Genomic DNA, 70,339 nt, shown 5'->3' on the forward strand with positions numbered 1-70,339 from the left:
ATCTAATAACAAAAATGGATCAGGAGACCCAACCCAAGTCACCCGTTTATGGGTGGACTGAGGGGTTTGATCACTAAAAAATTATAACAATACAAGGTAGGCTATAAAATTGTGGGTTGAAAGGGTTAACCAACTAAGTTCTACCCAAAAATGATTTTCAAGAAAAAATTATTATCAACTCTAAAAGATTTTTTTAAAACATAAGTGGTTCGTCCGGTTAACTCACCCACCCGTTGTTGGCTCAATGGCCCAATCGCTGGTAACAACACTGAAAATTTGATAGCTCATAGGTAAGTGTACATATTTTTTATGTAATAATAAAAGATATTGGACATAGGGAAGATATTGGACATTGGGAATGTGGTTATCTTTACCAATTTCCACTAACTTTATTACTAAAAGAACGATTAAAGATTGATTATATGTGAATTTAGTTGTTGAATAAATTCAAGAAATAAACGAAAGCAATTAAACAAAGAAAAATATATGAGAAACGCGTATTCGGGGTGTAACTTCATCCATTAATGATTATGCTTTTGAAAATTTCAATCTATATCAGAACTCATTCATTCTATCTATGATGCCTTGCGTAAGTGTTTCCTTGTTAATAATGTCTTCACTAAGCTTACCTTCTGATTAAATGATGATAGCTAATGTCTTAGTATCTAATCCTATTTAATCAAATATGAAGTTCTTCTAATTTTTGGCGAATAGGATTAAGATTTACCCTTGTGTCTAAAGCACGAAAACCTAACCAATCCCTTGCCAAATATGTATTCCTAACCAATTATATTCAGCAATTGTGTGTGAAATGATGAGATACTTGCGTGCATTTATACTTGCGTGCATTTAAGTTTCAATTAAAACAGGAAAGAAATTCATAGACTAAATGAAAGACTCACAAACAAAAACTGAAGTAATGAAACACAATTAGAAAAATGTATTCATTAACTCCAAGTACCCTAAAATGTTTAGCCAAGCATTACTTTCATGGTCATAAGCAAGGAAGAAGTAAGCTTGAAATTTCCAGAGAAAACCCTAGTAGAGCCTCCAAAGGTCTCCAAAAAAAGCTACTTCATAAAACCCCAAAAATTTCAGAATATATGCAAAATTCACAAAAATAAGTATTTAAATTCGGTGAGGTTGGTGCAGCTGCGCCAGCAAAGTCACCTCTCGACGCTTGACCACAAAGATATTATTTTTGACTTTAGAGAGGATCGAACTTGGTCCAGGAGCCTAGGCGAAACTCTTTAAGAAAATGCACATTCACCACTTATGTCACCCCTTGTGAGACTTCAGTTTTAATATTACTTAAGCGGTGAAATACATTTTATTTATTTTATTTGAAACACAACAACCTTCTTAATTTCATGCTAGTTAAAGGATTTCAACTAGTTAATAATGATAATTCTCAAAAGGGATAAGATATAGAATCCTCTAAGGGTTTCCAGACAAAATCTGTTTTAAATTTAATAGTCTCTATTAAATTCTGATGTTCCTTATGCTGCAGGTAATAGTTTTTTTTTTTTTTTGAAATGTATGCTGCAGGTAATAGTTAGCTATGTAGAACTCTTATATTCTTATCCATCTCCATATTAATATATAAACAAGACTTGCAATCGACTAATTGCTCAGCTCTTCTAGGTGTCACTTAAACATGTCGAAGAAAATTTATTACTTGTTTGACTGAACAAATGGGGTCCAATAAACGGATGAAGTCATTAATATATTATTAAAAATATAGGGCCTTCCCAACTTATCTTTCATCAATTAACAATGTCAATTCACTTCTAATCCCAAATTTTATTTTCATTGCAGCATCCTTTATGTTTTTCAATGGTACAACTATAAAAGTTATTGTTGCTTAATTTTTTTTTTATACATCAGAAGAATGTTATTGTTGCTTAATGAAACTATGAAAGAACGTTGTTCACCGAAGGAAAAATAAAAAATTAAGGGTAAATGGTCACAATGGTCCCTGGAAGTTCCCACCGACTTCAGAATCGTCCCTGGATGAATTTAATTAGGCTCGCGGTCCCCAGAAGTTACAAAAAATAGTCATAGTAGTCCCTGACGTTAAAATCATATAACGTCCGTTAACCTTTTACTGACATGGAATTTTTTTTTCCCACAATCAATGCCTACGTGGAAATAGAAAATGTTCCCCCCCTAAAATGAAAGATCCAAAAGAAGTCAAATTGGTCCCTAGGTATGTGTTGGATTCTGATTGGGTTAGAAGGAGGTCACATTGGTCCTTGTTACAATCTCCCTCCATTTTAGAAACTCCTACTATTCTCCATGAAAGCAGAACGTTGGTGAAGGTTGAGAGAGAGAGAAGAGGAAGAAGAACGACACTAGTTGGAAGCTTGGAAGCTCTCTTGCTCGCTGGTGTTGTGAAAAATCGCTCTGTCGCTCGCTGAGGAAGAAGAACGAAGGAGGGCGAACCCTTCGTTTGCAGCGTCAAGGTATGTCTCCCAAACCCCAAGTCCTTGCAATCTGCAGTTGAAAGTTCTTACCTTTATGCATGTTAACCCTAAATTTTGACACATCTGTACCTTGTCTGCGATTTTGAAGTTCAAGTTATGATTTTTATGGAAAAGACATGAATTTTTGTGGAAAAGATATGATTTTTATGGTTTATGTGGTTCTCTGAAGTTGGTATGTTGGTATATTAGAGTTGGGTTTGGGGTTTTATAAGGAATGAGATTGATTGTGGGTGTAAGATTGTGAAATTTTGAAACCCTTAAGATTGTGAAATTCTGAGATTTTATTTTGCTATTGTGGTGTAGATGGATTCAAGGATCACTGTGATATTGATGCATGGTGGTGAGATAAGTTTGCATGTGGATGGCACTGCCTCATACTTTGGGGGAACTATGTGTGTGTGGGAGGATCTTGATTCTGACAGGTTGAACCTATTTGATCTGGAAGCTATGGCAAGGGAACATGGATATGTTATGACTATGAAGATGTGGTGGCGTAATCCTCAAGTTCCAGATGTGCTTAAGTTAAATGAACTTTGCACTGATTCTGACCTAATGGATGCATGCTTAGCATCTAAGTCCAACAACCAAGAGATCGAGATTTACTATGAGCATTTGGAACCAGTCCCTTTTGAGGTTATTCCACCCCCTAATTTTAATGAGGATGAGAATGTTGTGATTGTGATTACACCCCCTGTGGTCCATGTGGTGGATGAGGAGGAAGTTATTACACCCCCTGTGATGGAGGAGGTTGAAGTAACCCAGAATGCCCCCAACGGAACTCCTCAGACACAAGCACCCCAGGTAAAATGGTAACATTCTCTTATCTTTAATATGACTTATTTCATTATAATAATTAATGTTAATTTTTTTTTACATGTGATAGGAACTTAATGATGCAAGCAATCCAATGAATGAGGATGGAGTACATAATGAGGCAGAAGATCAGAATGAGACACAAGTGAATCTGAAAGAGAAAGGGAAGGCAAAAGCTATTGAATCTGATGGTAGCAAGAGGAAGAGGAAGCAGGGATGTGTGCCTGACACAAGTGGATCTGAATCTGATGGTAGCACAAGTTCAGGAGGAGATTCAGATCCAACTTATCAAGGAGAAACAATTGAACAAAGTGAGTGGTCTCTGGATGAGGACCTAGGCAGCTACAAAAGTGAGGACCTTCATAGTCCTATCAGTTCAGATGATGAGGCCAACAATTACAACAAAACACAATTTCCACAGTTTGATGAGGTTGCTGGATTTGGCAAGGTGAGATTAGAACTTGGCATGGAGTTTGGTGATTTGGAATCCTTCAAGGAGGCTGTGAAGGATTATACAATTGATGTTGGAAGAGAGATGAGATGGATTAAGAATGATAGCATAAGGGCAACAACTGAATGTAGAGTGGAAAACTGTCCCTGGAGAATTTATTGTGCATGGTCCAAGGCAAGATTGAGTTTTCAGATAAAGAGCTTTAATGAGGAACATACCTGCAGCAGGACCTTTAGGAACAGGGCAGCAAGCACAAGTTGGTGCACCAAAAAGCTTGAGAAAAAACTCAGAGTTCAGCCAAATTTGACACACACTGAGGCATATGACTACATGAAGAGAAAATATGGGGTTCTTTTGAATGAGACCAAAATTTTTAGGTCACTGAAAAAGGCAAGGAAGCTGGTTGAAGGAAATGAGGCAGAGCAGTATGCAAAGCTCTGGGATTATGCACATGAACTTATGAAGAGCAATCCTGGATCTACTGTGAAGATGGACACTGTGGCTGTGAGTGAGGAGGAAAGACAGTTTCAGAGAATTTACATATGCCTTGATGCATGTAAGAGAGGCTTCAAGGCTGGCTGTAGACCATTGATAGGTCTTGATGGCTGTTTTCTGAAAGGATATTATGGGGGGCAGCTGCTTTCAGCAGTAGGTCAGGATGCCAACAACCAACTGTATGTGATAGCTTATGCCATTGTAAATGTGGAAAATAAAGACAACTGGAAATGGTTTTTGGAGCTGCTCCATGGAGATTTGGGTGATTATAAACAACATGAGTGGACTTTTATATCAGACATGCAGAAGGTAATACACTTCCTCTTTCTCATGTTGGCTGTTTTATTATAGCATTATGTTAGGACTACGTGCACTGCATTTAATTTGCACATGATTAGGACTAATATGACAGTATTGTGTAACATTCAGGGACTAATGTGACAGTAAGTTGTAACATTCAGGGACTAATTTGACAGTGAGTTGCAACATGTAATGATTAATTGTCTTTGTTTTTTGCTGTTTTGCTAGGGTCTCATCCCTGCAATGCAGGAGGTTATGCCTGGGGTGAGTCACAGATTCTGTGCAATGCATTTGTGGAGGAATTTCACAAAACAATGGAAAGACAAGGAGATGAAGAATGTTGTGTGGGATTGTGCTAGGGCAAGGACAGTTGAACAATTTAATGCAAAGATGAATAGGCTTAGGGCAAAGAATGCACAGGCATGGGCTTATCTCAACAAGTGGCCCAAAGAATCATGGACTAAGGCCTACTTCAAAGAAGGAGTTAAATCAGACAACATATGCAATAATGCCTGTGAATCCTTCAATGCAAAGATTCTGAAGTATAGAGGAAAACCTATACTGACATTGCTTGAGGAGGTTAGGTGTTATATCATGAGGACAGTTGCTACTAACAAGATCAAGTTCAAAGGACAGCAAGGCTTACTTCCACCAATGCAAAGAAGTAGATTGGAAACTGAGAAAAAAGATGGTAGTAAAGGGTGGACACCTGTATTCACAGGGGATGTTGTAGATGAGAGGTATGAGGTCCAGGGTTGGGAAGGAAAGGTGGATGTGAGTTTGACAAGACATACCTGCACTTGTAGGTTCTGGCAGTTGACTGGCATGCCTTGTAAGCATGCATGTGCTGCAATTGCCTGGAAGCATGATCATGCTGAGGACTATTGCCATGCTTGGCTTACTATGGGAGCTTATAGGAGTACATATGAGCATTGTGTTCGCCCCACTGCAAGCCAACAATACTGGGAGCAAACAGATTATGTGAGGCCTATCCCACCAAGGGTGAACAAGAGGAAACCCGGTAGACCTAAGAAGAATAGGAGGAGGGATGGAAATGAGGAACCAGTTGCTGGATCAAGAAACAGGAGTAGGGCTGGAAGTGAGCCACCTGTTCCTGCCACAAGAATCAGGAGGTCATATCCTCCAATTACTTGTACTAGGTGTGGCCTAACTGGTCACAACACCAGAAGCTGCCATAACATTGGTGCACCAATAAGGCCAACAAATTGGGTTCCACCCCCACCTGAAGTAATTGAGGATGAGGTTGATGTATCCCAGAATGCCCCCAATGGGACTCCTCAGCAACCCCAGGTAAAATGGTAGCATTATGTTCTCTTTAATATGACTTAATTCATTATATTAATTAATGTTAATTTTTTGAACTGTGATAGGAAACTCCTGCTGCTACAAGACCTAGAAGGAATGCCAACAGACCTAGAAGAAATGCTACTCCTGCTGATACAGCTCTTGTGCCTACAAGTAGTGGAACTGCCCCTCTTTCAAACACTATGCCTGCTGGAATTACAAGTAGGCCTGCTGCTACAAGACCTAGAAGGAATGCCAACAGACCTAGAAGAAATGCTACTCCTGCTAATACAGCTCCTGTGCCTACAAGTAGTGGAAATGCCCCTCTTTCAAACACTATGCCTGCTGCTGCACCTATTGGGTTTGTGATTTGGCCCAATAGACCAACTGGAATTGCAAGTAGGCCTGCTGGAATTGTTTATAGGCCCACTCCTGCTCCTGCTGCCTATAGGCCCCCTTCAATTAGGCCACCTAGGCAATCAGTGGAAGCATCTTCCTCAACTCGTCCACAATTCCAAGCTTCAACTTCAGTACCACCAAGGGCAGAAACAGCAAGAAGCTCACCACCACCAGGGCAAGTGACATATGCTTATCCTGGAGGAAATATGTGTTTCATGCCAACACCTTCTATGTTCCAAAACACCTCAGAGGACAATTGATGACAATGAAGTTCCAGAAGAGTCTTTTTGTGATGCAGCAGCTAGCCTATGTCTCTTTTTTGTTTTAAAATTGGTTGTGTTATGTACTGACTGATGACATTATATTTAGTAGCCTTAGTAACTTGGCATTGACATTATGGTTGTCTATTTAAGTTCTGGTTGTTGTTATGCTATTTAGCATTGAACTTTGTAATGGTTGACAGTATTGTGTTATGTGTTTGTTCAGACTTTGTAAGGGTTGATCTTTTATTATGAATGGTTATCTATTTCACATTATGGTTGTCTATTTAAGTTCTGGTTGTTGTTATGGAATATGTGTTTGTTCAGACTTTGTAATGATCTTATATTATGAATGGAGTAGAAGATTTGGTGGAAATGACCAAAAGCAAGCATGACAAAATGCATACCAAAAGCATCAATAATGCATTTCATTGATAATTTGACAATATCATTACATTCATCACTCAAAAGACTACATTGTTACATGATCCCCCACATTACATGAACTTCCCAATCATCATTACAAACACAAACAAAGTCATCAATATGACACAAATTCTCATCAATTGAACTTGTTGAGCTGCAAGGTCATTGTTCTTGCACATGGCTGCATTCATGTACCTAATTTGTTCAATCACCATCTCATTTTTCTTCAAAATAGCTTCCTTCATAAGCACCACCTCCTGCATCAACACTGCATTCTTCAGAGAAATCTCATTCAACACCCTCACAACTTATTCATTCTGCATACAGTTTGGGGCATTCGATTCAACTTCATTTCCATCTTCAACCCATCGAAAGAAGTTGCAATTAGATAAATGACCCTGTACAACAAAACCCATACAACCCAGAAATTATGAATTCATGCCAACATATGCAAAAATGAAGAACCCAGAAATCATTTACTTGCCTTTGGTAGATAGCAACTATAGAAGGGTTTTCCTGGGTTGGCATCAGTTTTGGAAACCCTAACCACTGCTTCTTCACCACACTTGCAATGGGGCACTCCATCGTTCATCCCTGAGCTAGAACTTCCCATGGGTTTTTTCGATGGCCTCTGTGGAAGTCGCGACCTAGAACTACCACTCATCTCCCTTCTCCCTTTCAGATTGAAGGTTGATGAATTTGGGATTTTCCCCCAAATGTTAGGGTTCATCTTCATATAGATGATTTCAGGGACTAATTTGAAGTGTTTAACATAAACCCCCAACGGCTATTTCCACGTAGGCATTGATTGTGGGAAAAAAAAATTCCATGTCAGTAAAAGGTTAACGGACGTTATATGATTTTAACGTCAGGGACTACTATGACTATTTTTTGTAACTTCTGGGGACCGCGAGCCTAATTAAATTCATCCAGGGACGATTCTGAAGTCGGTGGGAACTTCCAGGGACCATTGTGACCATTTACCCAAAAAATTAAATAAGAGTGCATTTGTTTGCATTTTCTTCTCATTTCTACATAATCATATCTTAATTATTTATAAGGTAAGAAGTTATAAATATTTTATACGTTGTAGAAGATATTTGTCTATATACTTTTAAAATGCAATCAATTTTCTTTAATTATTCAAGCTCTTATGTAGATAGTATATATGAAGGCAAAGAAAAAGGAATGCCCAGATATATATGTTTAATAATATATTTAGTCAATATATGAAGTAAACTCTATTTTAAGATGACCATAGCTTTCACCTATTCTATCACATATAAACTAAATTATCGTTGCCCCATTACTTGAGGAGTTGAACTTATCAGCTGAAGTTTCTTCTGAGCTCTACATATGCGTATATGGTTTGCTTTCTAATTATTAAATATTAATGAACCAAACGAAATGAAGCTTCAAATGCCGCTGGAGATATCGTTTTTATAGGGTAAGTGTGCTTATAAACATACATGAATTTTAAGTGACACTTTTTAGGTTTATATCTTAGGGACAATTTTTGACCGTCACAGATATTTATATAGACGGCTAAAAATTTCGACTAAAGTGTGTGTTCATCATTTTTTATTAGGTTATAGCTTTTTATTCTCTTAAAACTTTTACATCGTTACAAGTTTTAAAATCCAACATTATCACTTGAGTTATATAGCTAGTAAATTGCATCTAAAGACAGACCGTGGGGATAAATAAAAGAAAATATTATCAAAGTCTTGGGTGCGTATAACCGGAGACTTAGCAGCACCCGATGCAATAGAAAAATGAAATAAAGAAGAAAAGGCAACGACTTTGACAAATAACCTTCTTTTTTGGTATTGAATTGCTTTTACATGGAAACTAATCAAAATATAGAAATAATATCAATATTTAGTATTGAAGGAATAACGTTGTATTCAAGGGTGTGGAGGTTGACATTTCTAGGGCCATTGACATAATTCAGTTTAAGTCTTGGGTTTGGATCAAAGCTAAACTGAAACAAGCTAGTTTTTCTATTTTGAGTGGACTATGAATCCACTTATCTGTATTGAATCCCTATCCCTGTAACTTTGAATTTGTTATCCCTTGTACCAATTAATTTACTTTGCTGATAAAAAAAAGACTTATATAGATATGTTTTTCCCCTGGAATATACATTTTTTATTTTATTTTAGTCATTTTAAAATTATTTTCTGTTTTTCATCCCTCAAATATTAGCCGTTTTATTTTGCATCCTTAGTGTTGAGATTTTCATCCTTAACGCTCACTTTTCCATCCGAAACAAACTGGATATCATATCAACATCAGATGTGATATATGTTTTTATCCCTGAATTAAATATACTTGTTTTCAATTTTAGTCATTGTAAATTTTATTTTCTATTTTTCAGGAACTATGTACTATATCAGTCATCAAGGCTGAAACTCTTCTTTCCCCCACCACTGCTTCCCTCCCCCACCCGCCTCCTTCTCCCCCAAGTGATGCCTCTTCCCTTGCCCCTCCCTCCCCGAACCCCAACTCCAACTCCAACTCCAACCCCCACTATCACCCATCAAGCCCGAAACTATTCCTCATCACCATAAAACCCTTCATCAATCCCTTGTCGTCACCAACCAACTACAATGAATGCTACAAAATCATTGTTTACCTCTTTATGAGAGCCACCACCACACCTTCAGAAGTAGCGGCACTGACATCTTTGACTGAGAGATGATAAAGTGTTTTTTATTGGGATGGAAAGGGACTCGTTGGTGAGATGAAGGACCGAGGAGTGAAAATGAGGTTTTCAACAAATTTAAAATCAAGAATGTTAAAAAAATTGCAAGGACTAAAATCCAAAACAAAGTATATTTTAAGGACCAAAAATATATCATGTCTAATGCTAATCTGAACTTCCATATGTTAATTTGAATTGAAAAAATTTATCAAGAACGAAAAACAAAACGACTATTCGAGGATGAAAAACGGAAAAATAATTTTAAAAATACTACAACCATATCAAAAACAAAAAACAACCATAACATGGTATATTACAGGAACCCAAAACATATTTAAGAAAAAAATATCAATACTTAGCCCCATTTATTAGTTAATATTTTTGTATATATATTTTCTAAATCCAGCAAAATATCCTTCCATGTAAGAACTTTCTCTAATAATAATAGTAGTTATCTCCACTATACAGAAAGAGGTGGCGGATCAAACTGTATATGATCATAATCTCCATATTGCTCCGATTCCGAAATTGAGTCATGGTCATGCTTCTTCTGCAGTCTCAACTCCTCATTGAACTTCCTTATGAACTCCTCAACGCGCTGGTTCAACTCGTAGCGACTCGGCTCTGTCCTCCTTACTAGTCTCTCCCTCTTCCTCTCATCAAGCAGGGCCTCCGATCTCTTCATTTTCTGATGACGACACTCCGTTATCGCCCTCCACACATCCTCCATCGCAGGTGCATTCACGTCCGCAGAGTCCGGAGGTGAATCTGGGAAGGAGAACGGAGGTATCGACATGGAGGAAGACGGAGGTGTCCAAGACTCCGTTATAAATCCGTCTTCCTCCGTGGACACGCCGTTAACCACCACCGCCTTCACATCAATGGGTGCAGGCAGTGGATATTCTTCTTCTTCTTCATCTTCTGCTATGTAAGGAGGAGGAGGAGGAGGTGGTGGCGGCGGAGTGTGTGAGGGAGGAGGAGGGAGGGAGTTATGGAACATTGTGGAGGCAGCTATGGTGATGATGATGGCGTTGAGGAGGAGGAAGAGGTAGGGTGGGTTTAGCTGCTGGCACGAGAGGATGAGGTGCCATGTGAGGGACACGTGAGTGACCACGAAGTCTGTGATAACAGGAACTGAGACATGGACTCCATGTGCGGCGAAGAGAACGCCGGTGGAGATGAGGAGGAGCTTGAGAGCGGGGAGGAGTGACAACATTTGTAATACCTGCAGAGAAGGATTTTGGATAAGTGAGTTTTGGAATTGAAAATCGTGTTTATAGTAGGATAGAGAGAGAGAGAGCATGATGAAATAAATAAGCGGTTTGAACGCATGAGAAGAATCTTTGAAGTTTGGAAAACAATATTTTTTTTAGGGGTCAATGATTAAATATAATTAACCAATTATTTTATAAACGAGTTTAATTTTAGTCTATTAGTGGAAAGATTATGTTTAGGGTGATGATTTTTTTAAAGGATGATTTCTTACCATATGACAATATTGGATATTGACTATTTTCAGTAACTAGTAACTGTGTTAGTTGATTTTTTTTCATTTGGCCACTAGTCTTCACGGAAAAATGGGTCTTACGTGACTAATCTGGGTCGAGATACAATTGTGATGTCACTGCCACAAATGTATTATTTTTTACCTCAAAGGAAATCGAACCATAGCCAGAAGGCTAAACGAAATCCCTTAGGTTGTGTTTGGATGGGGTGATTTTTGGGGGGAATGTAATTCTAGAGGGTATTTTAAATCCTTTAAATTGAAATACCTGGTTTGGATGTCTATTTGTGGAATTCTGAAAATACTGGTAATTAAAAGAGGTAATTTAATGAAGGGATTATCGGGTAATCAAAATACCCTCAAAATTGGAAGTAATTGGAAAATCCCTCACTGCTCGTGTCTCTCACTCTCTCGTTCTCGCTCCCAATCTCACTCTCTCTGCAATCTCGCTCTTTCGATCTCGTTCTCGCTCCCGATCTCACCCTCTCGCGATCTCGTTCTCTCGTTCTCGCTCTTCCGATCTCACCCTCTCGCGATCTCGTTCTCTCGTTCTCGCTCTCCCGATCTCACTCTCTCTGCAAATCCCGATCTCACTCTCTCTGCGATCTCGCTCTCTCGTTCTTGCTCTCCCGATTCATGGAGTGGCTCTATCTTCCCTCTTGATTCAGGTAAAATCTCTTGATTCTTTCACAAATTTTGCAGTATTGTTGTTGTGGTTGTTGTTGTTTTTTCGATTTGATTTTGTTTTTGGAGTTGAAAATATCTGTTTTGTTCTTGTCTTGAGTTTTGTTCGTTGATGCTAGTACTGGGTTTGTGATGTTTTTTTTCTCCATTTTGTGCATGGTTCAGAAGCAGATGAACATAGGTGAGGAAGGCAATAGTTTCTATTTTTTTACCAAAACAATAATTAGAGTTACATAAGAATTGCTCAAACTGAATCTGAAAATTGACTAGGCCTCAATTCATGTGTAAATCAAAGGTACTTTAATCCTCTGTTGCTCTTGGCCTTGACCCACCTTGATTTCCAACCACCCTTTTGGAATTTCTTTGGTCCTTCCATGGTGATGGTATGCTTTTGTAGGTGTATTTCTAGATTAGGATGGTTTTGGGGAGAAACAAAGGGACAAAAACCCATTATGCAGAGAAGGAGTTTGATGAATAAAGAGTATTTTTATAGCAAGTAGCAATAGCATGATGTGTGTTATATATAATAAGGTGCATTGCATTCCTCAAGCATTATTCAAGTTGTCATGACAGTGATTTGATTTGTGTTTATTGTCACTGTCTTTTGCTAATCCTTGATGATCGGAAAAATATTTCAGGCTACTGCTATAAGTGGATACACTAGCAACTCTGCTTCTGCCAAGAAGTGCAGAAAGAAGAAGGTAAAGTTATTCATTTCATCTTATAGTCAAGCCTGTGATTTTAATATTTGTAGTGAGTTTTATTTCAAAACAACCATGGACATATTAGGATAGAAAGAACTTTTCACTACACTTCAAACGTTCATTGCTGCTGCTATATTGTCTTGCTATAATAACTAGGTAGTATTAAAAGATGAATTAATTTATCAGCAAAAAGAATTTATGGAGTAAAGGAGATTTTATTACATTTTCATTGCTGTGGTTATTCCGGAATAGATTAAGTTTAGTTGGAAAAGGGGTCCATCAACTCTGCTACTATGTCCAAGTTTAGTTTTATAATCTGCACAGAGATAAGAATTGCAGCTTATAGTCTGAATTGATTTTAGAACATTTCATCATAAAACCAAACACATATATATGTTTATTTCATTTGGTCAATGGATGAGGGGGAAAGCTTTTTCATGAGTAGCTTCCATATTGTCTATGAGAAAAGAGAAATTTATTGAAACATGTTAGAAATCACTCATCCATAATGGAAAACTAAGACAAGAGGAAAAAACTCAATGCTTACTTATTTTTTTATTTATTTTAATGAATCTAACCGAAAGCTCCACGCTACTATTTAGAGAATGTTTTAACTTGACTCTTCTCATTTTCTTAGTGAGCTTGTACACATCCCTTGTCCTTTTTAATCACATCTTATCCATTTTTATGTTTAAACTAGCTGATTTTGAATCTGATTGAGTTAGCTTCTCTTACTTCCTATTTTCTTTATAGTGTCATGCAATATTGATGTTTTATTATATGTTTTTTTTAGTTAACAAATGGATCTTAGAGTAGTTGACACTTCAGTTCTTTTACGAAAACGTAAAAGAAATGAAGAAGAAGAAGAGGCAAAATTGCAGGAGCAAATAGCATTCATTGTTGCTAGTGTCATTGCTATGCTTTTAGGTGTAGTAGCTTGGTATCATGAGATGCATTTTGTTAAGGAACCGTCCCGAAATTGGGAATTGGAAAGAAGCAATTTCCTTAATCGTCTGTATAGAGGAACCGAAAGTGACTGCATTGAACAGTTAAGAGTCAGTAAAAGGGCATTTTTTAAACTTTGTGGAATTTTACAAGATAAAGGACAGTTGGTAAGGACAAGAAATGTCCCAACGATTGAAGCAGTGGCAATGTTTTTGCATATCCTTGCTCACAACCTAAAGTATAGAGTAGTGCACTTTACCTATTATAGATCCAAAGAAACAATAAGTAGGCAATTCAACAATGTCCTACGAGCTGTAATGAAAGTGAGTGGGGAATATTTGAAGTTTCAAGACCATAATAATCTAGAGGGCTCTGAGGCATACAAATGGAGATGGTTTCAGGTAAACTTATCATAAGCTTGAGTAATTATATGAGATTTCTAGTAATTACAACTTATTTTTTATTTTTAAACTTTTTTAGAATTCGATTGGAGCACTTGATGGGACACATATTCCAGTAACAGTGGCAGCAGAAGATAAACCTAGATACCGTAATAGAAAGGGTGACATCTCTACGAATGTGTTAGGGGTTTGTGGTCCAGATTTAAAGTTTATTTACGTGTTACCTGGTTGGGAAGGCTCGGCAGGAGATTCACGAGTATTGCGAGATGCTTTACGTCGTCAAAATCACCTTCAAATTCCGAATGGTAATATTCTCAACCTTGATACTTTTTTTACTATATTAAATACAATTATATGATTTTTTTTCTTGGAAAAAAACCATCGCAGGTAAATACTTTCTGGTCGACGCAGGATATACAAATGGCCCAGGATTTTTAGCACCTTATCGAGGGACTAGATATCATCTCAATGAGTGGATTGGAAACACCCCTCAAAACTACAAGGAGTTGTTCAATCTCCGTCATGAAAGTGCAAGGAATGTAATTGAAAGATCATTTGGGATATTGAAAAAACGATGGAGTATATTAAGAACTCCATCTTTTTTTGATATAAAAACACAAATAAGAATGATTAACGCTTGTTTCGTACTGCACAATTTTATAAGAGATGAACAACAATATGACCCAATTTTAGAGGTCCAAGACTTGGAGCTTTTATCGGTTGTTGATGAAGAGTTAACCAATCAACATGGGGAAACAATTACAAGTAATGTTGCAAATGAGATCACAACTATTCAAGTATCTGAGGCATGGACAACGTTTCGGGACACTTTAGCAATGGATATGTTTGTTGAATATCAACATAGAAGAAACTTAGTTTAGGGACAACATGTTATCAGTTGTCTTTGCTTTCTACCTTGTTCGCTGTTTCTATTATCTGTTTTTCCATTTCTTATGTTGTTTCTTGTTTATTTCTGTAGTTGCTTTGTTCTGTTGTGTGTTGGCTCACTTGGAAGAGCCTTGTTTCCAAGCTTTTTATCCTATTAATATTAATTGAATGATTGATCAGAACTAACTGTGGCTTTTTATCCTATTAATATTAAAAGCTTAGTATGTTGTCTTGTATATGTATATTCTGTTTATTTTCAGAAACTCTTCATGTTTATTTATTTTCAAACAGGGTTACAGCCAGACTAGGGACTTGGACAGTGAGGAGCTATTGGAACAGTTGCTATATCGACTTGTTGGTTGCCGGGTAATATTTTATAACTTGAGGATATTCATCATCTTTTTGTTATTTGATCTGTTTGCTGTGGACACTTCAATTAGGTTCAAGTGTTTCTATTTTACTACTGCATTTCCTTAAGTATTTCAAACTGATTCTGAGAAAATTATATATACTAGATTAGAAGCTCTCTCTCGTGTGCAAATGAATGAGTGACTTCAAAGCATTATCTCTTTCTTCAATTCTTTGATTAGAATCACAGTAACGACACTCACTATATTATAATAATTCTTTCTGTACAATTACATAGATACAAACAAAATTGACATCTCAACCTCACCCTTCTGATTAATCATACTTATGATTTCTGCACATGATGTATTCAATCATAGAAGCTCATTTTGCTGCTATTATCTTTGTTCAGCTCTGTAGATGTATTTCAAAATTCTTCTGGTTATTAGTAATTGTCTAATGTTTGTTTATGTTTGAAGGAGAGATGAGGGGAAAAAGGAAAATGGCGGAAGCTAGTAATGAGGATAAGAAAGATGATAGCAGAGCTTACTTTACTTGGAACTTGGAGATGGACCGTGCACTTGCTAATATACTTAGAGATCAAAGAAGCATGGGAAACAAAAGTGATGGTGCATGGAAAGCAGTGGCATATAACACTGCGGCTCAAATGTTGTCTTCACGCTTCAATTTGCAACTTATTGGAGAGAATGTTAAAAACCGCATCAAGTTGTGGAGATCATGGTATGGCATTGTTAGTGACATCCTTAGTCAAAGTGGTTTTGATTGGGATGGAACCAAATATATGATTTCTGTTACAAATGAAGATGCATGGAATGAGTATGTCAAGGTAATCATTTTTAATGTTATTACTATTTAATTAAATTAATGTTTGTGTTAGTATTAATATGCTGCCTATTTTCTTTGTAGTCACATAATGACGCTAAGAGGTTTCGATTTAAGGTGATTGTTAATTGGGATGACATTGTAGACTTGTGTGCTAAAGATAGAGCAACAGGAATTGGAGCGGAGACATCCTTGGATGCGGATGACATCATGAGCAAAGAAGCAAATGAGGATGGAGCTTATATTGCGGATATTGATGAACAAAGCTCTACAACAAGGAAAAGCAAACAACCAATGGAATTCAAAAAGGGAAAAAGTGGAGAGAAGAATGGGATAATTACTTCAATGAATAAAGTGGCTGAGTCTTTGAGTGAATTTGTGCAAGCAACTAGAAAAGGGGTGAAAAATGTCCAAGAAGTGGTTCATGATGTGATGGATGAGCTAAAGAACATTCCGGACCTTAATGGCACTCAATGGCTAAAAGCAGTGGATTGGCTTTCAGAAAATCCAAATAAGTTGGAGATTTTGAAAGCTCTTCCCATGGAGAGAAAGAAAGATTACATCTTAGCTTTTATGCACTGATTTGTGATTTGCTATAGTTTATAGACTCATTTGTAGTGTTTCCAACTTTTCATTATGCCACTGTTGAGACTTTGTTTTATTTAATTTTCATTTGGATTGATGTTAGCACTTGTTACTGTTGAGACTTTTTTTTATTTAATTTTCATTTGGATTGATGTTAGCACTTGTTACTGTTGAGACTTTCTTTTATTTAATTTTCATTTGGATTGATGTTAGCACTTGTTAAAAACACAGTTTTAAATTTAAAGTAATAGGAAATGTGATATCTCCATGAATGTATTAGAAATTTGTGATCCAACTAATTTCAGATTTTTGAGTCAATTCAGGGGGTTTGGGCCGATTATAAAATTCTGGGTTAATTTTAAGTTAAGTTTTTTTATTATAATTATCCAAATAATATTAATTAGATTAAAAAAATAAGATAAAGGAAATTCAATTGATTCAATTGAATTCCCTAGCATTACCCAAACAAAGAATTTTAAAATTGATGGAATTTAATCACCTTATCCAAACAAGGGAATTTGAAAATCAAGGGAATTCAATTGAATCAATTAAATTCCCTAGAATTTAAAATCCCTTGGATTTCTACAATCCTCCATCCAAACACAATCTTAGGGAAATGCACATTCTCTACTTGTGCCACCCTTTGGGGTTAAGTAACCATATATACTAAGCACTAAGCACGGGATTCTATTTTAATGGAAACAAAATTCATAAATTTTGGGACTAATTTTTTTTTAGCATGAAGTATATTATGGTTGCCGTACTCTTGTCGGGGCTTCATGCTCCCAGATTCTTGGGTGACTCTATCTATGCATGCTCTTACCAAGAGACCAGCTCGTTGCATGTGTCCCTTGTTTTATGACTTAATTTTTAGTCAAATTGAACATACTTTCATTCTAAAGGCCTGTCATTCGATCTTTTTACTGCTAATGAAATTTGACATATCCTATTAGTGAAATATGTTCTTCCCGGTGGTGATGGATTGTCTCTCTTCATACAATATCCGCTTAGGATGCCCTTCATTGAATGACTTATGCGTTAGGATCTCTACTCGGCATCTTCTGATGAAGTTTGTCAATAAAAAAAGTAGTAATCACGATTCGAGGAAGTCGGAAGGCAGCTAGAAATTGTTATAATTTGATCCTAAGGTTCGTAAGTGTTCTGGGACCGGGAGAAATCCCTCCCCGTCCGAGACCCTTAACGACCCCCGTCCCTCTCCGGGGTGATTCGACCGCCCCAAAAGATCGTCGATCCCACATAGGCCGATAAGAGAGACGACCACTGTGGCTGGGGTCCAGGGAGTTACATCGAGGGACGGGCAGACGACCCGGGGGAGAATTACACCCGGGGACGACGGTCACCCCTCCGACCAGGAGGGACCGACCAGAGAATAAGGGGGCACCGTAGCTCACTGGGAAAGATCAAGTCAACCCTCCCATCGCGGACCCCACAACCAGTACTTTGGGGCTGGGTCACATCTTGAGGTCAGGTAGTGGGTTACGATGAATCCTGAGCCGTAAGATCTCTGAGAATTTACAGACGCCACAGGTGGATACTACGGTAGGGGCGTGAGGGGTCATCAAGATACCCAAGACACTCATGACATTCCTTTTTTACTAGAGCCCACCCTTCGTTTCTGCTGGAGTATAAAAGACCTCAAGCTTCCAAGAGTCAAGGTATCTATTTTTTCACTATGTCACCACACACAAAAAACTACTTAGACTTCCCTCAACTAACTTAAGTTTTGGAGCACCTTGTAGGACCACCTCCTGGGACGGTGGCATTCGCCCAATTTCCTCCAACCGACCGTCACGCACCTTCACCGTTCTCTTTTCCCCTACCCCTCCTCGCTGGGTAGGAACGATCAAGGCTTCTCCCTGATCAGTAAGAAAGGAATGAACAATGAAAAGAGCCCAATTGAGCTCTCGGAAGAGGGTCCGAGATGACAAGGAATTATAAGGCAACTCCAAGCAGAGAATTATAGAGGCCCTTGATGCACGTCTAAATTCAATACTTTTTACTGTAGTTTCCAAATGGTTTTGTGCCCAATTATTGCGTTACCTTTACCGTGAACATGTATCTCATCTTATGAAGATTCATGTAGTGCTAACCGATCTTATATATTTTTACTAGGGGGCTCTTGTCCAACTAACCCTTACAACTGATGCTACATTGGCTTTGTTAGCCTCGGTATGTGTCTCCGGCGAGTTGCGTAGGCATTTTACACGACTTGATAAGTTAGCTTTATCTTTTTTAAGTTTTATTCCAACACCGACACTTAACTGAACATAGCGTCAGTTTTTGACCTTGTAACTTCAGTTTATCGCTGACACTATTTAGTGTTTTTTGTGTGTGTGTGTGGAGGGGATCAGAAGAGATTCTATTGATCTCTAGGGAGAACACATCATATTAATATTAGGAGGTTATTTATAAATACTATTTGATCCCATTTCTCCTTAAGGAGAAAAGTAAGATACCCAAAAACAAGTATGCCAGACTCTATCTACATACATATGTGGCACTCTTTGGCATGTAATTGGTGGGTATAGTCGTATAGATAGGACTCTATGTCAAGTGCGGGTATTTAAGGTATATTTCATGAGATTCTGAAATCGCCCCAGCCCCCAAGTGATCTAATATGCCGATCGAATTTTAAGGTTGAATTATTCTCTGCAATATCTGATAAAGGGGTTGTTAATGACACTCAAATTAAATCCATTTTTTAATTTTGACATGTCGAGCCGAAATTTGAGGCATTTGTTGATCCTTTTGGTCTGAGTGGATAGAAGTTTATACACTCGATTAAGCATGGATATGATTTTAGCTCTACCTGATCTTCTCTCTGAGTAAGAGATAAAATGGTCGGTTCAATAAAAAAGACAAAAGGTATAAGCTTAAGAATTTTCCTCAATTAGTGGATAAAATGGACTTGTCTCTGTCTGCAAGTGTCCCGTAATTGCACAAAAAGTTGAGACAAAAATAATATGCGCTGTGGTGAAAACTCATATGGCAAGAAAGTTCCATAAGATCATTCAGAAAAACTAAAAAAGTAAGTTGTATAGAAACCGCAGTACAGAAAGAGAAAGATATTTATATGGGTGCGAACTGCAAAGTGGAAACAACTTTTAAGTAAGTGGGTTAATGTAGTGGTTTAGTATTTCGTCTCTTAAGTAAGTAGTTGAAAGTTCGAATCTCAATTCCTGTAAATGGAAAAAAACTATTTGGTCAGCCATTACCACTTAGTGCTTTGATCATGGGGTAAAGTGTAGTATCATAATTATAAGATGTGGAGTTAGTTTTTTTTTATAAGCCATAAGAAATATATTGACTAGAAGTACAAGGGGTACTTCAACCCAATACAACGAGAAAGAAGTAGATAGAAAGAGACAAGCTACAAGCTAACTTGAACAAGAGTAAGGATCCTAAGGAAAACGAAATTACCCCACCTAATACCTCAATGAAAATAGACTAAACAAAACGAGCTTCATTAAAACCTTGATAAGATAAAACCCCATTGGAAAAACCTATCAAGGAAAAAGAGTATCAATTTTGAAGAGTCAAGAGTAAATTTTCAAGAGTACCAATTTGGAGTTAGTAGAGAGGCCTTGGTTAAGAAAAATAATTAACAATTAAAAAATGTTATTAAAGAAGATGGATAGAAGAAGTTTGAAATGCGTTTAGGCATTATGCAACTCCATATCTATTGGACCAGCACACCCGAAAGGATAATTAAAGGAAAGAAAAGCTCAAGGCAACTCCAAATCTATTTGACAATGGTTTTAACTTTCAAACCTTTTAGGTGGAAACGTGTCTGGATCATGTTATTTAACTTGCACTCACTGCCATTGGGAATTAATGGCAGATGGTAACTACCATATATATATATATTTTTAAACGCATGCAAATTGAAAAATCTTACCCTGAATTAAATATAAATGGATGGATACACTTTTGACAAATCCAATACCGTGTGGGTGGTTACTGGACTAAGCAAAAAGTGACTCAAACCCGCTCATTACGGGATTAGACTGTCTTAACTCTTAAGAGATTAGGACTCGTGTCTGTGTAACGGTAATAACGGCAACGGTTAGTCTTATGTCACTCCACAAGACGTGTCTCCTCACCGCCATTCCTCAAACTTATTAGTCATCAGAATGATAGTTACATGCGGATTTGGATTGAAATTCACAGTGTGAATTGAAAGTTGAAACCGTTTCTATAACTCTCTTCATAGATATTCAAATAATTTAATACATATAAAAAAAGAGAATTGTTATTAACTAGTTTTAAACCCGTGCAAGGCACGGGGAATTTGTTCTTGATTTTTTTTAAAAAAAAATTGTTTAACAAATTGTTTAATATTTATTTATTAATTATAGTTATGATGTTTTTTTAATGGTTTTTTAAAGTTTTGTGGGTGTTATTTTGTTAGTTTAGCATATAGGTTTAGTGTTCCCAAAAATGATCAATTTTTCCGTTGTTCTTGTTTTAGAGCAATGTGTTTTTGTGTGGAAACCATATATATATATATATATATATATATATATATATATATATCTGCACTAAGATTTTCGAACAAATAATGATTCATTGAAAAATTGACAAACGTGGTCAATATACGAAAAATTTAAAAATTGTCAAAATGATTCAAATTGACCACCGAGGTCAATATACCCAAAAAAGTATAAATTGTCAATGTGGATAAAGAAATATAAAGAAACGTTTAGCACAAACTCTATTTATGTGTAAGCAACATAAAGGGAATGGTTCTAAATCTTCTCCATATTGATCTTCTTCATCATATCTGCACTTGTAAATTTGACTTGAATTTTGAAATTATTTGTGGGTCCATGCAAATTTTGAGCACATTAAATGCCAATTTGAACCACTTTCCGAATCTATCCTTCCCTTCGACCTTGAAAAGAATTTTCTTGTGCAATAAATCACCAATTTCTTTTGGGGGTGTTCCATGCAGCCGTTCTACAATTTATTTAAAATAAAATGAATTAAATTAATATTTATGATTTAATTTTTTAATGTAAAAGTACTTATTTTTAAATGTACATGTTTACCTTTTTCATTTCATCCAAAATTTCAATGCTTTTTTTTTGTTGATCAGAGAAATACCATCGCGATAAAAAATTGTCATAGTTGCAGATCCAGTATTGTCAGCAACATTCATCAACAGCTTGTACCTTAGGCAAACATCAATACTTAAATTAAATGTACTCTTTATTGATCAAAGTAATTTATTTATTCAAAATGGAGTTTACCGTATGGTAGGAGTTACGTGTTTGTTACATGTTGGACAAAAATACTGTGCTCTGTCAGAGTATGCTGCTGTGTGACATTTGCAATCATGATAATACCAATCATCTGTATTCACAATTTTCTCAATTGCAGCATACACAATGAATATTGTCCGCTGCAGTAATGAATTTGTATGCTTTAAAATTTTGTTGTAGCTACAAATGTTTGTAATATTAACAATGATAATAACATATGTATATTTAATACATTTAAATGTACCTACTCAATGACATGTTTTTTCTATTATGAATGTATTATAGTAGGTTTAGCTGTTATTATTTAGATAAAATCTAATTTGCAAAAAAAATATTAAATAAGTTTACTGATACTATTTTATTCATAAAAGTAATGGAATTTTCTACTTAATGTTTTTATCAGTTTAAAAAAAATATCAGCATTAAAAAACACACTTAACTATACTAATTACGTTCTTTATAAAATCAAAAAGGTAATACATGTGTAATTTTTTTTATAAAATAATTATTAATATATGTATTTAAAACTGTTAAATAGCTGAGCTTCATTAATGTGAGCTGTTGAGTATTGCTTATAGGCAGTGTCATAGGGGCAATGGGCCAGGGACCGCGTAACACTGAAATCCTAATTATTGTATTCATAACGAATCAATAAACAGAACTATAGCTGCTCTATAATCACAAACGTAGGCAATTTGACCGAACTGCGTGAACAAAGCTTTCGTGTATTTATCTCTACTTTTGATCTGTAATCGTGTTACTGCTCTAATAAATACCACCCGACATCTATTTATACCATCTGAAACTTAAAAAATTCAAAAATACCCTTAGTAGCTTTTCACTTTTTTAACTCACACTTTCGATGTGTGTTTCAGACGCATTTTCATGCTCCACCTTATAACAATGAGGAGGAGGAAGATAGATTTGAGGAGGGAGGGAAGCAACCTTGTAGTTGGCGCCGACCCCTCTACTCTAACTTCCTCACCCCACACTTTCACGCACCACCTTTCTCTAAACTTGGATTTGGTCGCTCTAACTACATAAATTCTGGTGAATGGCTTGGTGGATCGTGATCTATATTCATATTTCACCAGATCCAAGGCGATGTAAGGCCAAGTCTAGACAGCAAGGAAGTTCTAACAAGTTAGAGTGTTTTTGGGATTTGATCTTAGATCAGTAAATCTGTATCCAAACCCTCTCTCACTCTGTAGGAGAAGCAGAAGCAGAGATTGTGCTTGCAGAGATGGTGGTTAGAAGGAGGAGGGTGTAATAAATAGAGGAAACGATTATATGAGAAAGCGAGTACCATTGGTTGGTCATGGCTCAACTTGCAACGGATTTGTAGTGATTCAGCAGCGGTGCGACGAGGGAGTACTCCAACTTTGAGACGAGTTGAAGCTCACTAGCCGGCTAACTAATAGTACGAACACCAAGAGTCAAGAGACTATGCCCATGTTTGGCAAGCCAATCCGTAGCTGCAAAAAGTGCTTGAAAACAAAACTTTTTCATGACAAATGTTACCTTACTAAGTCCCTTTATAGAACTAAAATCAAATAATTACTTCACACTCCTAAAAAAATGTAGTCAACATAATTAGTCCTAAATTTCAAAAAAAAAAACATAATTAGTCCTAGTCGTTTGCTCGAAGTAGCTAGTTTTTATGGTTTTCAGAGCCAGACAAAAACCAGAATGGTGATGCTAATATGTTTTCAAAAAAAAAAGTTTTTCTGGGCCTTTGGGTCACTGCAAAAGTGAACTGGTTCAGTTTAACAACCATTGGATTTGACCAAAAAAAAAAAACAACCATTGGATATAGTAAAAAATTCGATGGTTGAGATTAATTATCGTTGAAGATTGAATTTTCCAAAATATCCTTGTTCTATTACTCTACCACCGCCATACCTCCATCTCCGCCTTCACCTAAATCGCCACCACCATCTTCTGCCATATACCTTCCTTAGCACCACCATACCCACCTCCTCCGTGGAAGTCATCCCAATCATCCATGTCTGTGAACCCAGAGACCAAGACGATCTGTGACGATCTCGTCGATGGCGCTGGAATCGCAGAAGAGACAAAGGACGATATGTGGCGTGGTCATCGGCGGCGGCTAGGGTTTTGGCTAGGGATGGCAACGGGGCGGGTATCCGAACCCGTACCCGAACCCGCAACACTACCCGCGGGTAGTCGACCCGTATCCGTGCCCGTTAAGCGTCAAACGGGTACCCGTTTACGGGCCTTAAACGAGTTTGGATACCCGCGGGTACCCGTTAAGCGCCAAACGGGTACCCGTTTACAATTTTTTATTTTCCTAAATTACTGCAAATTAACTTTTTTTGTTGGAAATTTAAATTGATTTCAGATCTTAAATAACACCCATATAATTGAACATTAATTGAGCGGATGAAACAAATAAATATGAATTAATTTCAATTAGTTTGAAATATCAAGTTCATCAAAACAATCCAAGATTATAAATATTCTCAAATGCCAAATAATTGTCTTACTACTCACTGAAAAGCACAACTGGTAGGCTAAAAGAAAAATAGTCTCAAATACCAAAATGGTAGCAGCAATTTAAAAACATGTCTACAATACCAAAATGGTAGCAGCAATTTAAAAACATGTCTACAATACCAAGAATCCACAAACTGATAACAACTACCCAAAAAACCGCTCTGGTACATTAAGATTTCCATTACAGACAACCCATCTTTTACAACTAAATTCAAGATGTGAGCGCAACATCGCATGTGAAAAATGCGACCCCCCAAGATGAGTTTGCTATGTGAAATATCATCCAAAATATATTCAATAATTTTATCATTCGCAGAACAGTTATCAAGGGTTAAAGTTGATAACTTACCATCCAAACTCCAATCCTTCAAGCACCGAATCAAGACATCCCCAAGAGCTCTTCCACTATGAGGAGCACGCACATGAATGAACCTAATCTCAATAAAAATCATTAACAACACATACAAGATAACAAGTCTTTGCAAAAAGATGACAAATTTTAGGCATTACCTCACTAGACGACTTTGAAGAACCCAAGAGTCATCAATGAAGTGAGCAGTCACAGCCATGTAGCCTTGGTTTTGATTGGTCAACCACAGCTAATGGATATTCGTGGGCGACGATCATTCTAGCAAGAGCTTGTCTTGCTTTTTCAGGGTTAAGCACATAAGAACCATCCTCACTCTTATTTTGCTCGGTTTTGAAATGTTTTTGCTCTCCACACTTTTTTTGATATTCCTTGCACCTGTTCAAGTGATTGCGCAAGTGTGTTGTACCTTGCTTTGGATCACCTAACAAACTTTTTCCACAATGTACACAAATTGCTCTCTGTTTGCCATCAATTATTTTATGCTCAAAATGGCCCCAGACTTCAGATCTTGTCTTCCTTTTATCACCCACAACTTCAATTGTAACTTCTTCATCCAAAACAGTTTCAGGGACTGCACCAAAATCTGAACCACTCATAGTATATGGAGAATCTTCTTCTCCTTCTTGGCCATCACCCAATGGAATAGTCGAACTGAATGATTGTTCCGTAGACATTCTACAAAAAAAATAAAACAGTATGCATAATCAGAGATATAAAAATCATCATATAATGTGAACAATTATGCAGTTTACTTTTAAACAAAACAGTATGCATCAACATTGAGCTGATGGGTTAAACAATAAGGCAAATGCTATCAAATAACCACAATTCTATCATGTAAACACAACCAATAAGCCAATCAGTTGTATGCATAAAACCACAGTTCTCCAAGTAGAGTGACAAATGAATTCTCTTCCAAAATCATCCACATGCATATAATTATTTTATGATGGAATGCAAGAATGTTTCCTTTCCACTGGATTATCCCATAAACAGCCGATAATTTTATCAAACTCACCTATAAGGAGAGCCTTTCAGCTAGAAAAAAACCATTTTACAAATAGAGTGGCACCAATCCCATACCACTTTCTTAGTTTGTTAGCTTCCTAACCCAAGAAAAAAAGACTTGAAACGGTATGAAACAGAACGTTATAGCCATGATCATTATGTATACCTATCATTCAATATCTACCATAAGTAAAGGGTATTTTCGAAAAACAACAGATAACGAAGAAAAACGCAGCAATGGGTTGCGTGAGGCATCGAATTCTCTTACCAGACGGTGGTGGTGTACCAGTCGCCGGAGATGGGCTGACGGTGGCGGGAGGAGATGGTGGTGTGCGGCGCTGACGGTGGCTGAAGGAGAGGGAAAGAGTGAATGGAGAAGAATGAAACCCTAAAATTTTAATTTGGCCTAAGTAAATAGTAAGGGCATTTATGTAATTTTACTTTAACGGGTACCCACGAGTAGGGTACGCGGATATCCGCCCCGCCCCGTTTTCGGACGGATATTTAAAATATCCGTTTTTCAAACCCGTGGGTACCCGAACCCGCGGGTTATTATACCCGTGGCGGATTTTTATCCGCGGGTACCCGCGGGTTCGGGTTTTTTTTTGCCCCATTGCCATCCCTAGTTTTGGCAATGGAGTCAGAACTCATAACGAAGATGAGAGATGATAGCAAGGTTATTTCTGGAATACAAATATTGTTATGGGGTTATTTTGGGACTTTCACATCTTTTGGAATGACTCAGAGTTACATGGTTGAAGGCTGAAGCAATGAAGATGCTAGTACTATGTTTTCACTCACTCCCTCACCAACCACCCATACCCATCACAAAAGAGAGAGAATTATGATTTCTTCACACCTCATTTTGAGGTGGAAGGAGGTGGAGGAGGAGAGAGATAGGAAGAAAAGAAAAAGTATGAGAGAAAAAGTATGAGATGTGATAGATGATAAGAGGAGAGAGGTAGAAACAAAAATAGGTGGAAATGAAGTGTTTACAAAAGAGAGGACAATACAGCAATCAAATCAAAACACAATTCAACCCAACAACTCCCTCTCTCTCTCTCTCTCACACACAGTTGTTGTTGTTGGTCACACCACCTACCCATCTCAAACAAACCCCATTACCAAACATTTCTGTAAGTAACTAACTGACTCATCTTCTCCCTTTTTCTCTTCACTTCTCTCTGCAAATCAAATCAATTCAAAGGATGAGGAAGAGTGCCACCTTAATCTGCATCCCCATAATGGGGGAAACCATAGAGAAAATGAAGATTGATGTGCAAAAAGCTAAACAAAACGGTGCTGACCTCGTTGAAATTCGCTTAGACCATTTGACCACTTTCAACCCCTCTCCTGACCTTCACACTCTCATTCAGGATCGCCTTTTGCCTGTGTTGATTACTTACAGGTGCGTGAGTGCGGATCGATCTTGTGCTCTTTCTGATAATTGATTTTATGTGATTTGGTGATGGGCATTGATTGCAATTTGATGATATTTTGTTTTTGTTTTTTAAGGCCTACATGGGAGGGTGGTAAATATGATGGTGATGAAAACAAACGGTTGGATGCACTGCGATTAGCTATGGAGTTGGGAGCTGATTACATTGACGTTGAACTTAAGGTTGTTTTGTTTTCCCCTTTTGACTTTATTAGTTGATTCACAATTCCACTTCACTAACAGCTTCATTGTAGTATAAATGGATAGGAATCTTACTCAATCAGATGAATTGGGGGAGTTTTCTTCAAAAAAATAATATAAAACAAGAAATGCCCGCGTAGATTTTGTTGCTATGTCAATTGTTCGAAATCCAGAGCCTTAGTCTTTCCAATACAGTATTATGCTATGGCTACTGTGTAATTGTAGTTGCGTAGTTTGATAAATATGCTATCATATTCCATTCCTCATTTATTATGTTTTTAGGGTGTTTGTAGATAAGCAACCTTAATTAAGCATTTATGGTAATAAGCACTGATCACATCATCAGCTTATTTGAGAAGCTTATAAAAATAAGCTCAAAATAACCTATTTATATGCTAATCTGAGCAGCTTATAAAAATAAGCTCAAAACAACTTATAGATAGGTTATAAGATATTTTCATAAGCTTACCTAAACACTTGCATAAGTGCTTATGCTATAAGATAAACACAAATATGCTCTTCCAATTCCAAATGTAGCCTTAGTTTACCAGCTCGGTGCATCATGGATCAGGCTGAAGAAAATACATGTATCCCAAATCTGTCTTCTGGTTGTTTTCTCATAGGTTTTGGTTAAATTTCAGTCTGTCTGATTCTAGTGGAAATATTTGGATTTGTCATGCTAGTAGCCTAGTTGCATCCAGCATTGAGCTCTTCTATAGAAATTCAACTGCAGGTTGAATGCCTGTTATTAGTTATTACTCTCAGATATTGATACTAAATGTAGTGTCTTCATATTGTTTGCTATGTGATGTCTGAACTCTGAAACTTAGTGTAACATTTTTGTCTCTCCCATATCTCCAAAGGTTGCTCACGAGTTCTATGACTCTATACGTGGGAAGACATTTGAAAAAACCAAGGTCATTGTTTCATCTCACAACTATCAGCTTACTCCATCAGTTGAGGATCTTGGCAACCTTGCAGCAAGAATACAAGCAACTGGGGCAGACATAGTGAAGATTGCAACCACCGCTGTGGAGATCACTGATGTGGCACGCATGTTTCAAATAATGGTGCATTCTCAAGTAAGATGCGTATGTTGAATAAATGAAACTTGGAACAAAATTTTAACTTCATACAGTTTTTATTTGATCTCTTATAAGCTATTGAGCTTATACATTTATGAACTTAATTATTGTATTATAAAGGTAAAAATGCTTTGAGGTTATTTAGGAACTGAATTTCAGCTCAATTGAGAAAGATAGGTCAAAATAGGGTACATATCTGAAAATAAAATGAACAACGCAACTGAAGCCCCTGTAAATTTAACCAAATGTTTGCACTTTGCCCCAACTGTTGAAAACCATACAGCAATGGTAGCAGAACTAGAAAAAACTCGTTAAGTACTCGGCCATTGTATCTAACCTATTGAATAAAATTATCCAATAGGTTTGGCTTGTATCATGATATGTTAATGCTTCAACTTTATGTGGCTAATTTCAAGTCCCGTGCCCCTTTGAACATTACTACTCTGTTTCTGATTTTTTTGACGGTAATATTTAAATTTATAATTATTAGGTTCAGGCTTTTAGCCTTTTACTGTGATACTTTATTTAAGAATAACTATATTTCAAATTCCCAGGTTCCATTTATTGGACTTGTTATGGGTGATAGGGGATTGATATCACGTGTACTTTGTGCAAAATTTGGTGGGTATCTCACTTTTGGTACCCTGGAATCAGGAGTAGTTTCAGCTCCTGGTCAACCGACACTAAAGGATCTACTGTATCTCTACAATTTCCGACAACTGGGGCCTATGACAAAGGTATACGGGATTATTGGGAAGCCTGTCAGTCACAGTAAATCACCCATGTTGTTCAATGAAGTCTTCAAGTCAGTTGGTCTTGATGCAGTTTATGTGTATTTGTTGGTAGATGACCTTGCCAATTTTCTAAGGACTTACTCATCAACAGATTTTGCGGGATTCAGGTTCTAACTCCTTATGTAGATTGTTTGAATTTATTTATGTGAGTGTGTGATGCTTCTTGCATGTCTGCTATGGTTACATTAGGGTAACACACACTGCAACTGCATTCTTTTTTCATAATCACGATATTCTTGAGTTTTCTCGTGAGCTACATATAAAAATAAGCTAACAATCTACTCATATGTCATGGCTTTTGTTATTAATTTTGTGTTTTACTAAGTGTTGAGGATTCTTACTAATTAGCAATATTTCAAAACTTAGAAATGGTTGGTAAAGTAATTTAACTACTCAAGCATTGACTTGACAATTCCATTCAGGATTAAAATGTTGTTAGGCCATATCTAAATTCGTTTCATGTGAAGTATCATGTTAGCATACATCACTATTTTGGGTTGATCGATCTTTCTTTAATATTTCCAATTGTTTTAAATGCCCTAGGAACCCTATATATGATTCCAAGCTTTCTTCTAGTTCTATGAAAACCTTTCTATTGTTTGACTCATGAAATTATCCTTTTAGACTCTCTTATTTTTTCCTTTCTTTTATTGTTCCTTATCTCTTTTTTGTCCATGTCTCCAGTACATCACTCTATTTCTACCATTTTTCTATATTGAATAGTTAAACCTCTCACTATTTGAGTTTGATTTTAATATATGTACATATATTTCAGTGTTACCATTCCTCACAAGGAGGCAGCACTTAAGTGCTGTGATGAGGTTGATCCAGTGGCAAAGGTATAGTTGTTAACTTGCAATGTGTTACAATGTGTGTTGGGCGATCTTGGATCAGTATTCAGAAGAGTTTTTATTCTTTTTCATTTCTTATATGAACACTTTAAATTGGTTACAAACACAGTCAATAGGAGCGGTAAATTGTGTTATAAGAAGACCCACTGATGGAAAGTTGATTGGGTATAATACTGATTATGTTGGTTCTATTTCTGCAATCGAGGATGGACTACGAGGTAGTTGTTATATTTAGTGGCTAAGCAATTTATGATATCATTGTTGTTGGTAACTGTCTGAAAAAGATGTTGTGTGGTTCAATTATTTCATTGCAGGTAAACATAATGTTAGTGGCGCATCTTCACCATTAGCTGGTAAGCTGTTTGTTGTTATTGGGGCTGGTGGTGCCGGGAAGGCACTAGCTTATGGTGCAAAAGAGAAAGGAGCAAGAGTTGTGATTGCAAACCGCACCTATGGTAAACTTCGTATTTTTATATCCTGCCTAAGCTAAAACATTGAATTGTGAAAGGTTCTTCCAGGATCTTGTTGCAAAACACCATGCAGGAGAATTCAACAATGTTATGAATTCTTTCAGTTCATTGTCACATGGATGCAAATTTTTTACATAAGTTTTGCATAATAATGTCTGTAGAGGGAAAGAGCGAGAGAATTAGTTAGTTAAATATGATTGGGGAATGGCCTCTCAAGAGAGGTTTTACAGTCCAAAATTTATCTTTCATATTTATGCAATATCATTACTTATCACACAGTATTAACAGCTTATTTGTATAATATAGGGTATAATATTGCTTGCCCCAGGAATCAGTATATTTACATTCAACATATAGCTTTTCTGACTAAAAAAATCTTAGCTTTCACTTCCCTTTATGAAACATATTTAATGATGTATTGTATGTATTATTTATATATAGATCGCGCCAGAGAACTTGCTGATGCAATTGGAGGTGATGCAATAGCCCTTGCTGATTTAGATAATTTCCACCCAGAGGATGGTATGATTCTTGCAAACACAACATCAATTGGAATGCAACCAAAAGTTGATGAAACACCTGTTTCTAAGGTATCTCCTATGCTGTGCTATACCAATAGGGCTTGTTATTGTTAGTGGATGTTTTGATTTTGATATGTTATTGACCATCATATAGTTTCCTAATGATGATTGGATTTCTGTTCAAAATCATTACGATCATTGGTATATTAAGTGAATTTAGGCTGAGATGGTTGACAATGCCTAAATGCATCCTAACCTCGTCTTTGATTTTGACATTTTGGTGCCTCAAGTTTGTATTGTATTATTGAGATAGGTATCGTAACAATATGCCATGGTGTTTCTCTTTTTGATGGGTGTCATTGTTAAATTAGTATGAAGGCGCAAAATCTCTTGCTATGGAACAAGAGTCAGTTGACTTCCAGAGAACCAATCATTCCTTTGTTTTTGCAGCATGCGTTGAAATTTTACTCGCTTGTCTTTGATGCTGTCTACACACCTAAAATGACTAGACTCTTGAAGGAAGCAGAAGAAGCAGGAGCCACTATTGTAACAGGATTGGAGATGTTTATTGGACAAGCATATGGACAGTATGAGAATTATACTGGATTGCCTGGTAAACTGACTGTAAAATTTTTCATAACTGTTCCTTGGACTTTTGTACCCTGGTTCCCTTGTCTGTACTTTATTTCATCTGATTGGTTTTGACATCTTATTTTCTTTCTTTGATTCCATTGATACATTTGCAGCACCAAAGGAGCTCATCAGAAAAACCTTGGAAAATTAACGAGGTTTGTAAGACCTATCTTCTATCTCACTGGTCATGTTTCCCCATGTATTTAAAATTCTGACTTTGCTTCCATTACTCCATCTGTGATTGCTTTAGAAAATGAAGTGAATGTATTTGTGTCTCCACCATTTTTACTTTGTGTGCTGAACACGGTGAATGTTGAGTATTGACTTGTTGCAATATAATTGCACAATGTGTTCTTTATTTTCTTATTTTTGTTATCTCTACTTCATTGAAAATGTCAACTTATTTTATGCTGGACTAGTAACAAGTCAGCTACCAATGTGTATATATTTATTTCCTGCTCGTTCTTTTTCTTTCTTATCCTACTTTACTCTTAAAACTGTTAGGACACATTGCTTGATGTTGGCTGCCTTTGATATACTTAACACCCATTGTCTATTATCCTTGAAAGTTGAAACATTCTCCTCTGAAGAATACTACACTACAGGCCTCACTTTTTTGTTCTTATTTTACATTTCTTGACTTAATAGGTTGAGGGCAATATTGCAATACTGCCTAATATCTTACTGTGAGAAGGTAATAGATTTGTTGGTTGCAGGGAATGATTTTTGCATTACAATCCTAGAAGAAGAATAGTGACCGCAGCATGGCTTACTTCGATTGTTTTGGCTTTCAACGGGAAGAATTTAGGTTGTTAAACATGTAACATCAGGCAACATCTGTTAAAAAATTTGACCGGAAAAACATCATTTTAAATTTGCCTTTGCATTTTCCTCACTTCTAAATTTCCACTTTCTCATGCAGCAAATTGTATTTATGCGGCCAGGAAGACTTCTTGGCAATCACTATTAATATTAGCAATTGAATTTCTCTCAAATCCTTTGCAGTTCCAGATTTGTAGTTCCATGATTCTATCCAACTGTTTAAAGCTGAAGATGCATCCCTTTTCCAATTAATTTTATGGAAAAAAAGGATTAACTAAGGACTTGCGTGTGATGAGTAATTGAGTATTCATTCTTATATGGCCTTTTTACTTCAGTTACTGCCTTTGTTTCTTCTGTTCCCTTGGTTTGACATTATCATTAGGGCAGTAGTTGTGCTTGTCTGAGTTGTTTTTGCCTTTTCAATACCCAAACGTAACTTAGAAATTAATGGGTTTGCATCGGTGTGTATATTCAACGACCGCTGCTGCCCTATGCCTACGCCTGTGCAAAACGGTGAAAGCTTTTTGACAAAGAGGTGAATACTCCTTAATGCTTAGGTTCGTTAGTTGGCAGCAACGGGGGAACACAATGCAAGTTCCATGGCAGATCCGACGCATCTTTTGGTTCATCTGCAATTTGGAACCCTAGATTTACTATTGGGCTTTAAATATTTTCGCTTAAAATATTTAACCTCAGAACTGAGTATCTGATGTATCCATTGTACAAAATGAAAATGAAAGCAATTAGTGGATGGTTTCGGGTTGAAGGGGTTTTAGGTTTGAATGATTTATGGGTTCTCTTTTGAGGTGGATTGAAAAAGTAGAAGAATATAAATTGCAAAATGATAACACGTTATGAATATGCTTATGGTATAACATGCTATATATACACATATCTTTATCTTGTGATATGTTGCTCGTATTATGCATTATTTCTGTGAGTTAACCCTTGCACTGCCTTGTTTATCTGTTTGTGTTTGGACGGTCGGCAAACTGCAAGATGGTCAACAACTGGTTTGTGATGGTTCGCCATTCAGGGCAGGTTCGAAGCGAAATGATTGAGCACTCCGACGAGGACTCGTACTTCATGAGTGAGAAGGATGCGGGTCGATGAGATTGGGCTGGTATATGCGTGGCTAGAGCCTACTGTTATGAGGCGCTTGATGTTTTCACTTGTAATATATTTGGAACTACTGATGCTTTCTGTAAACTTGTAAGTCTTGCCTTCTGGCCTATGTTCATGGCACTATGGGTTGTAATTAATTATGTTAAGTTTAATGCATTGCATGTTGTGAAATGTTTACCTTGGAAAAGAAAAGAAAAAATAAAATTTACCCGCATATTTCGCATTTATTTTAAAATAGGTCACTATTGTGACCCCTAAAAGTTGGGGTGTTACAAAATCCTCAATCTTAATTCAAATATATGAGAAATTCCTCTTGTAACCAGAAAAATATATGAGAAATTAAAAAAAATTACAATTAGTTACAAATATAAAAGACTACTACCCGCTAATTAATGTTGTAATTGATGTACAGGTCAAGACAATTTTACTTCTTCTTCTTATTAATATTGTTTTCATTATAAAAATAATAAAATTTTGATTAATAATTAAAATTTAAAAAATATTAATATTTAATTTAACTGTGAGTAATTGAAATTTCTTACAATTAGTTATTAATATAAATAATAATAATATAAAAGGTTAAAATAAATAATTAGTATTTTTATTAGTGTGAGTCAATTTCAATTTTTCTTATTATTATCTTTAATTAATTAACTCAAGTTGTGATTAATAATTGAAATTTAAATAATGTTAATTTTTATTTTTAAATATGAAATCGTCACAAATTTTAGAATTATTAATTAATTTTAAAATCTTATTAATATTTAATAAGATACACACACTCGTATATATAGATAGATATAGAAATTGTTGTTCCTTTGTTCATCATTGTCTGCATGTCTGCATTTTAGCTAAGTGTGTTTTTGCCAACATGTCGGACACGATGTTGTAACATCTTGACTATGACATGTGTCCATGCGGATCTGATATGAGTTGGTTAAGTTATCTGTGAAGTTGTGCTTTGATTACGTGGTATTTAAGTTAGGGTTGTTGAAGAAGTTTCTATGTTTTATTTGGAAATATATGAGGTATAATCAAATCTACTGAAAAAGATTTGATTTGGTTTAAATTGTAGAAGATTATATCTTTTCATATTCAAATCTTATTTGATAAGATTTGGTATTGGTTTAAAAAGATTTGTTATAGATTTAGTCTGAGATGGTTGTTTTATTATGTGATCAAATCTGGTGAAGAAAGATTTGTTTCTATTTTAGCTTATGGAAAGATATGTTTGTGATCAAATCTTTGACAAGAAGATTTGTTCCATATTTAAGCTTATGGACTCTGGTTTTGCAAGCCCATTGAAGATTAAAGACTACTGAAGAATTGTTATTTAAGGAGACCTAACCCTAGCTGCTCAAGGTGTGGATTGTGCGTTGGGTTGCCTGAGCAAGAGTTGTGTTTTAGGGTTTGTTTCTTTATGAGTCCACTGTTATTTTTACACCACTTTACTGCCTCCATTGATGATCATATGACATAGAGTTGGTTTGTTTAGTTGAGTTGTAATCTCTTCATCTTTATCTTGTTGTTTATTGTTTCAATCACTGTGGCAGTGATTGTGTGAGAAAGTGAGAGAGGGTTCTCATACTTAGGGGAAGACCTAAGTAATAAACCACGGGTAGGAATACGTAGAAAAGGCATTGAACAGGGGCTGTTCAGTTAAGACCTTTTGTGTACTTGATTCTCTATAGTAGTGGATTATCTTTCTCGGGCTGAAGCCCTCCAGACGTAGGTGACGTTGCACCGAACTGAGTTACCAATTCTCTGTGTTCTTCTTTATTGTTTTGCTGGTTTAAACTGTGTTGAAATTGTGATTTATCTCTTGTACGTTGTGCAAGATGTCTTAGACGTTTGATGCGACATCTGTGCTTGAACCAGAATTTCAGAAGTAAACACAAAATAGATATACTGCAATTTTATACTCTTTTTTTTATTCTAACTTTGATACTAAATACTTTTTTATACATACAAATATAATTTAATTTAATTTATTTTAATATTTTAAAGAAATCTTCAAAATCTATTAGTAATTAAAATATAAATAAAATTAATTTTAATATATGAGAAATTGAAAACTTCTTCAATTAATTTTAAGATGATTTTCCACTAATTGATATAGTTAATGATGTAATGGTCAAGTCAATTTGACTTATTATTTTAAAATAAATCCTAAAATTGTGATTAGTAATTCAATTTAAATAATGTTACTACTTAATTTTAAATATGAGAAATTGAAATTTCTTACAATTACTTAATAATTTAAAGAATAATATTAATTTTTATTAATAAATAATTAATACTTTAATATATGAGAAATTAAAAACTTCTTCAATTATTTATAAATATGAAAGAATATTTTCCACTAAATTATATTGTTAATAATGTAATGGTCAAGTAAATTTGACTTAATATTTTAAAAAACAATTCCTAAAATTAGGCTTAGAATTAAAATTTAAATATTGTTTCTATTGAATTTTAAACGCGATAAATTGAAATTTCTGACAATTACTTAATAATATAAAGAATAAAATTAATTTTTATTAATACATGAGAAATTGAAAACTTCTTCAATTATTTATAAATATAAAATATTATTTTCCACTAATTGATATTGTTAATAATGTAATGGTCATGTCAATTTGACTTATTATTTTTTAAAAAAGTCCCTTAAATTGCGCTTAATAATTAAAATTTAAATAATTTTACTATTTAATTTTAAATATGAGAAATTGAAATTTCTTACTATTACTTATTAATATAAAGAATAATATTAATTTGTATTAATAATTCATTAATATTTTATTGATGTTAGTCAAATTCACTTTTCTTAGTATTATCATTATATGTTTTAGTGTATTTTCTCAAGTATGTATATATTATTATATTCTCTTTCTTTAAAATATTTATAAACTATTTAAATGTATATAATATATTTTCTATCTTTACAATATTAATATATTTGTATACAAAATATAGTATTTTTAATTTAATTTAATTAAAGAAATCTTTACAAAATTGTATTTTCTATCTTTACAATATTAATATATTTGTATACAAAATATAGTATTTTTAATTTGTTGTTCAAGCTAATTTTCCTATATATTTTTTATCAAATGCAATTTGTAATGCTAAGCCTCAACCTAGTAATCTGTACTAGCATCAGAAACTAGAAACGATGGGGTACTCATGGCCTCTTGTCGTGACAACTTTAACCATTGTCCTGACTATTTCACACACAACATCAAAATCACCCGGTGAAAAATTTCTTAGTTGTCTTTCTCACTATTCAAAAAATTCAAACATTCCAGTCTTTAAAGCCACTGACACTCCACACAACACCTCATTCTTATCCATCTTGAATGCGCGCATTCAGAATAACAGATTCAAAACAGCAACAACACTGAAACCTCTAGCCATTATAACTGCCCTGCAGGAAAATCATGTCCAGGCAACGATTTCATGTGCCAAGTCTAACGACATTCAAATTAGGATCCGAAGTGGTGGCCATGACTATGAAGGCCTTTCATATGTATCAGATGTAACGTTTGTTATCCTTGACATGTTTCATTTCAATGCAGTTGATGTGAACATAGAAGACGAGACAGCATGGGTTCAAGCTGGTGCAACACTTGGCAAACTTTACTATAACATTGCAAAGAAAAGCAGGGTGCATGCTTTCCCAGCTGGGGTATGCTCTACTATGGGTGTTGGTGGTCACTTTTCGGGTGGTGGGTATGGAAATTTGATGAGAAAATATGGTCTTTCTGTGGATAATATCATTGATGCAAAACTTGTTGATGTCAATGGTCAAATTCTTGACAGAAAGTCCATGGGAGAAGATCTATTTTGGGCTATTAGAGGAGGTGGTGGGGCCAGTTTTGGGGTCATTCTGTCATGGAAGATCAAATTGGTTCCCGTGACTTCAGAAGTGACCGTTTTCAATGTGACAAGGACTTTAGAAGAAGGTGCAACAGATGTTGTCTACAAATGGCAACAAGTTGCAACAAAATTTCCTGAAGATCTTTTCATAAGGGCTACGCATGAAGTGGTGGATGGAAAGGTGGGTAAAAAGACAGTGCGAGTTTCTTTCATTGGTCAATTCTTAGGGCCAATTGAAAGGCTTTTGCCTTTGGTGGATGGGGCTTTCCCTGAACTGGGTTTGAAGAAAAGTGATTGCATCTTAATGCCTTGGGTGAATTCCATTATTTTCTGGGAGAGGAATCCAATTGGAACCCCCGTTGAAAGTTTGTTGGATGTACCCAAAGAGCTTTCTACAGGCTACTATAAAAGTAAGTCAGACTATGTGAAAAAACCAATTCCAAAGGAAGCTATGCAATCCATGTGGGCTTGGATGATTAAAGGTGTGAATATAAGGATGGAATGGAATCCTTATGGTGGAAAGATGGAGAAAATTTTACCATATGAAACCCCTTTTCCTCACAGAGCAGGGAACTTGTTCAAGATTCAGTACTACACATCTTGGACTGAAGGCGACGCCACAGATCATTATATGAACTTTTCAAGGTCATTTTATGAATTCATGACCCCATATGTTTCAAATTCTCCACGTGAGGCATTCCTCAATTATAGGGATATTGATATTGGAGCCAATCATCCAAGTAACGTAACAAGCTTTGACACAGCTCAAGTTTACGGAAGCAAATTTTTCAAAGATAATTTTGAGAGATTAGTGAGAGTGAAAACCAGGGTTGATCCTGAGAATTTCTTTAGATATGAACAAAGTATACCACCTAAGTCCCCGTGAATTGTAAAATTGAGACGTAGTCTTAATTTGAGGGAAAAAAATAGAATAAAATTGCTTTAGCTATATTTTTTTTTTATAAGCAATACTTATATATTGAGGTAATTTTTTTTAGCTTATATATAATTATATAAGAATTGTTTTTACTTCAGCTCTTCAAGTCTTATTCATATACTTCTCACTTTAGGTCAAGAGACACTGTCTGCTGCTTGACCGTCCTAAAATAATGCTTAATAATTAAAATTTAAATAATGTAACTATTTAATTTTAAATATAAGAAATTGAAATTTCTTACTATTACTTATTAATATAAAGCAATTGAAAATAATATGGAGGGATAAGCTTATGCTGTTACCCTTACCTAACGGATCTAGAGAGACTTAAACCAAGGAATCATGATTTTAGAGGGACTTAAACCAATGAACCATGACTTTTAGAGTGATATAAAAATCAATTTTTATAATGTCTTAGGTCCCTCTAAAATCATAGTTTTTTGTGAGCTTTAAACAAACACTTGTGAGCTGCAATGACTTGACTACCTTATGCATGACTTACAAATTCATTGTACTCGGCAAGCGTTTCTCTATTGTAACAATCAAACTGCCCTTCATATTGATGCTAACGGCTAACCCCCAGTGTTCATGAGTGTACTAAGTACAGTATTTGGATATTGATTATGGCATTGCGTTAGGGAGAAATCACTTGGTGTTCTCATGACTCATGTGTGTGCTGCCTATTGGAATTTGGAACCTCTGATCAGTTAGCATAAATCCTTACTAAAGCTTTGCTTTCTAGTGCTTTTTATTCTTTCATTTTCCAAGATGGGTATTGTAAATCTTGACCATCCTCCATTTTGAGGGAGTGTAATCAGTGTATTACGGTGTCAGTAGATTAGAGGTTAGTATATCACGAGAAAAGTGTAACATAATTGTTGGCAAGGGGACTATAGAGGAAAGATTGTATCATTTTTTAAAAAATAAATTCCATCAATTAAGATTTTCTTAATAAGCATGATTTTTACAACTTTAGCTTATAATTAGGACGAAGGGAGTAGTTGTTAGAAATGTTAGTAAATTAATTCCTCCTTAGGGTTCGAACCCTGGATGCTTCACTCTTCATCCCACCCAACTCTTATGTCCCTAGCTTAATCCAACAAGTGCATTCCGGTGAGTAAATGTGTATTAAAAATTATGAGTATGTTTTTTTGGTTGCACATGAAAAATTAAGTATGTTTGATTATAATGTTTTTGTTATGAATTGATAAAAGAGGAAGAGAGGAAGAAGAGAACTGATAGGAGAAGAGAGAAAGATGAGACAAGTAATAGTGTGAAATTGGAGGTGTGGCGGATTGATGCAGCCTCTTTTATTTATAACACTAGAACTAGGTCAATTACATGGAGATGAGATAATAGCCCAAGCCCATAAAGGAGATACATGGCCCAAACCCATATGGTCATCCTATTCATAACCGTTTTAAAATTGTTTTTTGTTTTAAAAAATGAAAATTTTGTTTAATTCTCTTTTTCATTTTTAAAACTAAAATACCAATAGCTAAAAGATCTTTTTTGGTAGAAAATATTTTCTATTATCTGTTAGTTTTCAAATTACCATTCTTTTAATTTGTAACATAACTTTCATTAAAATCAATTTTTAGAGAAAGAAAACAATTTTTGAGGTACCAAATCTAGTTTTGAAGTGAAACATGTACTCTCACCATACAACAAACAAAGGTATTTTAGGAATCACAAACAACTTCCTAAATTCACAACTTGTACTGTATGAGAGGCCCTGAGATACCCTGTAATGGAAGAAGAGTGACACTGCTCTTTCTTCTCTTGCTGATTCCACTGCCAACTCTTCTTGGTTGGGGAAAACATGGCCACTATGCAATTTGCAAGATCACACAGGTAACCAACCATACCATACAACTCTTCATTTTGATTCAATATTGCTTTTTAAGTGTTAGAGTTTGAGTTGGGTGTAAGAGATTAGGGTTCTGTGCTGATAAAAGAAATCTGTATGTTTTCAATTTCTAGGAGTATCTTAGTGAAGATGCTCTATTTGCTGTGAAACAACTGCTTCCAGATTCTGCTGAAGGTGATCTTGCTGCAATTTGCTCTTGGCCTGATGAGGTTCGGCGTAATTACCGCTATCGTTGGAGTAGTGCTTTACATTATGTTGACACACCAGATTTCAAGTGTAATTATGATTACTGCAGTAAGTTTTGGTTTGTTTTGTTTTTTTGTAACATTATTCTGCATTTTGGCTTCTCATTTAGTGGCCTTACAATTCACAAATTACTAGATTGTGTCTTGTGATTCTTACAGGAGACTGTCATGATTCTTATGGACATCAGCATAAATGTGTCACTGGAGCAATATATAATTATACAATGCAGCTCAAATCAGATAATGCAGATACTTCACCTGAATTACGCTGTAAGAATTTGCAGAGCATATGCTTAACTTGCTTGTTCCGTAATAGGAAGATTGGTCACAGGTTCTTCAATTCACTGCTTTTCCTATACCAATTGCAGATAATTTGACAGAGGCACTAATGTTCTTGTCACATTTTGTTGGGGATGTTCATCAGGTTTGTTTTTCTTGGATCCTATTCGAAGTTTAGTGAACAACAGAATGAATACTTGATTTAAAGGATACATGTGACTTTCAAATCTTTGTCCTTGATTTGCATTACAGGCCTACCAGTGTTTGGGTGAAAAAATGATTGATGGAGATTGGTTATGATATTATTCCCTATCTGCAATATAAAAATATCATTAACATGGTCAAACGATTTTTTCCTTCTCCAAAATTGTGCTTTAAAGGATTATTCATTTCCCATTTTCTGGTGCAGCCCCTACATGTTGGTTTTACTGGAGACCTAGGTGGAAACTCGATAACAGTTCGATGGTACCGGAGGAAAACAAATCTTCATCATGTGAGTGTAAAGAATCAGATTATATACTACTTGATGCAGGGCTAATTGCATTTTGCAACCTAACTATCATGTACTAGGAATTTATTTCAAAATTTTATGCAGTGTTTGTGATTGACTGAGAATTTTATTTTTTTCATGTCTTTTTTCTAAAGAATTTATACTCCCACTTGAACTTCATGATTATTGAGATTTCATATGCTGTTTGATTTGATGTACTAATTGTGGTGGGAGAAAATGGTTACATGGGAAAGGGAAAGATTGAGGATCGCTGTCCTTTTAAAGAAATGGGAATGAACTTGAATTTCATTTCTATGTATTCCATAGATTCCTACGCATGATACTTGATGTCAAATTTAGAGGAACCTTGGTGTATTCATTTCTCACTCTATAACTTAGGAATTACGTTGTCTGTCTAAAGATGGCCCCACTTTTTATGTTGCTTCTTACTTACATTGTCAATAAGATCTTATACACATATTTTGGTTTTGACCTGTTGATCATAATGCTTTTGAAACTTGTCCATGTAATATTCTAGTAAGTTGACTAAATTCAGTAAGTTTGGTTTTGGAGCAGGTATGGGATGACATGATTATTGAGTCTGCTCTGAAAACGTTCTATGGTTCAGATCTTTCAATTATGATACAGGCTATTCAGAGGAATATTACAGTAATTATTTTTTCCCTCTATTTTTATGCATTTATTTAAATAAGGAGATATCCAGCATAGATAAAGTGAAGTTTTTTCATTTATCATCTCACTTGTTATTACTTTGCTTGGGCTTGAAATGTGTACCTGTGTTGGCCCCCAAAACTAACTAATTTTTAATCACTTTCTGCAGGATATTTGGTCAAATGATGTATCTATTTGGGAACATTGTGCACACAACTACACAGCATGTCCAGATCGGTATGTGGATATTACATTTCCTGCCCAACCTTCTTTATCATTTTTCTCTTGTTTTGTCTTATTGGTGACTGAGTATCAAATTTATTACTGTTATTGCTTGGCAGTAAATATCTCTACATGTATGTTTTAAGATATCATTGATTGATTTATTGAGTCCCATTATCATTAAGTCTGTTCTCTGCCCCTTGAAAATATAGTGAATTGATGATTTTGAAATTACATCTCTTAATCAATCAAAATGCTAATTATAATTAATCCATGTGTTGTAAAATGTTTGTTTGTGCCTTTGATAGTGATGGACTCCCCTTGACTTTCCATATTAGCGCATTACTTCAAATTACAGAACTTCTTGTGTAGGACAGATATAAAGAAATTAAATATCATGACTTCATTAGTTTATTGGTTACATTCAGGTATGCTTCTGAAAGCATTAAGTTAGCATGCAAGTATGCATACAAGAATGCCACACCCGGAAGCACTTTGGAAGGTATTTCTTACTTCTTTTACTTTAAATAAAATATTTTAGGAACATCAGATTCTTCAGCTAGAGACTTAACTTCAATGCAGGTACCTAGTTTGATATGAAAAGGGATTGATTTTCTCTTCTGTGTGAATCAATTTCTGTTTGAGTTTCTGTGTTGTGTTCTTTTCTATTTTGAGGAGGATTGTTGATCTCATGCATTGCATTCTTTCTCTCTTCTAACGAATCATATTTTTCCTATCAGATAATAATAAAATTAAAATCCAAATTATGTGTCATTATAACCAATACAATGGTCCAAATTATTCTAACAGGCAATTAGCCAATACCTTGTAGAATCTTTTACTTGTTTTTCTGAAAGGAACATCTCATTCTTTGTTATTTTATTTATAATGTAGATGAATACTTCCTTTCTCGGCTGCCTATTGTGGAGAAAAGGCTAGCTCAAGGAGGTGTGCGACTCGCAGCTATCCTCAATCGCATTTTTAATTCTAAGACTAGAATTGCTCAATCTTGAAGACACATCTTCAGGGGATCATTCCATTGTACATAATAGTGCTTTCCTTTGAAGGTCAGCAATCATGTTTAACCCAGCCTTTTTGTATATTCACTGCCTTTAAACAGAGCTCGACAGGGGTGACCTTGAGGGGTGAGTATATTTTACTCTTAAGAAATCCGAAATCCGGTTAAATATGTTTTTGGTCCTGACTTTTCACCTGAACCTACAAAATATATTCTTCTTTTTTGGTCCCTAAAATATATTGTTTGATTTAAAATGGTCCCTATAACATCAGAGCCTATTTGACATTTTTTTAATTTTTTTTATCAATAATCAGTCCATGTAGGCGCCTACTCGGACATTTCACATATGTTTTAGTTTTAGTCCCTCAAAATTTTCTTTTATTTCCCACCCACAGTTACAGGAATAGGTGAAAATTCAGAAATTGAAAAACTAGCTGCTCAAATTGCCAATAAGTGTAATGGGCTGCCTATGACAATAGTCACAAGTCACAACTGGACGGGCATTTAAAGATCTGAGTTGATCATGGGAGGATGTTCACTGGCAGCTTGAAAGCAAAATGATAATAGCAGCTCCTGTGTTTTTGCATATAATGTGAATTCTAGCAAAATTAACATCAATTGGGGATCATTCCATTGTACATAACAGTTGTCAATCTTGAAGTCACATCTTCAGGGGATCATTCCATTGTACACATTTTCGCATATTAATTCACTTTTAAAGTTTTCTTTCGAAACCCAAGTCACAGATCACTCAAACCATGATTTCCTGAGTTATCAACGAATAACTTAGCTTTTGTCACCATAAACCTTTCAAAACTAGAGTCTTGGTTCACCGGAACCTCGACTCACCAAGTTATCACTGAATAATTGGTTGTTTTCACTTTTTCTAAGTCAAGAGCCTTTTAGAAAATATAAGTCTTAGGCTCACCGGAGTATGAACTTCATGAGTTGTCATCGGGTAACTCTGTGGTTTTTACCTTTTTTTTACATAACTTAGCATTTCGAACTACTTTTCGAAAATTCAATGCATAGGGTAACTAATAAACCATCAAATAAAAAGAAAATACACCCTATGACTTGATCCAAGTCCTAAATTTCTCTTTAAATATATTTGTTTGTGCAGGAAAAAACATGCGCGATTTCCCCATGTAAACACCTAGCCTTCCCCAAACATGATTTCACATGTCCCAAAACATAAATCACAAAGTTAAATGTTATCATGTAAAGTTACTCTAAAACTTAAATACATAAACAAGTTTTTAAATCAATATCAATTCTCATACATGCCTGATGAGCAACATATTTTCAAAATATGCAGATTGTGGAAGAAAAAAAAGTGATTGTTGTAGTTTTCAAACCACTACAGGAACCCCCACAAAGTTTCTACTAGAAAAACTATGTGATTTGTGGCAGTTTTTCTAGTTGTTTCAAACCGCAAAAAACACAAATCTCTTAATTACTCTAGAACTTTTATAATTTGCACTCAAATAATATGGATCTATTGTCCTATCACGCCTCCTGACCGGACTTTTACGGCTGCTTATTTGACCAGATTTTCTCCTACCCGCGGGCACTTGACTTCCATGGAAACTTCCATTTTCAGTCAAAGATCGCATGACCCAAAAGTCTCACCTCTCCTCTCAAACCAATAACCCACTTAACATTGTTAGTTTCGTCTTTGCCATCCTCCAAACATCACCGTTTCAAGAATAAAGAAAGAGTAAGGATATTATCAATTGTGGAAGGCCATTTTGAATAAAAAATTAAAATAAATGCCTAGTAGAAAACAAAAAAAAAAAGTTGCCAAAGTGAAATTGAAAAGCCCAATATGCCAAGCCCAGATCAGATTTTCCCTTCAACTTTCTTTTACACATTGTTTACACTAAATACTAAATAGCCGTCCATGCTTTTACTTAGAAAGAAAAACCAGGTAAGAGAATGTACCAGAGCAGAAAACATGGACCCATTCTTTGTTCCTACAATATGGGGCAACATTTATTTAATAATATTATTTTAATTTTCTGCCATAATTTACTACTTTTCCTAACACAACACTACACCCTAATTTCTTGGGTCTCAAGTAGCCGCAGCATCATGCCACATGGAAATGAGGGTTTCAATTTTGGCAGCTAAATAAAACCCTTTTCTCGCATTCATCCCTTACTTATAATAACAACGAGAACTTGGCACAGCGTAAAAATTTCTTCATCACTCCGTAGCACGAAACACAAACAAAAAGGTTCCATTTCTTTCACTACTACTAATTTTTCTTGCAGTTTCAAATGCTCTGCTTGTGTTATATGATGGAGTTTTTTTTTTGGATCATTCTAAATCTGTATATTACAAATCTTGTATCATTTTTGTTTCGTGTGGTTGAACTTGAACTACTGCATTGGTTATGTTTTTGTGTATCTGTTTTGTTGGTAAGTAGCTCATCAATTTGCATTGGATGGCTATTTTTCGTGAATGGAAACTTCTTTCATGGTTTCCCAAAGTATCTCACAACCGGTAGTCACGAGACTAATCCTTCTATATCTCAGGACTCTGAGATCACATTAGCAAGTCATTCTTCGTACACATCGCCTTGAGATCTTATTAGTTGAAATGGAAACTTATAGTCCTCTAAACTCTTAAACATTTTCTTCTTTCTCATTTGCTGATTCTGAATCTGAGATAAATTTTTTTTTTCCTAAAACCTCTGATTTTTTTGAACAACCAGCCTCACCACCATGTGCAAGCTGTAAAAGTTTCGGACAGCTGTAATGGCTGGCATGTTTGGATACACGGTAAATTTTCACGTTGGAATGAGAATTGATTATGGGAGAAACTACTCTTGATTTAGAAAGATCTAGAACAATCTAACTCGCTCAATTTTTAAGTGATTTTCCCCCATAAATATGGACTTGAAACGTGTGTTTAATTCGATGTATCAATTACTTGTATCCAATGTTGTAGAATCAGTTGCAATTTTGGGAGTTTCTAAACTTCATGTGACTCTTGCTTTGTAACTGTCAATTGCTGATGGGCAAAGCTGTATCAATTTTTTGTTTTCTTGTCCCATATTCTTGGAAATGATGGCCTTCAACTTGTCATCAACTATGGATTTCATTGCAGCCCTCAAACTTCAATTGTCTTCCATTTTATATTTTGTCTCTGCTCTTGCTCTGAGGCACCCAATTTGCACACCATGTTGTATATATAAGTTGTTATTTCTTGTAGTAAAATATCTCATTGCTCCCCAGCTCAAACTTGAAAGCACTAATAAAATCTGATTTTTTTGTCGTTTCAGAAGTCTTAGAAAGTGTAGAGAATTCCCTCCAGAACTGGTTCTTTAACAATGGCATTGGCAAGGATTGCTAGAGCCAATGTAAGAAGATCAGGAGGTGCTTTTGGCAGTAATGCGCTTGAGAAGGACATGTTCAATGAAAGACCATATACCACCAAATGCTCCTTACCTTCCGATTTAAACATCATATCAGATGGAAATTCTTCATATGTTCCTAGAATTAAGCAACAGAGTTATATGAAATTTTCAATGAGGGGAATAGCAGGAACTCCTTACCATCAGTTTCCTAACACAGTGAGGGTTGTAGAGGATTCTGACTCAGAGATGGAAGATGATCACCGAAGATATGCAGGACTAGAGGCAACAAAGCCAGGTGAAAAGCCTAGGGTGGTGGTTCTTGGTACTGGTTGGGCTGCTTGTCGGTTTCTCAAAGGCTTAGACACCAAAGTTTATGATGTTGTGTGCATATCACCAAGGAATCATATGGTGTTCACTCCTTTGCTGGCTTCAACATGTGTTGGAACCTTGGAATTCCGGTCCGTTGCTGAGCCTGTCAGCAGAATACAGACTGCATTATCAAAGGACCCCAACTCATACTTCTTTCTAGCTTCGTGCACTGGAATTGACATGGACAAACATGAAGTGAGTAAAATGTTTTACCCTTTCTTTTTCCTATTTACATGCTTTGGACATCGAAGATACATAGAATGTTCAGTGTGAAACACTAATAGACTTAGAGCCCATTTGGATTTGGACCAAAGAACATTTATTGGAGCTAATTTGGCGCTTTTTCTAGTAAATAAGTTCCAATAAATGCTCTTTAATCTGCATCCAAGCAGGCTCTTAATCAATTTGTGATTGTAAGAATACTTTTTCATGTTAAATGTTTTGGTCTGTATTCTGAATCTAGTGAAATGCTTAGACATTTTTATTCGCCCTCAACAGGTCTACTGTAAGGCAGTTAACAATGGTGGATTGCCTCGAGAGCCTTACCAATTTAAAGTCGCATACGACAAGCTTGTGATTGCGGCTGGAGCTGAGCCTTTAACTTTTGGCATCAAGGGAGTAGAAGAACATGCTTTTTTTCTTCGCGAAGTGAATCATGCTCAGGAAATAAGGAAGAGGCTTCTCCTTAATCTGATGCTTTCTGAAAATCCAGGTGGGTATTTGATGTCCATCCTAGTCTATTTTTAAGTCTTCTCACAGTAGTTTCGTCTTTCTAATAGAAAATAAGCAGTTAATGCAGCAATTATCTATGTCATCCACATATTCTCTTTTCTGAGTTTCCTTTTTTTTATCCCACTTTTTAACTGTCCTTTATCCCTTCATCTGTAAAAGAGCATCAGCTTTCTTTTTTCTTTTATCATTCTTCTTCATCAAGAACTGTTTCAAGTTGTTATACAAAGTTTCTTTTTTAATTTTTCTCTTCTGGTTTATATTTATAACGATGCAATGGTCATTTTCTTGCCGAAGCCTATACTAAAGATGCTTCCATTATAACAGGCATATCAGAAGAAGAAAAGAAACGCCTTTTACACTGCGTAGTTATTGGAGGTGGCCCTACTGGAGTGGAATTCAGTGGTGAATTGAGTGATTTCATCATGAAAGATGTTCATGAGCGATACACTCATGTTAAAGATTACATTCACGTCACGCTCATTGAGGTACCTGGTTAATTTTAATTCCATATATTGAAGTCTGGTTTGTGTGCAGAGGTCAAATTTAGTTTACTAACCATTATGTTAAATTTTTATGATTAGGCAAATGAGATACTGTCATCCTTTGATGTTAGCCTTCGACAATATGCAACAAAGCACTTAACAAAGGTAAACCATTTGAATTGTTAGTATATATGTCTGTCATTAAACAAAGTAGCAAGTTGCTACTTCAACAAAAAAAGTGTCTTGGGATGTGTTATTTTTCCATTTTCATACTTTCTAACGGTAAATTAAATGGAATCTTAGCCATATAACTATAACTTTAACATTCAAGTTTAAGCCTGAGAGATGTACACTTTCTTGTTTCAGTCTGGGGTTCATCTTATGCGGGGAATTGTGAAGGAGGTGCATCCCAAGAAGATAGTTTTGAGTGATGGAACTGAAGTTCCTTATGGCCTATTGGTCTGGTCCACAGGGGTTGGTCCCTCTGAGTTTGTCAAATCACTAAATCTTCCCAAGTCTCCCGGTGGAAGGTATGTGGAGCCAAAAATGAAAACACTCTTCCAATCTTCTGCTCATTTTTCATCTGATTTCAATTTGATTAATGTTATTGAATGATACAGAATCGGTGTTGATGAATGGCTGCGTGTTCCGTCGGTTGAAGATGTCTTTGCCCTTGGAGATTGTGCTGGTTTTCTTGAAGCAACTGGTAAACCTGTGCTTCCAGCTCTTGCTCAGGTTAGTCTCTGAAGTTTTGCCGACTGATATATGAAAAAGGAGGTCATGAAAATAACTAAATGTGTATTTGGTTAAGCAGTGGGTAATAAAGTCAATGCCCTTCTAATCTAAAACCCCAGTTTGGAAGAGCTTATGTAAACAACTTTTGACTTGTCTATAAGCTGTTTTGAGCTTATTTTCACAAGCTGCTCAGATCGGTCATGAATAAGAGCTTACGCCTACCTATAACCTATTTTGAGCTTACTTCACCAATAAGCTTCTCACATTAGCTTATGAATAAGTCAATAAGCTTGTATTCAATAAGAGTTTATTGTCATAAGTGCTTAGTTAAGTTATTTACCTAAACACACCCTAAAGCTACACTTTGGAGCTTCTTGCTAGAAGTGATTTTGAATCCAAAGTTGATTTCCAAAGTTAAGATATTAATCTAGACAAAGTTAATGAAAAAGTCAGGGTAAATGCATTTACTTACCTCAGAGTGTTTACTACTGGGCCTGGTGGGACAAGTTTAATGCTAGGATAATATCTAGACTGTTCCCTGATGGCCCTTGTGATACCCTGTTAAACTTTTCACATTATATACTGTGGATTTAGGCTTAGTCAATCCCTGTAACTGAAAAGGCTAATGAATGAGTAATGAAATTGTGCTCATCACAGTTGTATTTGCCTGCAACTAGGCTTCATTCATGATACATTGCTATAAAAGTAGGAAAGCTTACATTCTATTATATGTCAAAAAAACTAGCATCAAGAGCTATCCATGTTCCATAAATTGATGAAGGAGGGATACTTATCTATGCATTGGTCACTTACAGGTTGCCGAAAGGCAGGGAAAATTTCTCGTGGGGTTGTTCAACGAAATTGGGAAACAGAATGGAGGCAAAGCCTTTTCTGCAAAAGACATTCCACTTGGAGACACTTTTGTGTATAGGCATCTTGGGAGCATGGCTTCAGTAGGTCGCTATAAAGCCCTGGTTGATCTACGACAGTCTAAGGTATGATAATAAGAAAATTTCTAGTTCTATCTTTCATGCTACCCTCTGTTTCTTCTTACTATAATAACCAAATAACTACATCAAGCATCTTAAGAAATGTGGTTAATGTAGTTAGTAGCATTAAATTTATTCTCAATTTATATCAACTTGCCAAAATTACTCATATTCCACTTCTCTTGACTTCTATGCATTACTAATGTTGGAGAGTAGAAAAAAAAAACAACAGAGTACTCTTGTCTAAAAATAATTCATACAACATAAACTCCAAGTTGCCTCTCTTTCTTATTAAGAGACAAATTGGAGGTGTACCTCGTTCTTTTTTATAAACCAACTTGGAGTTTGTCGTACATTAATTATTTTTTTACAAGAATACCCTTCTTAATTGCACTTTTTCAATCTTTACGTCCTTCAAAGCATTAATAATGCATAGAGATAAATGTAGGTTATGGCTAATTTTGAGAAGTTGATATAAATTGAGAACAATTTTAATGCAATTAACTAAATTTACTATATTTCTTAAGGGATGTGAAGTAGCTACTTTATTCTGATCTTAAGGAATAAGGAACAAAGGGAGTTAGAAGAAATGCATCTCTAATTTAGTTCTTATGATAAGAAATATAGGTAGTATAACATGATGTTTGTGGAGTTACATGGAAAAGCAATTTATCGCATGTTTACATAATCCTTTTTTTTTCCTTCTAATAATCGATTGTGGAATCCATATATTACTCATAGAAGTTTCTCCTAGAATTAATTTTAACTTCACAATTAATTGTTGAAAGATTTCCAAACATGCTATGCGATTAGCAAACTCAAAAAATAGCTTCTGATTATACGTCACATGTACATTTATGTAGGATGCAAAGGGGTTGTCACTTGCTGGTTTTACCAGCTGGCTGATGTGGCGCTCTGCATATCTTACACGTGTTCTGAGCTGGAGGAACAGGTTTTACGTGGCAGTGAATTGGGCAACCACTTTAGTCTTCGGCAGAGACAACAGCAGGATAGGTTGAAACTTCATAGCAGTCGAAGTATCAAAACCAATCAACCTTTTTGCCTCATTATTTTGGCTGAGTGTTTACCCTATTGCATTCTTTCTTTCTTTTTGATACAATGTAGAATTTATATGATGATATTGCAGAGTAAAAGTATTACACGAAAATTTATTCTTCATATATTTTAAATTCATTGTGAAGAACTTATAACTCCACTAATTTCTGCCAAGGATGTATACATTACTAGAATGAATCTTAGATTTATCATTTATGTGTGACAATATAGAAAAAATATAAACTTCCTACGGGAGGTGGGCGAAGGTGGGGCCGAGAGGGGTTGTGGAGTGTGGAAAAGGAGGGGTTAAGTGGTGGTTGTGGAGGTTGGGTGGAGAAGGAAGAAGGAGTATTGAGGAGAGAATGATTAAAAGTTGTTAATTTTTTTTTTTAAAGAGTGATGTGAAAAGCAATGAAAAGTCCATGTGAATGGATCATGTAAACATGAAATTTAGAATAATAATGAGAATGACTCAACCTGAATGGAACATGTAAGTAATATCACCTATTCTCATTTGAATTTAGAAAAAATTGTCAACTATAAAAAATCATTAAAAAATTCTAAAGACCTATTTGGATATGTTGGGAATCTGAAACATATTTAACCATATATATTAATTATCATTTGAAATATATAAGCTAAGAACATGTAATATAAATCATTCTTCCGAAACATAAATATCTTATCAAATAGATTAAAAAATTCTTATCAAAATGATCACAACTAAAAATGTAGTTTAATACATGTTTCACCATACCAAGGATATATCATATATCAGTTTTTTTATATCTTTTTTCCTTTATAACACTACACCACACCAAAAAAAAGTGATTGTCATGTGCCAATAATCCAGATTTAAGGGTGAAAAAGATTATAATTTACAACAACTATTAATTTTTCACGTATTAAATAATTTTCTCGACACTTAATCCAATCTGGTGTAGATTTCCAAGTTCCCATGTAAGTTCTAACTATAAAAGAAAATGAACAAACAACAAACAGTGAATCTAGAACTTGTACACGAATATTTTGAGCACAATACTATCTTGGCAAAAGGCATATAAATATGAGTAAAGGTTAATGGGTTACATTATATGAATGAGATTATATACATGTAACCATTTACAATCAGAAAAGAAAAATAGGAAAAATTGCTCCATTGAATCCAAAGTAGTTTACTTGGCTGCAACTCTTCACCTGACACTCGTGTCCCATTCCCATTTTTTTGTGAACATTGGAACAATCTGCTTATATACACAAAATCGTCTAGTATAATTTGAAGATAGATATGTCAAACTGGTTTGTCCTTGGTATGCGAACTGTATATGATTTCTTCCGCGTAGTACAAATAATCATCAAAGTTTTGTAGTCCCTCATTAGAAAAAGTAATTGACACAAATAATTTATAAGGGAAGACACTGCTAATGCATGTCGGAACATATATACCATTCATGATGTTAAACAGATATCTCCGTGACAACAACGAAACTGGTGATGAAGTGTATCTTCAACGTGATTCTGGATAAACAATGCAGTAGAAAATCCCAATTTGTGATTCAAGTGTATATTAAGAGCCTCAATGAGTAACTGAAACAGAAGCAGTTGCTTTAACATGATTCAATTATGAATTTCTCTATAAAGTATCAGTAACAGCTAAACTCAGTTCATAACTTGATCATTCTCCATTGGAATTGGGGTAGGAACTTAGTATTGAACGCTTTATCTTTTTCTTAGATAGAGACTGGGAGTCATTATAGCAATGCTATAGCGTCCTTGTACACCACATATAGTTGTGCTCAGAACACAACCTCTGCTTCACTTTTGCAATAAATCAAAAGATATCACCAAAGTAATAACTTTGAAAGAAAGAAAGAGGAAACGTGAGAGTAGCGGAGTTATGAAAAGTGACCTGATAAGGACAAGAGCAGGTAAAAATTTGTTCATGAGGCAAACGTGTGGACCAAAATCAATTAATTTAAAACGGCAATTCATGTGGGACTAATGTCTTAGCATTGCAAGTCTCAATCTCCGAAAAACACAGCAACTTGTCACCACTTACAGGAACGTTTCCAGTGGACAACTATATATTAGTTTTCTGGTTCAACACAATTAATACTAACTAAAGCACGAGTAGCAGTAACAGTGTGCTCTATGATGAACACAATGCAAACTCCATGTTTATACAATATCAAAATTTGAGACATGAATATATGTGTGGGTATATAAGAAGCTTACAACACTAGTTGTGCAAAAATGTTATCCTTCCTTTGTAGCTTAGGGTCTAATAACTACTTGGTATCATTGGGCTTTATCCAAAGAATCCAAAAACTTTCATCATTACTGTCATTATGAAATTTGGCAGCCTACATATTACAAATAAAGAAAGACAATCAATTTAGTAACCCCTTATCCTACCCAAATCAAATCTTTTCTCCTACTTGAGAAATTAAATAGTCGAAATCAAAAGAAACCCACAATCAGGAAAACAAAAAACAAAACAAAAAAGTTCACAGTTATGTCTAGATATCTAGCCTTAAATCCACTTAATAACTCATGTTCTTGCTTCATCCATCTTCTAACTCCTAACACTGAACCTCAATACAATAACTTGCAGCAACTAAAGCAAAGGTATAGTGGAGGTGCCTTGAAGTTGAAACATGGCCCATGGCATCAATAGAGGTTTTTATGCTGCAAATAATAGAACTAATAGTCAAAGAGATTACATAATCACAAAACCATGAAACACATGAAAGGTTTCGGCAGACTAAAACCAAATGAAATGCAACCCAGACATTCTATATATTCTCCCATGTAAGGACATAACTTAGGGTGACTCACCCTTTATGACAGCAAATCAAGCAACCCAAAATCTAGAATTTCATCCTAAAACAATTTCTATGTATCTCCTCACCAAAAATAAAACATAAGCTAATTAATTTTCATGTGTAGCATCTTAGATGCTGGAACTACAAACTCAAGCTCAAGCTCCTTGATCTTAGGACACTTCCACGGTAACAATTGATAGGTAAGGAGAACTTACTACATTAATCTAATTAACAGATCCTCCTCGGCGGCATAGATGTCAACTCCCAACTATCCAAACCCACATGCTACCTTGTCCATGGACATCTCAGAAGTCAGAACCACTATATATCCATCTCTCTTCAATCCAGTTTCTGGAAGGTGAGACTCTTCTTCTTTGCCACCATCTCCAATCTCCTTTTTAAGTGAGAGATCTCTTCATCATTGGGGTTTGGTTGAGTGGGAAAATGTGCACTATCCCTATGATAAACTCTATTTCAGACTCAAGAAAAGTGAAGACATCTTGTGGTGAAGGATGAGACCACAGAGGAGACACCATGAAACAAGCCCACTACAATCCCCAGCTTCACTTGGCCTCTCTTGGGGATCATGCGGCCAGAAATTAAGCACGCTGATAGTTGATGAGAGGTACAAGAACTGAGAACGCAAGGATTCTCACTTATATAGAATTTGTTTTGGCTTTTTAATTTTGTTTTGGATAAGCATCAATTATATACTAGAATTATGGCTTAATAGCACTTTTGGTCCCCCACGAATGCAAAATGTGTAAATGGGGTCCCTAAACTTTAAAAATAGCATTTTTCCTCCCCGACGTTATCTTCCGTTAACAGTTTTGGTCCCCAGACAGTTTTCCGTCAAAAAACTAACGTTTTTAAGGAGAAATATGTAATTAAACAAAAAAATAAATTAAGAAAAATAAAAAGAAAAACCAGAAAATTCATCATCTCCATCTTCTTCCATCATCTTCACTATTTTCTCAATCATTAAACCCAAAACCCAGAAAATTAAAAACCTAAAAACCAAAATCATCTTATCCTCTTTTTCATCTCACAAACATCTTTATCTACTTGATCTTCATCTTCACTCAAAAAGAAAAATGGATACAGATCTATAACCCACCCCTAACCTTCATCTTCACCCTTGCACCCAGTTTTGGTCCTGCCATTGAACAACCAGATCTGAACCAAGATCTCTTCCCTCATCCTCCCCCAACACACATCCAACCAAAGCCCAAACGGAAATCGCCTCCCTCAACCTCCTCCAACCCAGATCGAACATTGATCTGGACACATAGGACACAGACAAATTCCTCTTTTTCATCTCCTTTCTGAGTTTTCAATGGAAGGGATGAAGTGTGGTTTGATATCCTCTTGTCGTCCTCACAGGCACGATCTTTGCAATTTGGATGGAATAAAGAAACATAAATCGAGAGAGAAAGCAAAAGTTTTTGGATTTATCTTCTGGGTATATATATATTTGTAATTTGTCCTTAGCAATATAATCTAGCTGGGTTTATGTCGAGAAGCAAAAGTTTAGTATCTAAAAGATTTTATCTTTTTAAATATTCTTAGGTTTTTTGGGCCATTATCTTCTTCTGGGTCTATATTTTCTTCTATATTTGGGTTTTATTGGTTTCCTTTGGGGCATTTAATTTCTGGATTCTCATTTGTTTTTACGGGCATTATTTTTTTGGTTTTGGAGAATTTTGAATTTCTGTTAAAAAAAATTGAAAAAGATGAAGAACTCCTTGATTTTTTCTGGAAAACCCAGAAACCGTTACTTTTTGAACGGAAAAAGGACGGGGGACCAAAACTGTTGACAGAAGATAACGTCGGGGAGACAGAATGCTATTTTTAAAGTTTAGGGACCCAATTTGCACATTTTGCATTTGTGGGGGACCAAAAGTGCTATTAAGCCTAGAATTATTGTTTGTTTGTTTTAGTACAAGAAAAGTCGAAAGATTCTCTGGTGGCTGTGGAGTATTATATATCAATAATGTTATCTTCACACCTCTTTTTGAGGGGGAGAGAGGTGGAATGAAGAGAGAGATAGGAAGAAAAGAAAAAGTAAGAGAGAGAAAGTATTAGATGTGATAGATGATAAGAGGAGAGAAATAGAAATAAAAAGAGGTGGAAATAAAGTGTTTCAAAGATGAGGTGTGTATATATCATTACTCATTTAGGTGGGGGAAAGAAGAAATTTAAGTGTTGTCTGTTTGTGTATTTTATACACTAAAGTTTTCTTCACACTACACACCTCTTCATTTTTTTTAAAGTTGTCCAAATGTATTAATCAAACTGACACTGAGGCCAAACCATCAGAACGAACAAAGGTATTAAGATCAGGAGACCCATCCTCTATCCAAACCCTAAAGGAGGAAGCCTTCCTAGCTAAAAAGTCAGAGCCACGCCGCCACTATTGCCGGAACGACGAACAAATAAAAATCAACTGTAAAAAAGCTAAAGAAAAAGTACGACAATCAGATATAATCAAATCAAGGTAAGACCAAACGTGATTAATGATTAATGATTAGTGAAGTGATGAGAAAAAAGAGGGAAAAGAAAAATAAAGTCAAAATGAGTAAAAAAGAAATAAAGATGTGAACATAACTTCGTTATATACCAAGTTCAACAATGAATTCATCATTATCCTGTGTACGGATCAATGGAATTGCGTGAAATGTGAATGGTCAAGGGTCAACACTAGTTAACTAGACCAAATCCTATAATGGTGTTTAATTAACAGATTAATATAAAGGCTTACTTTTTTTTTGATAAGCAAAATTGTATTTAACTTTAGCACAAGGGGTGCTAAACCCAAATACATGAGATAGGGGAAGTAGCCAAAAGACTACTATCATAAAAAATACATGAAAAGGAAAAAAGCATGCAGAAAGCATGAAACCCAGCCACCTAATACACAGGCGAAAAGATAAATATCGTGAGCTACCCCAGCAAAGAGACAGTCCAACATGAATGATCAATTACAATATAAGTAGATTCCAAAACTGCACCAAAAAATTCCAAGCCCACCACATTCCACAGCCAAGAATTAGAGCCCTTGAACACATAACATAGGGTTATTATACCACTCAAATAGTGAATTTCTGAACTCAGGCAAACTTGATTTATTCCAGAGCCAAGACCTCCATTTAATCAGTTCAAGCACTGATGAAAAATCCTGAGTTCCCCCTCTAAAAACCACCTCGTTCCGAACAAGCCAGAGAGACCAAATTGTGGCCATCCAAACAGAGAGCAAACCTCGGTTCTAAGCTAAGTTCCAGCCAAACTGAAATTGCAGTAAATGAACTCGAGCATCATCTGGTAGTGCAGTAGAGTATCCGAACCAACTATAACAAGCTCGCCAAATATCCACTGAGAAGGGGCAAGAGAATAGAAGGTGAGAGCAGGACTCAGCATGAAGGCCACAAAAGTTACATAGAGCCACTTCCGGGGAAGGGAGAACACCGCGCAAGAGAAGGTTTGTTGCACATGGAATCCGGTCCAAAACGCAGCGCCATGCAAACGCCTTGACTTTAGAAGGGGCCACTGAGCGCTAAATGTGCTTAAATATAATGTCAGACTCTCCCAAATCTGGTTCCTGCAAGAAAGAATAAGAGGAGCTAACAGAGTAAGCACCATCAGGGTTCGGGAGCCAAAGCCATTTATCCATTACCCCCTCCACGAGCGGAACCACAAGCATGTCAGAATGCATTTCCTGAAGCCAAATCAACTCTCTGCCAACAAGGGGTCTACGCTATGAGAGATTCCACCGCCAAGAGCCAGAAATCCACTGCCCGCAGTCAGAAATACAATCTCATTTCAATCTTGACAAATTATATAGCCTGTAAAACTTGTCTCTAAAAATCCCCTTAACTGACCAGTCCTCAAGCCAGAATTTTGTATCGTTACCTGACCGAACTGACTTTGAAGACCCGGCATCCAACCAACTCGATCCTCCTAATTCACAGGCTGCCTGAACATCCTTCCACCAAGATGATTCCTTCAAGCAGGTCCCTTGTCTGTATTTAGCTCTAATGATTTTGCACCACAAATTATCAGGCTCCGACCTCAACCTCCAGAGCCACTTCCCCAGAAGAGACCTATTAAACAGTGATAGATCCTTGATGCCCAACCCGCCAACATCTTTTGGTTTGCAGACATCGGACCATTTTACCCAAGAGATTTTCTTATCTTCCTCATTCCCCCCCACAGGAAGCTGCGCATGATTCTATTGCAGATCTTCAAAACACAAACTGGGATTTTGAAAAAAGATAGAAAAAACAGGGGCAGTGCTGAAAGAACGCTTTGAATGAGACAAATGCGGCCACCAAATGAAACTAGTTTGTGCTTCCAATGTGCTTCCAAGCTGACAATCTCCCCCTCAACTTCTTAATAACAGGCTCCCAAGTTTTTTGGCACCCACCACAACTTCCCACATGGATCCCCAGATAGATGAAAGGAATTTGCATTACCTTACAGTTAAGAAAGGAGGCGAATTGATGTGCAACTCCGGGCTCAAGAGCAATAGAAGCCAGCTTGCTTTTGTGGAAATTCACTTTTAGACCAGACGCTAGCTCAAAACATCGGAGAATATATTTCAACACCATCAAATTCTGGATAGAGGCCTCACCCAGAAAAATAGTATCATCGGCAAACTGAAGCAGGGAGACCTCAACTCCCCTATCCTTGCCAACCTGAAACCCCTTAAATTTTCCAACTTTGATTGTATTGAGAAAGAGCCCGTTTAATCCTTCAGCAACAATTAGAAAAAGGAATGGAGCCAGAGGGTCCCCTTGATGAAGCCCCTTTTCCATTCTAAACTCAACACTGGGGCTGCCATTTACAAGTACAGACACAGATGCAGATCTCAGACATCCCATTATCCACCCAATCCATTTTTCACTGAATTTCATTTTTCTCATCATGTACTCCAAGAACCCCCATTCAACAGAGTCGTAGGCTTTTTCAAAATCAACTTTAAAAATAATTGTAGGCTTTTTCTTTAATTTTGCTTCATGAACCACTTCATTAACAATTACGACACTGTCAAGCATTTGGCGCCCCCCAATGAAAGCAAACTGGCGATCATCAATAATTTTCCCCATGACAGAGCTCAACCTGGTTGCCAGCAATTTTGAAACCACCTTGTACACGCATCCAATAAGTGAAATAGGCCTGAATTCATTAAGACTCTGAGGGGATGTCACCTTAGGTATCAAAGCAATAAAAGAGGCATTGCATCCCCTAGGCCGAGCTCCCCTTGACCAAAATTCTTTCACCACCCTAAAGAAATCCTTCTGAAACAAGTGCCAAAATTTCTGAATGAATCTAAAGTTGAACCCGTCAGGGCCAGGACTTTTGTCACCTCCACAAGCCCACACAGCAGCTTTAATTTCTTCAGGATCAAATGGGGCGGTAAGGAGATCATTATCAGTATCAGATACTGCACCAAATTGGACCCCATCAAGTGTTGGGGAAGCTCTCAACTCAGAACTAAATTTCTCTTCAAAATAGCGATGCACTGCTGTCTTCACTGCACCCGGGTTCTCCTCCCAAACACCATCTATCCACAGGCCAACAATTGAATTAGCACGCCTTTTCCAATTTATAGAGGAATGGAAAAATGCAGAATTTTGATCCCCCTCGGCAATCCATTTGGATCTTGCCTTCTGACAGAGAAGAGATTCATGATATTTCAACACCTCCCAGAACTCATTTGACAGCTGCTTACGCATTTCAAGTTTAGCTGGGGACAAATTTCCTTCATCCTCCTTCAATACAGTGCATTAATCTGACGGATCACTTCCTCCCTCCGATTCCTCAAATCTCCAAAAACATCACGGTTCCAGATTTTTAGCTGTCCTCTAAGCCCCTTCAATTTTTCTTTAAGCACAAAAGCTCCCCACCCTTTAAAGTTCAAGCTCTCCCACGACTTCGAAACAAAATCAGATATGCGGGGATCCTCAAGCCAACAATTGAGAACCCGGAAAGGCTTAGGACCCCAGTCATGAGTAGATTGTCTCAGTAGTAGGGGCAATGATCAGATATGTTCCTACTAAGCACCAACTGAGAGCAATCTGGCCAAATCGAGCACCATTCACTGGACACCAAAAACCTGTCAATTCTGCTACGGGCTTTATTGTTAGGACGCTGCCAAGTGAATTTTCTGCCTGCAAGCGGAATATCCAGTAACTCCATGGATTCAATAAATATATTAAATTCCTGCATCTCCCTTCGCTGAGAGCTAGACACACCCGCCACTCCTCCTCACACCTCACCGCATTGAAATCACCCGCCACACACCACGCTTCGATCTGACAATTCTCACGCCACTAGCAGAGGGCATTCCACAGAGAACGCTTCCCTTCAATATCACAAGCCGAGTAGACATTTACAATGACAACACTACTCTGAGAATTCCCCCATGATCCAATGAGGCCAAGGAACCCCGGGCCAATCACACAGTCTTCCAAAACAAAAATATCAGACTTCCATATACACAGCAGGCCACCTCCTCTATTTACAGCAGGAACCATCTTCCAATTGAAACCTGAATCACCCCAAATCTGTCCACAAATCCTCCTATCAACATGTTGTAGTTTTGTTTCTTGAATGCAAATAAGTTCCACATGGTTCTGACAAACAATCTCTCTAATCACTCGACGCTTCGCACCCTCCCCCAAACCTATTGCGTTAAAGGAGATAATCTTCATGGACACGCCTCAATGTTCCCTGCAGTAGCGTTTCTAGACACGCCCCCATTCCCTCTAGCATCCCTTTGTTCCAATGCCATAATTTTCTTGATTATTTCCTGCTCATCCCCATTGTAGGTGACTCCAAATTCTTTTCCAAGAGCCCATAGAGAATTGGCTTCCACCGCAAGACCTTTCAACCAAGTCACCCCATCTTTGCCAGAATTTGAAAGACCAGCAACAGAATCACTGGCCGAATTTGTCGCACTCTTCTCTATCCTCCGGTTCGAAGACGCTGTAGACGTGCTAGGGCCTGAAGAAGAACTCGTTTTCTTCCTCCTGGATAGGGCAGCAAAACGATTGCTAATCTTCAGAACCTTGGCCACGGAGCACGGCCGAGAAACAGGAGGTTCGCTGGTACTAGGAGCCCGTCTAGGCACGCCCATAGTCGGCATCACCACCACCGGCAACGAGGAAGCAACAGGAATACTCAGAGCGTTTTCCACCTCACGCTCCTGCAGCGTTTCAATCTGAGGAGGAAGAGAGTTAGTATTTTCCTGATCCAAGGGGCCTAGGGAATTAAGTTGAAAGACGGGCCCAGAAGCAAGGGAGGCATTAGTGGGCTCAATGTTGAGAATTGGGCCTTCACCATTCTGCTCAACTAAGTGAAGGGCTTCTGGAATATGCTCTGGAATATGCTCCTGAAATAAAATATTGAGGTCAAAACCACCGGGCCCCATTGCATCTTCCTCAATATTAGGATTCACAGGACCCACAGAACAATTATCACAAATATTATTTGGGGGCCCTACAACACAAGCATCAGGATTAGGATATTCCCCATCACTATTAATTCCCAAACCCTTCTCACAGTCTTCCACAACCCCATCATGAATTGGCGGCTCATTGCTTGAGTGCGCAATAATGAAATCGACCTTGGAACCCCCAACGCCATCCATGCTGTTACGTTCTCCCATGGAGGAATTCATTGCAGCGTCCGAATTCAAAATTTCTCTCCCCTCCGCCATGACCTGCGTATCCGGGAGGGAAAAACCGTCGCCATCGCCTGGGTCGGATGCAAACGATGACGCCTCCAGGTTTTGATCATCAAACGCGGACCACTCGGATGAATCATCCTCATCATCATCTCCTGGGTCGGTATTGACACCCCTTGGCAACTCGGCACCACCAGTTTCTTCAACAAGTTGTACCTTATATTCCACACCTCTATTAAGGATTTTTCTTGATATAGAAATAATTCCAGGGGAACATGTTCTAATTTGAATTCTAGCAAACTCCAGGATCGAAAAATCAGATGTCCTTGCATCAATCGATATCACTTCCCCCACGGGACGCAGAAGCTCACTGAAGCACTCTTCATTCCACATGTGGATAGGAAACCCCATGCATCTTATCCATGACACTCTGGTTGTTGGAGCAACAGTTGGGGACCAAGAATAGAGCACATCAAATACTGCGTTTGGTCCATCTTCTGTCTCTTTCAACGCTTCTTCGAGATTGAATCCCTCAGGTCCCGTCAGCAACACTAGATCATCACCCAGATACCTTACCTGAATATAATTAAGACCCTCCATCATGGCAGCGTTTTGAAGAGACGGTATCATGTCCAAGTTCTTGATAACACCCACCAAGCTCCTTCTAAGCCAATCGGGAGCATCATCCATGTCCACTACAGGACCTTTCCATATTTCTGGCCTATCAGGTTTCAAAGCATTGGCGTTGGGTTGAGTACTGTGAACACCGATGGATCCATCATGGCCACCCGCCACCACCTGAGCATAGGATAGCGTTGGGTTCTGCCTCTGCACCCAGACTTGGCCACCAACCGCCTTTGTTTCACCAGCCAGGTTAGGGTTCTTTTTGTGACTCCGGTTCTGGTCACCCAGCATCTCTCTACGATCCGCAGCAATGTCTCTTCTTCGCTTCTCAAACCTGGGGAAATTAACATGCATCTTTGTGCTCCCAATTATGATTGTGTCAAGTTCACGTTCCAGTTTGGCAGGGTTTTTGACTCCTATAAATCTCTCAAACCCAAACCGTTTCCCCCTCCTATCCCTCTTTGGAGAGATGAATACTTCTCATACCCTATCATATCTCTGAAACACCCTCCACAGTGCCTCCTCTGTATAATTCTCTGGGAAATTTGTGAAAAAGAAGTGAGAAATCTCACCACCACCCGGTTGCTGCCTTCCAGTGTAGCCCTTACTTTCCCCCCCAAACGTCCACTTCCCATAACGTTTCCCTTTCTCCCTCTCTCTCCCTTTCTCCCTCTCTCTCACTCTCTCTCTAAGTTTCTCTCTCATTATTGTAGATTTGTAGCCCTTCCTTTTTTGGGGTCTTTATTATATAAAGGCTTACTGATCAGCAGATGTGTGTACTGTGTACATATGGAAAAGAAAAACGGGTCAATGGTCAAGAATCTACATCTACATTAAGTAAACAAACGCATAGCTGTAATTTCAACCAAAACAAGAAGATTGTTTGTAATAGAAAAGTTAAGGCTTAATTGCACTTTTGGTCCCCCAACTATTGCCTTCCTGCGAAAATCGTTCCCAAACTTCAAAATTAGCAAAAAACGTCCTCCAACTATACATGTTGTTGCACTTTTGGTCTGCCGTTTGCCTTCCGTGAGAAAACTAACGTGAGAAGCTGATGTGGCTCCCTCACGCGTGTCTCACGTGACTTTGCTTGATGACTGGACAAGTCACATGCTTCTCACGTGACTCTAAAAGGGGTAATGGTGAAGAAGACGATGGAGGAGGGAGATGACCGTTGAAGCCTTTTAGAGTCACGTGAGAAGCATGTGACTTGTCCAGTCATCAAGCTCTCTGAAGAAAGTCACGTGAGACACTCGTGAGGGAGTCACATCAGCTTCTCACGTTAGTTTTCTCACATAAGGCAAACTGCAGACCAAAAGTGCAACAACATGTATAGTTGGAGGACGTTTTTTGCTAATTTTGAAGTTTGGGGACGATTTTTGCAAGAAGGCAATAGTTGGGGGACCAAAAGTGCAATTAAGCCAAAAGTTAATAAGAAAAATTATTTGCACAAACGAAGGATCAAAACTAAAATCATTTTTGGTTTTTCGTGTGAAAATATTAGAAGACCAAAAAATAATCACTCACAAACAAAATCATAGATACAAACGAATGTTTAAAAAAAAATAGATACAAACGAAAACAAAAAAAAACAAAACACAAGCAAATATTGATGATATAATATATGATATAGACTTTTCATTGCTGGTTGTTATATCTATTTGTCATCAAGCTAAGTATATTAAAAATATCACTGAAATAATATCGCAATTAATATCATTAGTTATTGGTTCAAAAAAAAAATATCATTAGTTATCATTTCAGATTCAGATTTTCGTTAGATGACAACATAATGGTGGTCCCGAATGCCGGCTATATTAAAAAGAAGACCATCAGGCTGCGATAAATTAATCAAATAATTAACGACAAGCATGCATAATTTAAGATAAAACCTACAACATTTGTTGCATTAAAACCACGTGCACGATTCCATCCATAAGAAAAAAAGTAAAGCACTCAAGTCAAGAAGTGATTCTGATTTTAGATATTCCCACCCTATTCCGTTGTCGTTTTGTAACTTTAGGTTCTCTCTTCTATGTCAAGGCCCACCACTATATATCATTATTTGGTTACATCCACCTAGCTCAGCTTAGTTCAATATTGTTCCATTCATACCATACATTCGTCCTACATATCCAAACACTATTTCAAGGTAACATCTAACACAAAGTAGCTTATTAAATAATTTGATAGTAGAGATTAGAGAAAGTTCACTAGCCTAATTAGTCAACTTTTATATATAAAAATATAACTAAGTCATTTTAACTTACTTGTATTTCAATATAATTAATTATCACACTACAAAACAATAACCACTACCGGGCTGAAAGCCAGCCGTCACCTTCTTCCACATCTTACAACATTGAAGAATCATATGCACTCAGGGGCGGATCCAGACATTATATATTGGTGAGGCTAAATATAAAATAAATTATAGACTAAAATATAAAGTAAAAATTATATTAGTTATTAAGCAAGAAGTAGCTATAATCTCACATGAAAAACACAAAATTTTATTCAACCAAGAAAAGTTAAGACCAATTTGTGCAGTAAAAAGAACAAATTTTGCTTTTTTTTGGAGAAAACATTACAATGTTGCTAATTTAACATTCCAAAATTTAGAGACACGAATCAACAATCAAAACAGGAAAACTCATCAGCAAAAACAAACGGAGGTAGCTCCAAACCCCACATGGTTCCATCAAAGAACTCAGATCTGCTGAGTTCACAAGCAAAAATTCTCACCCAAAATATCAATCCAACTCAACGCGTGCAACAAGTTCGTAAACCAAAAAAAATCTTTGAAAATTGAAAATTAAAAAAAATAGAAATAGAATTGTGGTTGATTGATGCGGTGATCAGGGTTCTCCATACGATGAGAAATTTAGGAATGTGAAGATTGGTGGGTTTTCAATTTTTGGGGAAAATGATTTTAAGTTGATGTATGCCAAAAAGCAACAATGGAAGAAAGAAAGAAAGAAAAACCGCGTTCTAATTTGATGTTAACCGTGAATTTTGATTTTTTACTTATTAAGCTATGGCGGCGCTTTCAACCGTCGCCATACATTAACACAATACTTTTAGCAGCAGTTCCAGAACCGCCGCTATAAACGATATTAACAAAAAAAATTAAAAAATCTGGTGTGGCTAAAGCCACACCTAGCCTACACGTGGGTCCGCCCCTGTATGCACTATTGTTGTCCATTGGACGGTTACGGTCGGTTTTAAGCCACCAACATCGGTTTCATCGGGTGAAAATCACAGAAAAATGCAGGTCCACCAACATTTGTTTAAAGGCTGTGATTTTGTCAAATTCGGTTTTACCGAATGGCGGTTTGAGCCAGTCGGTTAATATGGTTGATCCATAAAATAAAATAAAGAAACAGAGAGTAAATTAAAAGAGTTGATTTCCAAAAATTTCCAGAAAATACAATCTTCTAACCAAAGCAGGAGTAAATTAATAAATTTTATACAACCATTAAACCAAAAAATAGTCCACACAGAAGATAATTTTACAAAAGAAAAGAGAAAAAATATGGAAGAAACATGCAACAGATGAGATCTCTGATATTCAACTTCAACTCTTCAAATCTTCAAATGAGAGGTAGAATAGTAGATAATTACTAGTTTTTATGATAGTGATAATTAGTATTAAATTCTTTGTTTTTGTTTGTAGATCAAAGGAACCCATGTAACACCCCGTTTTTAATTAAAATAATGTTGGTATTTTATTTTAATTAAGATTATATTGTATGGTGGTTTAATAGGTGATATAATAATACTTTAATGAAATAAAATATTTTTTTTTGTGATGCTGGGTGTGTTTTATGAAATGGAAGAGAGTTAGGGGGTGGAAGTTAGGATTAAAAATAGAGACAAGGACTAGGAGAGATTTTAGGATTTTTAGTTTAGCCCTTGAGGAATTAGGTTTAGATGGTTTAATAAGGATGGGGAAGCAGCTAAAGAAAAAAAAAATAAGAAAGAAGAGGACGCGTGAAAGAAGGAGAAAAAAAAAGAAGAAGGTTGTGCGTGAAGTAGCAGGAAGAGGGGGAGAACGGTTCCGTTTCAAAGATTTTGATCAGTGAACTCGGAGCTGCACTCAATCCAAAGGTAAGGGTGGGGTTTTGAGTTTCTAATGGGATTATGGTGAATGGAATGTGGAATTTGGGGATGTATAATTGTTGCTGTTAATGATGTTCTGGAAATCTGAAATTGAATCCAATGATTTTGGGGATTCTGGGTGATTGAATGGGGGAGGAAAAATCTGGAATTGGGGTTCACGGATTCTGGATTGAAATCCTGGACTGAATTCCAGGTTTTAATTTCTGGTTTGCCATGATTTTCTGTTTTGAATTTCTGTTTTGAGTTTCTGTTTTGAATTTACAATTGTTGTACCTGTGGTCTGATTGATGGGATTCATGATACATGGATTCTGTGATGCTATGAATGTATGCAATGGTTCTTAGGAAACTTTGCTAAATGGCTAGGTACTATATGATTTATGCATGGATTTGATGATGCTGTGCTGCTGTCCAAAATTTCCTGGGTTGGACAGTACACTTCGAGACCTGTTTTCGCCTAGTTAGAGTGCTCAAATGAAGATGTGATCAACTAAGAAATTGTAGGACTTTAAGTTAGCTTTCTAGACATATAAAATACATGATTTTTGGTTCAGTAACGAATTCAGGAGACCGCTTTTAGTGGCTGGTGTTCCTGCTGTTTTTTTTTTCAGATTACGGAAATTCTGATTGTTTTGAAAATATAATTAGATTTAGCTTACATGTTGTAGGAAAGTTAATGTCTTTATGTGCCATGTATTAGCTATGAGGATGATGCATGTGGCTGAACACCTTTAGCATGAAATCCATAATTTATTTACCATATGTGATAGCTTCTTCCATGATTGCATGCTTAAGTGAGTTGTTTCATTGATTTGGTGCCAAAATTGCCTAAGATGTCAGGGTAATTGTATAGTTGATAAAAATGCATGTGTGCTGAATTGTGTTGTTTTAAGCGATGTTAGTGATGTAGTGATATAGGCGCAATGCCTCATGTTGAAGTGATGATTATGAGATGTATACGTCATTTTGAGTCGCATAGCATCTGCATACTCTATAATGGCATGTATTGACGATTTTTGATGAAGGCTTATGCCTTGTGCCTCCAATAATTGTCAATTAGTGATGAGGGCTGAAGCCTTGTTGGTACCACATACATATGCATAGTCATTGTTGTGTTCGAATTGTATCCGAGTTGATGATGCTATTTGTGACTGTTTTTAGTAACTGAGCTATGTAAATGTAAAAGGAAATGCTGTGGCCTTAATCTAGCATATTAATTTTCATTCTCCTATTTATGTTACTCGATATCTCACCCCTTCTGTTTGAATGTTACCCTTGTCGGTAACGTGCAGGTAACCAGGAGGAGTAGTCTATAGCTTTTAGTTCGAGTTGGAGTCCTTGCTCTGATAGGTAGCACTCGGGGGGGGGGGGGGGAAATGGACGCTTGTTTTCCTTCTGTTATAATTTGAATTAAGTTGTTATTTGAGAAGTTGTTTCTGTTTTAAGTTGTGGGCAAGATACTATGTTTTATTTAAGTTTTAAAGACATTGGATTCGCTGCATAACTATTTGTCAAAGTGAACTAGTTCAATGACTAATTAACTGTCACAAGAGCATTTAAGTTTATTTATGAGTTCATCTCAAAGTTTATGTGCTATGTATCTGTTACAGGAGCATTATGATAATGTTTTAAGTGATTATGTAATGCCTCATGAGTGTTAGAATTTTTATCACTCTGATATTTGCAATACATATACCGTTTAGAATTGGGGTGTTACAACCCAAGCAAAGGAAGACCATAGCCAAAATTGAAGATTTTAGCTTAAGTTAAGAATTTTTGACTTGAAGAGGCATGGAAAAGAATACTTTTTTTTCCTTGTTGAGCATGCAGAGGCTTGGAGAGGCAGAACAAAGAATATATACTTCATATGCTTGGAGAGACAGTGGTAAAAGAATACTTCATATGCCTGGAGTGACAATGATAAAAGAATACTGGTTATGCCTTGAGAGACAGTGAGAAAGAATACTCGTTGCCTGAAGAGTATAAAAGAATACTCAACAATGTCTGGAGAGACAGGACAAAGAATACTTTGTGTGCCTGACGAGACACGTACAACAATACTTATAAGGAGAAGTACTTGATACTCAATAATGTAAATCTTGGTTTGTTGCCAAGAACTGGGCGTAGCCACCGATATAGGGTGAACCAGGATAATAGACTTGTGTGCATTCTCTGTTACATAACTCTTTATCTTATCATCTTAGAGCTTAACCGAAGCTTTTACGTAGTCTAGTAGAAATTAGTCAATCACGGTCAAATTACATGGACACAATTCAATTCCCATTATTGTGTCCTCGTGGTCTTTTAACCATTCAAGTACATCTCGTTCGAGTTATAGCGAACTATTTTTTTTTTAAATACACATAAATTGTATTTAGCCATGTACCTGTTAGGAAGAATGTCTAGATGACTAGATTTATTACCCAACGGCTTATTACAAGGTGAACATTTGACACTTGACTAGATGTTATTAGCCATGTACCTGTTAGGAAGAATGTCTAGATTTTTTTTCGTGAACATTTGACACTCACCTTAACTAGGTGTTATTCTTTAGCTTAAATAGATGTTTATTAGTGGATTAAAAAAATGAATATATAGAAGAAACGTGGGCTGCTGAGTAGATTGAAAAAGACCGGTAGGTTAATTTATTGTGTATTCAAAGAGGAATTCAGTGCACTGAATCTTGTAATGTAAAGTCTTTGATATTTGACACACTTGCACACTTACTAAAGTATTTCTTTGGTTTAATCATGTCGGATCTTGTTGAGGGAACAATAGATTCGAAGAATTAAAAAACCCTAGTTGTAATTCACATTCAAAAAAATATTGCAACATTCACTTGGGTGACAGCGATTATAACCATTATTTTTCCAATTATTGTCTAGAATTATATTAAGATTACTTCCCTCAAAAAAAAAAAGACTACTTGCTTCAATTGATTTCGTTTTAATTTAATTCTACATTAAAAAACTACTTGTTCTATTTTTGTTGGTTTCTTAAGAAAAAATGTTATAAACCACCCCAAAAAATTAAAAAAAATCTATATATTTATATTTTATTATATACGCACATAGATATTATTATAACTTTGATTAAAAGTTAATTACCATTATTTAAAAAAATAATCAATGAAAATGAACTAAATTCTAGAGGAGTAAAAAATATACTGGATAAAATAGTTCATATGTCCATAAATATCGGGTGTTGGTTGAAGATTTGTCGTTACTCAACGTTATTAACATCAATAATGTTTTGTTCACCAATCAATTCCACCTCCATCTTGGGAGGTAGTGAAGAAATGAGAGAAAAATAAGTGATATGATATGTGATGTGACAGGAAATGTAAAGAGAGATAGAAAGAAAAATGAGTGAAAATGAGATAGAAGAGAAGTAAGGTGTGTATAAATCATTACTCTATTAACATAAATCAATTGGCTGTGCATTTATTTTCCAATCAATTATAAATGAAGGCGTATGATTTCTTTTCTTTCTTTTTTCTTTTAGCCACTGGTCTCCACGGAAAAAGTGGCCTCACGTGACTAATCTGGCTTGGGATACAGTAGTGATGTTCCTGGCCACAATAATATTATTTTTTACCTCAGAGGGAATTGAAACCGGACCAGAAGTCTAGGCGAAATCCCTTAAGAAAATGCACATTCACCATTTGTGTCACTCCTTGTGGTTGAAGGAGTATGATTTCATATTGTTAAATTCATTTTAAAATAAGTGTTAGAGTCTCATATTGGCTAGAGATGTGACCAAGCAATTGCTTATATATGGTTGTGCAAACCTTAACTTTTGAACTAGCTTTTGGGTTGAGTTAGGTCTACCTAATTTCTAACATGGTATCAGAGCCAATGGCTGTTTGACCATAGGCCTGAGCCCCTATCCTAGATCCATTTGTTGTGGAGACCTCTCATATTTGGGCCACCCGTTTCATTCCACGCTACAGATGTTCTACACTGGGCGTGAGGAGGTGTGTTAGAGTCTCACATTGGCTAGAGATGTGACCAAGCAATTGCTTATTTATGGTTGTGCAAACCTTAACTCTTGAGCTAGCTTTTGGATTGAGTTAGGCCT

At 36.3% G+C, this 70,339-nt stretch overlaps 7 protein-coding genes, 1 long non-coding RNA gene and 1 pseudogene across 13 annotated transcripts; 6 read left to right on the forward strand and 3 right to left on the reverse strand.

Moving 5' to 3' along the window:
• Positions 1–7,006: 7,006 nt before the first annotated feature.
• Positions 7,007–7,665, reverse strand: LOC130712178 (DNA-(apurinic or apyrimidinic site) endonuclease 2-like). Its single transcript, XM_057562015.1, has 3 exons — positions 7,420–7,665; positions 7,261–7,333; positions 7,007–7,203 (listed from the first exon to the last, which is right to left on the reverse strand). Exons 1-3 carry the CDS (start codon positions 7,663–7,665, stop codon positions 7,007–7,009), a joined length of 516 nt encoding a protein of 171 aa, XP_057417998.1.
• Positions 7,666–10,067: 2,402 nt separating this feature from the next.
• Positions 10,068–10,907, reverse strand: LOC130714071 (protein PAF1 homolog). Its single transcript, XM_057563937.1, has one exon. It carries the CDS (start codon positions 10,856–10,858, stop codon positions 10,103–10,105), a length of 756 nt encoding a protein of 251 aa, XP_057419920.1. The 5' UTR covers positions 10,859–10,907; the 3' UTR covers positions 10,068–10,102.
• A 2,212-nt stretch (positions 10,908–13,119) lies between these two features.
• Positions 13,120–14,858, forward strand: LOC130714192 (protein ALP1-like). Its single transcript, XM_057564081.1, has 3 exons — positions 13,120–13,880; positions 13,960–14,185; positions 14,268–14,858. The coding sequence occupies exons 1-3, from the start codon at positions 13,335–13,337 to the stop codon at positions 14,759–14,761; spliced, it is 1,266 nt and encodes a 421-aa protein (XP_057420064.1). The 5' UTR covers positions 13,120–13,334; the 3' UTR covers positions 14,762–14,858.
• A 694-nt stretch (positions 14,859–15,552) lies between these two features.
• Positions 15,553–16,541, forward strand: LOC130712179 (uncharacterized). The gene is made up of 2 exons (XM_057562016.1): positions 15,553–15,963; positions 16,044–16,541. Exons 1-2 carry the CDS (start codon positions 15,586–15,588, stop codon positions 16,539–16,541), a joined length of 876 nt encoding a protein of 291 aa, XP_057417999.1. The 5' UTR covers positions 15,553–15,585.
• A 10,211-nt stretch (positions 16,542–26,752) lies between these two features.
• LOC130711111 (bifunctional 3-dehydroquinate dehydratase/shikimate dehydrogenase, chloroplastic) lies at positions 26,753–32,712 on the forward strand. 4 transcript variants are annotated; one of them, XR_009010576.1, is made up of 12 exons: positions 26,753–27,132; positions 27,240–27,345; positions 28,227–28,445; positions 29,003–29,349; positions 30,018–30,081; positions 30,203–30,311; positions 30,408–30,548; positions 31,005–31,153; positions 31,535–31,697; positions 31,831–31,872; positions 32,419–32,525; positions 32,640–32,712. XR_009010576.1 is itself a non-coding variant. In XM_057560600.1 (11 exons), exons 1-10 carry the CDS (start codon positions 26,933–26,935, stop codon positions 31,866–31,868), a joined length of 1,536 nt encoding a protein of 511 aa, XP_057416583.1. In that variant the 5' UTR covers positions 26,753–26,932; the 3' UTR covers positions 31,869–31,872; positions 32,419–32,712. The 4 variants fall into 4 exon arrangements, 2 of the variants coding, with proteins under 2 accessions (XP_057416583.1, XP_057416582.1); XR_009010575.1 differs by having other exon boundaries at positions 26,754–27,132; positions 32,434–32,525; XM_057560600.1 differs by having other exon boundaries at positions 32,419–32,712.
• An 826-nt stretch (positions 32,713–33,538) lies between these two features.
• Positions 33,539–38,639, forward strand: LOC130712180 (berberine bridge enzyme-like 17; annotated as a pseudogene).
• A 1,509-nt stretch (positions 38,640–40,148) lies between these two features.
• Positions 40,149–44,002, forward strand: LOC130714107 (endonuclease 4-like). 3 transcript variants are annotated; one of them, XR_009011159.1, is made up of 10 exons: positions 40,150–40,333; positions 40,463–40,643; positions 40,754–40,864; positions 40,963–41,018; positions 41,283–41,366; positions 41,940–42,032; positions 42,205–42,272; positions 42,686–42,759; positions 43,152–43,324; positions 43,671–44,002. XR_009011159.1 is itself a non-coding variant. In XM_057563994.1 (9 exons), exons 1-9 carry the CDS (start codon positions 40,205–40,207, stop codon positions 43,268–43,270), a joined length of 915 nt encoding a protein of 304 aa, XP_057419977.1. In that variant the 5' UTR covers positions 40,149–40,204; the 3' UTR covers positions 43,271–43,510. The 3 variants fall into 3 exon arrangements, 1 of the variants encoding a protein (XP_057419977.1); XR_009011158.1 differs by having other exon boundaries at positions 40,151–40,333; positions 43,152–43,402; positions 43,671–44,001; XM_057563994.1 differs by lacking the exon at positions 43,671–44,002 and having other exon boundaries at positions 40,149–40,333; positions 43,152–43,510.
• A 1,353-nt stretch (positions 44,003–45,355) lies between these two features.
• Positions 45,356–51,129, forward strand: LOC130714106 (internal alternative NAD(P)H-ubiquinone oxidoreductase A1, mitochondrial-like). The gene is made up of 9 exons (XM_057563993.1): positions 45,356–45,514; positions 46,565–47,203; positions 47,507–47,720; positions 48,065–48,225; positions 48,322–48,387; positions 48,589–48,752; positions 48,843–48,957; positions 49,773–49,952; positions 50,810–51,129. Exons 2-9 carry the CDS (start codon positions 46,613–46,615, stop codon positions 50,963–50,965), a joined length of 1,647 nt encoding a protein of 548 aa, XP_057419976.1. The 5' UTR covers positions 45,356–45,514; positions 46,565–46,612; the 3' UTR covers positions 50,966–51,129.
• A 2,180-nt stretch (positions 51,130–53,309) lies between these two features.
• Positions 53,310–54,902, reverse strand: LOC130714330 (uncharacterized). Its single transcript, XR_009011249.1, has 2 exons — positions 54,043–54,902; positions 53,310–53,690 (listed from the first exon to the last, which is right to left on the reverse strand). It is a non-coding gene; the product is annotated as an uncharacterized LOC130714330 (long non-coding RNA).
• Between the last annotated feature and the right edge of the window lie 15,437 nt (positions 54,903–70,339).

Source organism: Lotus japonicus, chromosome 4 (assembly GCF_012489685.1).
Source record: "Lotus japonicus ecotype B-129 chromosome 4, LjGifu_v1.2".
Taxonomy (NCBI): domain Eukaryota; kingdom Viridiplantae; phylum Streptophyta; class Magnoliopsida; order Fabales; family Fabaceae; genus Lotus; species Lotus japonicus.

Bases quoted from the DNA above. Each gene is read 5' to 3' on its own strand.
- LOC130714192 (XM_057564081.1), top strand. From the start codon at position 13,335: ATGGATCTTAGAGTAGTTGACACTTCAGTTCTTTTACGAAAACGTAAA. The intron at 13,881-13,959 runs GTAAACTTATCA...AAACTTTTTTAG, and splicing joins ACAAATGGAGATGGTTTCAG to AATTCGATTGGAGCACTTGA. The intron at 14,186-14,267 runs GTAATATTCTCA...AAACCATCGCAG, and splicing joins TCACCTTCAAATTCCGAATG to GTAAATACTTTCTGGTCGAC.
- LOC130712179 (XM_057562016.1), top strand. From the start codon at position 15,586: ATGTTTGAAGGAGAGATGAGGGGAAAAAGGAAAATGGCGGAAGCTAGT. The intron at 15,964-16,043 runs GTAATCATTTTT...TTTTCTTTGTAG, and splicing joins CATGGAATGAGTATGTCAAG to TCACATAATGACGCTAAGAG.
- LOC130714106 (XM_057563993.1), top strand. From the start codon at position 46,613: ATGGCATTGGCAAGGATTGCTAGAGCCAATGTAAGAAGATCAGGAGGT. The intron at 48,226-48,321 runs GTACCTGGTTAA...TTTTATGATTAG, and splicing joins TTCACGTCACGCTCATTGAG to GCAAATGAGATACTGTCATC. The intron at 48,753-48,842 runs GTATGTGGAGCC...TGAATGATACAG, and splicing joins CCCAAGTCTCCCGGTGGAAG to AATCGGTGTTGATGAATGGC.
- LOC130714071 (XM_057563937.1), bottom strand. From the start codon at position 10,858: ATGTTGTCACTCCTCCCCGCTCTCAAGCTCCTCCTCATCTCCACCGGC.
- LOC130714107 (XM_057563994.1), top strand. From the start codon at position 40,205: ATGAGAGGCCCTGAGATACCCTGTAATGGAAGAAGAGTGACACTGCTC. The intron at 41,367-41,939 runs GTGAGTGTAAAG...GTTTTGGAGCAG, and splicing joins GGAAAACAAATCTTCATCAT to GTATGGGATGACATGATTAT. The intron at 42,273-42,685 runs GTATGTGGATAT...GGTTACATTCAG, and splicing joins TACACAGCATGTCCAGATCG to GTATGCTTCTGAAAGCATTA.
- LOC130712178 (XM_057562015.1), bottom strand. From the start codon at position 7,665: ATGAACCCTAACATTTGGGGGAAAATCCCAAATTCATCAACCTTCAAT. The intron at 7,334-7,419 runs GCAAGTAAATGA...TTTGTTGTACAG, and splicing joins ATAGTTGCTATCTACCAAAG to GGTCATTTATCTAATTGCAA. The intron at 7,204-7,260 runs GTATGCAGAATG...TGAAGAATGCAG, and splicing joins TGAATCGAATGCCCCAAACT to TGTTGATGCAGGAGGTGGTG.
- LOC130711111 (XM_057560600.1), top strand. From the start codon at position 26,933: ATGAGGAAGAGTGCCACCTTAATCTGCATCCCCATAATGGGGGAAACC. The intron at 31,154-31,534 runs GTATCTCCTATG...TTGTTTTTGCAG, and splicing joins ATGAAACACCTGTTTCTAAG to CATGCGTTGAAATTTTACTC. The intron at 31,698-31,830 runs GTAAACTGACTG...ATACATTTGCAG, and splicing joins GAATTATACTGGATTGCCTG to CACCAAAGGAGCTCATCAGA.